Genomic DNA, 60,948 nt, shown 5'->3' with positions numbered 1-60,948 from the left:
CGCGCACGCACGCAATAACATTACGTATAACAATGCGTTTCCATGGTTACAGAGCCAAACAATGCGTTTTAAATTGTTTCGCTAACGCGCGCGTTCGCGGGAAGCCGGCGGAGCTGACTTTGGGGAATAGACTTTTATGTAGGGTTTTAGGGTTAAGATCGATGCACGACCCTGTAAATGACGAGTAACAGTTGGGGAGTAAAAAAAATAAGTTTACATACCGATGTTGAACTTTATTTCATTACAATTTCGTTTTATTTTACGTTTTTTTTCCATACCTACTTCTCTAATTCTAACAACATTCCTTAGGAACACATTTTCTAGCATCGTTCCTCAATTCTCCGTCCCGGCAGACGCAGCCCGGTTTGCAGTTAGGGTCACCGTACTCAGGGTTAGGCAGACACAGGATCACAGCCGGGTTCACACCACATTCTTGAGGGGGGCAGGTCATGGGGCACGGATCGTAGTGTTCGTTGTCTGGGCATTTTAATGCTGAAAATAGTAAGAGTAGTTTACTTACCGGTAAAGTAAATAAGAAATGTCTCAGATCACATGTAATTGTCGGCTGAGGCGGAGGCGATGTCAATAAGCATGTGACCTGAGGCTTTCTTATTTACAGGCCAAGGTGACTATAGGTACTATTTTTCTGTTCGATGGAGCCGGGAAGCCTGAAATTTGACGTTTTTCAGTCGGAGGACAGAAAAATAAATATGTATTTATATATTGCGCTATCTAGACGTGTCTAGATTCTGTCTCAATTCCCTTGTCCCTGATAGTACAGGCTTTCGGCAGTCGCTCTATAATTTACTTAGACGGCATTTGGATAATAATCAAAGCAGCAATCTTCACCCTGGCCTGCACTGTCTCCTAGCAGGGTCTCCTGGTTACCTTGCAATTGAATACTGTGTCTTTGAGGCTGCACTTCCTAAGAGAACAGGAGTAGGGGCAGTCACTGTATAACTCATTTTGATCCTTTATAGGACAGGGGTAGGGCGGTGACTGTATAACTCATTTAGTCAGTATTTAAATACTCGTAAAAAAGAAAAATACATTACGTTTTTCGCAGTTCTTGAGCACACAGGACCCCGTCGCGTTCCTGTAATAGTTCGTCTCACACGTGCAGCCCGGCTTGCACCCAGGGTCTCCCGGCTGTGGGCGTCTTGCATTTGAACACTGTGTCTTTGAGGTTACATTTCCTCAGCGGGCAGTCGCTGTATAAATCATTTAGACCACATTTGGCTAAAAATCAAAGCAACCTTACGTTTTTCGCAGTTCTTCTTGAGCACACACGAACCCGTCGCGTTCCTGTAATAGTTGTTTTCGCACGTGCACCCTGGCTTGCACTCTGGGTCTCCAGGTTTTGGTGGCGCCTTGCATTTGAACACCGCGTCTTTGAGATTACACTTCCGAGGAGGACAGGGGTTAGGGCAGTTGCTGAACACCTCATTTGGACCGCATTTTACTGCAAATTGAATAAAAATTTTCATTAGATTGACCACAAAATTAAAATGTTGAAAAAAAAACCTAGACATAGTAGTGAACCCATTGCCATCAATTATGATTAAGAACACGCCCGAGGAATTCACCTTTAAAAAAAAACTAAATCTAATTTGGTTCATCAGTTCGGGAGATACGATGCCATAGACAGACATACAGACAGACAAACAGACACGTCAAAATTATAACACCAACACCCCGTCGTTTTTGCTACGGGGGTTAATTATAAGTCATCTAAAGAATTTGTCAATTGTGTCTTTTGTCAATATACAAGATAGTAAGTAACTGCTGAATAAACAATAATAACTAGCATTTGTTCAATCTGGCTAGTTCAATACAACTTAATTACTAGTACTGTGTTGGGGACTGTGGCTGAGGGCTTAGTACAAGTAGTACAATATCAATATATATTCACATTCACATCGAATCAAGACAAACACGTGTCGAACGTCACAATGTCAACATAATATGTTTTTCAATATCAATAAATCTTGTCTATAGGTCAATTTGATAATAGTGTTGTTTGTATTATTATTATTTTTTATGACTGAAAACAATATAAATTACCAGTACAATGCTCCGGTTTGACGCACTTCTTTTTATCAGGGTCGTAATAAAAGCCAGGCTTGCAAGTGCAGTCGTTGATTCTGCATGGCCTTAGAGGACACGGTCCCGGCGGCTTGCCTATGTCAGAACACATCTTGTTGCAGTTGCCACAACCTTGTTGAGCGTTCTTATCGCCACCGCATGCTGTAACATAAAAATGTTCCTTTTTTCTTCATAAAAATTTAATTTTTGATAAGGTAATTTTGGCCTTTCCTGACATGAGACCCATCCAAACATTTACGAGCTAGCGAAGAGAGATGGCGCTGCCGTGGAAATCTTAGAACAAATTAAATTATTCTCATTTGAAAATATTTTAATTTGTATTTTTAAGTAGTAACACTACTATTATACTATAAACATTAAACAGCTCGGAACACTTGGAGGCCTTGGTCACTTTTTCTTTGTATATGACATTTATTTAATGTTTATTTATAAACTTAAGAAGCTAAGTAACAACACTATTTTGGCGACGTAACGACGTGGGCCCCTTAATCGTCTGATCTTGTGTCCTATGCGGCAGTTTCCCTGGAACCTCCAAAAGAAGGCATCCATTTGGTCAGAAGTCGGTTTGCTCGATGACAACCTTAAATGCATGATTTAAGATATCTAAACTTCTTCTTGAAACTTACATGGGCACTCATTTGCAGGGATGCAACTGCCATTACTAGCACGTACAAGACCATCTTTACAGACGCATCCTGGCGTGCACTTGTCACAGTCCAACGGGAAACCTAACTCGGAGCATTTCTCAGCGTACAGCCCCCTGTGCAGTTGTTGTACTCTTCGCCTTTGGGACATTCTGGTGGGTTGTCTGTGGACATGAACAGATATGATTATGAAGAGAAAAAGGACTTTGTCAAACGTGGTATAAGATAAAATTACTAAGAACATTATAATTACCAGGACAATGCTCCGGTTTGACGCACTTCTTTTTGTCAGGATCGTAATAATAACCAGGCTTACAAGTGCAGCCATTGAACACGCACAATCTTTTCGGGCAAGGTCTCGGCGGCTTGCCGACGTCTGAACATAGCTTGTTGCAGTTGCCACAACCTTGTTGGGCGTTTTTATCGCCACCACATGCTGTAACATAAAAATGTTCCTTTTTTCTATCAAAAATTTAATTTTTGATAAGGTTAACTAGGCCCATTCCGTCATAAACCATAGGCATAGGCAAACATTTATAAGCTTAAAATGAACATTAAATATTTTAGCGACGAAATGACGTGGGATTCCTTAATCGTGTGATCTTGTGTCCGATACGGCAGTTTCCCTGGAACCTCCAAAAGAAGGCATCCTTTTGGTCAGAAGTCGGCTTGCTCGATGACAACCTTAAATGCACGATTTTAGATATCTAAACTTCGTCTTGAAACTTACATGGGCACTCATTAGCAGGGATGCAACTGCCATTACTAGCACGTACAAGACCATCTTTACAGACGCATCCCGGCGTGCACTTGTCACAGTCCAACGGGAAACCTAACTCGGAACATTTCCTCAGCGTACAGCCCCCTGTGCAGTTGTTGTACTCTTCGCCTTTGGGACATTTTGGTGGGTAGTCTGTGGACATGAAAAGAGGACGTCGTCAACCGTATAGTCTCAAATAGTATGGAGGAATTAGGACTACATTTAGGGCCCCCTCTTACTTAGCGTGTAGCTCACGTAGCGTGAGCGTAGCGTCGGGCCAACTGTATGGAAATAATGCAACGGCTGGACCAATATTGTTCATTCATTGTTTTGTTTTGTTTGCGGTCAAAAGTTTTGTTAGAGGTTAAAAGAAGTTCTTCGAGGTCTAAGCGTAGGTCAGAAAAAAAAGGAGAATGAAAAAGGTACTACAATGAGATATTCCAAAGACAAAAATCTTACTGTCGCATTGGTTTTCAGGCACACAAATTCCTTTCGAGTTTCTCAACATCCCCTTTTTGCAGACGCACCCCTTGATACAGTACTTCGGGTCTATTTTGATACAGGGCACCGGTTTCCCGAGCTGGCTGCAGTTTTTGGCAGTACAGCCGCTTTGGATACAAGTAGAATACTCTTCGTTTGCTGAACAGGTTGGCGCTAAAGAAAAATAAAAATACTTACTTACATATGTTACGCTTTTATAGACTAGAAGAAATTAACTATTAATATTAGAATCCTCGCATCTTCCTAGATGTACAATTGTACACTGATGAGACATGGCTCCTTTGAAAGAGCTTACAGCATTATTTTGTTGTATGACACCAACTTGGGATTACTTGCAGGGACTCAACTAATTTAAAAAATAAATAAATTATGATGATAACAATCCTCTATGGAAAACATTTATCCAATTAAACTAACAATAAAAACATAACTGAATTTAAAAAAAAGTATGGCTTATATAATCTGTGGTTTAAAAAAATACTTGGTATGTAGCTGGTTCTGATATTAGACTTATATTGACCTGGATATAGACCGTGATTATCTCTTTGTCAATATAAGTCTAATGAACTAACCGTGAATCATTTAAAACTCTTAGGTTCTGATATTATTTATATGGAAACGTGAAAAAATAAAATAAACATAAACAATTTCAATTCATACTTACTGCAGTCCTCCGGTTTCACGCATTTCTTTTCATTAGGGTCGTAGTAATAGCATGGCCTGCAGGTGCAGCCGTTGAAAATACACCCCAGCGGGCAACGCTTCGGTGGCTTGCCGATGTCGGCACACATCTTGTTGCAGTTACTGCCGCATCCTTGTTGGGCATTTTTATCGCCACCACATGCTGTAAATCAGAGGTAATGTATCATCATCATATCAGCCCTAGGACGTCCACTGCTTAACATAGGCCTCCATATATACCGGTTGGAAGCGACCTGCATCTTTTAACGTCTTTCAGCGACCTTTATAAGGTCCGTTGGACAGACGTCCGTCTTGTGGGTGGACGTCCTACGCTGCGCTTGCTAGTCCGTGGTCTCCACTCTAGCACGTTTTAATGCATAGGCACTAAAGTAACTCAACAGTCAACACTAGTTTCGTCTTCGTATGGGAATTTATAGAATTCTGCTGCGTGACGAATATGATGTGTCTGTTAACTGTGTGTTGATGCAATTGGCCCTAATAAACATGTTTCTCAGCCGTCATCTTGGGTTAACCATAAAAATAGCTGGCAATACATGTCAACGTAACATCTACTAGTAGCTATAATTTTTCCACATGCTTAAAAAATTATGATTAAGGCTAGAAACATCGTTTTATTTGACGGATAGTCAGTGATCGCGTGATGTTTCCTATGAAAAAGTGAAGTATCAGACGTCTAGCCACTGTTTTAGCATAACTTCCCTGTATCTGACAATATTATGTTGGTCTTTTGACCATATCTGAGAAGTCCGGGTCAAATCCCTAGTAAGGAGTGCAAGGGAATTTATTAGTTCCTTGGTCATGGATTATTTCAGCAATTCCCGTTTAGTTTGTACATTTGGATCACGTCTCCGATTTGGATAAAAATTGGTAGGCTGATGGAGTCTATGATGCTGAGCAAGATCCACTAGGTTTCCCAAAATGTCCTAGGTTGATTGTATGAAACTTTCCTTTTTTGTTACCGAAAATGTATAGAAATCTGGTAACAAAAAAGGAAGGTTTCATACAAACTACATAGGACATTTTGGGAAACCTAGTGGATCTTGCTCAGCATCATGGACTATCAGCCTACCAATTTTTATCCAAATCGGAGTCGTGATCCAAATGTACAAACTTAACGGTAATTGCACATTTCTATTTTTATTTAAACACACTTACATGGACACTTATTAACCGGGATGCAGCTGCCATTATCAGCCCGAACAAGGCCATCTTTACAAACGCATCCCGGCGTGCACTTGCTGCAGTCCAAGGGGAACCCGAGCTCGGAGCATTTTCTCGGTATGCAGCCGCCTGTGCAGTTGTAGTACTCTTCGCCTTTTGGACATATTGGTGGGTAACCTGTAAACACATTGTTCTTAGAAAAATAAGCCACTGAGATCTCAGTGAGATCAAGTACAAAGTTTTTCAAATTGAATTGAATTCCAATGCGTTTTGGGAGTAAGGTCAATTCAACGATGTGTATCGAGTATGCTAACTTGAGCATCACTTGATCGTCATCATTCTTAAACTCCACATAACAAAAGTTTTTGCTATTACTAATAGAATAAGAACAGTTAGTCGTGTTCAATTACATCTACACATTTACGCAAAAAAATATCTGAAAAATATGATTTTAATATTATGAACATAAGTACGGCGTGTTCAATATTTTTTTGTCAGGTAAAAGTTTAGATTTTACTGAATCAGTCACATTCAGATAGATAGTGTATAAGTATTATCTAGATAATTACATCTGAAATGAATACAGTGTTACAAGCATTAAACTCTTTACTTGCATTTTCTTTTAATTGAAACATTTATTTATTGAAACAAGTGTGTTTATGCAAATAAATAGTTGAGAAATCTTGTCATAACAGAGACAGTAAAATAAATAGCGTCTGGCAAGGGAATTGTGATACTGGCAAATAAAAATAAAAATAAAGGAGTAGGTCTATGGTACACTCAAGGTTTTAAATGTGGACTCAGACAACGTTCCACAAATGGAACCAGTTGGTGTGGTGAAATAGTTGTTTTACAAGGGGGAAAAGTGGTTGTTAAGAGCGCTATGACAAAAAATGGCGATATATTGTAAAATTCGCAATATTCAACGATGAAATTGTACACTTTACCCATACTAAAAGACAGTAAAAGTACTTGTTCTAGTTAGAACATGTTATTAACCGTAGGTTAAACAAAAAACATATGAAAGAAAAAGCTTATTCAATTGGTAATGATTTTTTTTCTGATGCTCGTTTAGGAAAAACCGCGTGAAGCACTGATTTCGGAGCTCTTATTATGTACAATTTGATAAGCTCACTCTCATAAATGCGGTAAATTTATGTTCCTAATATCTTGTACTTTAGGCCCATTAAACAATATTTATCATTTAATCCTTTGAAATTGAGAAATTGAGAGTAAAACGAACTCAATTTTGTCTTGAAAATACATCGAAACAAGTGATCATTTCTCCGAAAATCTACATGTTATCGAAGTTATTTTAGTATATAAATAATCTGCACAATCTGCTTAAATTTCTGTTATCCAGTTGTCGTTATAATATTTTATAATGATTTTTTGCCAATTTTTTGAAAACTAGCCTTCTTGTCGCTATTTTACCGGCGACGGACGCCTGCGATTTCAGTGCCGCGTCGGAGCTCGTGGAGGTCAGACGTATGTCGCTTCGCTCTCCGAGTTTTCATCGCGAACATCGAGAATATTTATCGTTGTGTTAGTCGGACACCTTGTTTATACACGGGCTATCCTCGCATTGTGTGTGTGTAAACAGCGACCAACGAATTTGATCCTAGATCCGTAAATATTTGCTTTTGTAATATTTTATTATGTTTGAATGTTAAAGTATATTACAACGTTATGATGATAAATATGTGAAAATTACAATACGGTTGATGATAAGACACATCAAGATGGTACTCGGGATCTGATGATGGAGCCAGAAGGTGGTCACCAGTACCAGTGAACCATGTAAGTAAACCACCTCGTGTTTAGGCTCGTTGGGTTCGTCTCAACAAGACCTTTGACAAGAGGTGGTACTCAGGGTCTGATGATGGAGCCAGATGGTGGTCACCAGTACCAATGAACCATATGACTAAACCACTTCGTGTTTGGGGTCATTGGGTTCGTCTCAACAATACCTTGGACAGGAGGTGGTACTCAGGGTCTGATGATGGAGCCAGATGGTGGTCACCAGTACCAATGAACCATATGACTAAACCACTTCGTGTATAGGCTCAATGGGATCGTCTCAATAAGATCTTTGACAAGAGGTGGTACTCAGGGTCTGATAATGGAGCCAGATGGTGGTCACCAGTACCGATGAACCATGGAACTAAACCAATTCGTGTTTAGGCTCATTGGAATCGTCTCAATAAGATCTTTGACAAGAGGTGGTACTCAGGGTCTGATGATGGAGACAGATGGTAGTCACCAGTACCAATGAACCATGGAACTGAGCCACTTCGTGTGTAGGCTCGTTGGACTTGTCTCAACAAGACCTTTGACAAGAGGTGGTACTCAGGGTCTGATGATGGAGACAGATGGTGGTCACCAGTACCAGTGAACCATGTAAGTAAACCACCTCGTGTGCTCGTTGGGTTCGTCTCAACAAGACCTTTGACAAGAGGTGGTACTCAGGGTCTGATGATGGAGCCAGATGGTGGTCACCAGTACCAATGAACCATATGACTATACCACTTCGTGTTTGGGGTCATTGGGTTCGTCTCAACAATACCTTTGACAGGAGGTGGTACTCAGGGTCTGATGATGGAGCCAGATGGTGGTCACCAATACCAATGAACCATATGACTAAACCACTTCATGTATAGGCTCAATGGGATCGTCTCAATAAGATCTTTGACAAGAGGTAGTACTCAGGGTCTGATAATGGAGCCAGATGGTGGTCACCAAAAAATCAACTCGCATATGTGAATAACATAAAAAAACACGAAGTGGTTAGTCATATGGTTCATTGGTATTGGTGACCACCATCTGGCTCCATCATCAGACCCTAAGTACCACCTTTTATCAAAGGTCTTGTTGAGACGAACCCAACGAGCATAAACACGAAGTCGTTTAGTCACATGGTTCATTAGTACCTGGTGACCACCATCTGGCTCCATCATCAGACCCTGAGTACCACCTTGAAGTAATTAGAATTGTATTTGACATATTTTATCATCATATTAATATATACTTTTTCAGTACAGATGGTGTTTTTTTTACGCACTAGTACGAGAAGTGGTTCATTATATAACAGGTCGAAACTTCGGAGGCTCATCTGTACTGAAAAACGTCGTACGATGCACGTGCAAAAAGGAAATTCGTAACTCGTGTCGATTTAAAACACTCCCTTCGGTCGTGTTTTAATTTATCGCCACTCGTTTCGAACTTCCTTTTTACGCACTTGTATCGTAATGTACTACTTCAGTACAGATGGTGTTTTTTTTACGCACTAGTGTGAGAAGTGGTTCATTATATGCCAGGTCGAAACTTCGGAGGGTCATCTGTACTGAAAAACGTCGTACGATACGCGTGCAAAAAGGAAATTCGTAACTCGTGTCGATTTAAAACACTCCCTTCGGTCGTGTTTTAATTTATCGCCACTCGTTTCGAACTTCCTTTTTTACGCACTTGTATCGTAATGTACTATACTCTAATACTTATCATATAACAAAAGCAAATATTTGGGATGGGATCTACTTAAATATAATCATAGTTTATAATTATTACTTTAAATTTTTAAATAAATTTTAACATAATTAATATTATTTTGCGCTATATTCTAGTATTTTCGTACAAAAAGTTTATATCGAGATAGTAGATTGTGGTTGTTATCAAAATTCCATAGGAAGTATCAAGATTGTTTTGCCCATTATTGTATTAAACCGTACGTGCCAATACACGAGCAAGCGAAAGATTCCAATATTGAACCGCAAGCGTAGCGAGTGGTTCTAAAAGTGGAATCTTGAGCGTTGTGAGGGTTTCAAGGCACGTAGGTTAAACAAACTTTGCCATCGAGTGAAACACAATGTTTTTCACCACACCAACACGAACAAAATACTGACTATTAAACATCAAACAAAATCAAATCCAACAACGTATTCTATAGGTATTTATGACTTAAAATAATTATTTATATCTAGATAAATTCTACCAGCCAGCTCAAGGCATCAAGTCAACATTTGTATGAAATTACTTTGCACTCTTGTGGACAAAGTGCAATTTTGCTCTCCGTTTTCGAATAGCAAAATTGATACTCTAAGAACAAATTAAATTACTTTCATAGAAAATATTTTAACTTGTTATTTTAAGTAGTAACACTACTATTCCAGGCGCGTCAGGAAAAAGAGGTCGAAAGACGGATTGAAAACGCCTGGAGGAGCTATTGGTCCATGAAACATCTTATGAAAGGTAATCTTCCGATGACACTCAAACGGAAGCTCATGGACATATGCATACTCCCAGTTCTGACCTACGGTGCACAGACTTGGTCTTTGACTAAAGCTCAGAAGTCCAAGCTCGGGGTTTGCCAACGTGCCATGGAGCGCAGCATATTAGGTGTCAAATTGGTGGATCGAGTCCGGAACACCACGCTGCGCTCCAAGACGAAAATTATCGATGTAGCTCGGAAGGCGGCCAAGCTAAAATGGGACTGGGCTGGTCACGTCTGCCGGATGCCGAACGAGTTGTGGGGCAGAATCACCACGGAGTGGGAGCCCGAAAACTCGAATCGGGGATCTGGCAGACCCCGACAGCGATGGCGGAACGAACTGGACTCCTTTTTGAAGGAATGGCCAGACACGGCTTTGAATAGAGAGAAGTGGAAAAATTGGGGGGAGGCCTTTGCCCAGCAGTGGGACACGACAGGCTCCAAATAATAATAATAATAATATAACACTACTATTATGTTCTAAACATTAAATAAATGTCATATACAAAGAAAAAGTGACCAAAGCCTCCAGTAATCACCTGAGTTGATTCGGCTAGGAGGTCGAACCATACTGTTCTACCTCAGGGATGGCCAGAGGGCGCCACGAGCCTTCGGAAATGTCATATACTTAGAAATTTCGACCCTTGCTTTCGTGGATCGATAGCCGAGTGGTTCTGGCATTCGCCCGGTAAGCGGAGTACGCTGGTTCGATTCCAGCTCGGAGCACTGGAGGCTTTGGTCACTTTTTCTTTGTATATGACATTTATTTAATGTTTAGCAAAATTGATCTTTATCCGTTGGTGTTGATGGTTTGAAAAGTTATGTTTACTTACCACAACCACAACTGTGTCTCTCCCCGGTCGTTTTCTCGTCTAAAGACGTTGCTGTAGACGGTGGCTCTGGTCGTGCAACAAGAATATAGTATGAGTAAATCTCTATTTCTACATGTGCCGTGAGTTCAATAAGCCTAAAAGTTCAGGGTTTGGATAGGAAGAGTACCTAAGTGAAATTGAAGTGTGCAAAAAACGCTCTTAAAATGATGTACTTGATTAACATTGAAATTCGTATTTTTCAAAGAAGTTACACATCCCTTGACTGGATTCAGATAACATTCGGAGTGAACTCAGCCTCTATAAGTATGAAGTTTTTATACACTTTTTTTTTCATAAACTAATGTTACTCACTGCATGTTTTCTCCTTTATACAAGTGCCATTAGCATTGGCACTAGTATCGTCTCGCAAGTAACCTTCAATGCAGATGCACCTAGGCTTGCCGGGACATTCGCCATCGGGACCCAATATTGGGCAGGGTACCTTCGTGCCTCGCTCAGAACAGTATTGTGGGATGCACATAGTATCTGGGCATGCTATGAATCGCTCGTTTAGACCGCATTCAGCTATTGACAACACGTTTAAATAGATTTTCACTGTAAAACTCACGTCAGACTCAAACTCATATTTAAAAAAAAAGAAAAGAAAAGAAAAAGAAAGATCCTCGAAAATGGATTGAAACATGTCTCTAACGACATCATGACATGTCTCTATCGACTTAACACGTCAGTAACCCGCTAAAATATTTTTAAATACGTGTAAATTGAGTTTGGAAATATAAGACTACTGGAATGTGAAGGTTTTCAGGCTACTACTCTTCTTTTTTAGCACAGAATCTACAATAAAACATGAGAATTTACTAAGATAATGGGTTTTAATCTCGTTCAATCGACATACGGGCATTTTAATGACTCTTGAGAGTGGAGTCCGTTTTGGAAACTAATACCAGTATCAAGCATTATAATTATAATAGAGAATTATTATAATTATAATGCCTGATACTTACTAGTTATATTATAATAGTGAATTAACGTTACACTAATAGTTATATTATAATTCCCTATTATAATATAACTATTATAATAGGGAACTTGACTGTAGTTAAAATAAAATATTTTATACCATGGACGAAATAACGCATTAGATAATTATAAGAAAAACATGGACAGAAGTAATTTTTAAATCCAATTTCTATTTAATAAGTCAGGTAGAAATATATAAAGTAACTGAGTTGACCGTGACGTCACTCAATTCGATTTCATATAAATTCCATATTAGCAAGTCGTTCAAATTCGTTTTGACAGTTATTAAAAAGAAGCTGATTTGACTAGGAGGCAAGTAGCCTATTAGTTCTTTGAAAGTAAAGTACCATCTGACCTTTCAACCCGGTGGGTAAACTAAGCCTTCAGGATGTTTTCCTTCACCCAGAAGCGATTTGCAAAATATCAGATGGAATTTTCTACATACATTCTAAAAGGTTTGAACCTGCAATCTACTTGTCTTATGTAATTCATGAATTTCATGAACCCAATTCTGATATGATATCTGTTTATGGTTTTGATGTTACGTTTGTAAAACCTTGAAAAAGACGAAAGACCAATTTAAAATAAAATATTAAACTATATCCGACTTCTACATATATGTCTTTGACATCTTGTATACTCAAAAAGATCAAACTTACCAGAGATTGCCACATGAATATTAGCTGCGCAGACCACCAAAAACAGTGCCCTCCACATTATCAGGCCGCAATAACTGCACTTATGGTCCTCCACTCTTTTATAAACACGCCATCACTAACAATACTATGTTGTGTTAATATTGTGCATGACTTTAAACTCTTTAAAGGTGCCCTAAGGCGATCGGCGCTTACGCTATTCCTAACCACGTTTCCATACGCATGGTGACTTAAGCGCCATCTGCGGTAAGATACATTTACTAATGAAATATTATTACATGATAATGTGCACTTGTATACACAATCTGTTTTTATAGAATAAAGATAATTAAATTATAATAATAAAAAATACGTCATTGCTAAGTTATGGTAATTATTAAAAAGCATTATTATCCGTTTTTCGTCTTCGTAGAGCGTTGTCTCTTTTTTGCTTATGTGACGTTAATTGTCTCTTTCCAAAGACCAAGCGCATTTTTATGACCGTTTACTGTATGCGAAAAGCTTTTGCTTCGTATTTTTATGGAAACGTACGAACGTGTCTTGCTATTTCACTACAAGGTGTACCGACATTGTCTGAACTAGCATGACAAAAATACGAACGTTTCCGTAAAAATACGTAGGAAAAGCTTTTCGCACTACATCTGTAATTATAGTTTTGATGTTACGTTCGTAAACATTCTTCTGGGCGAGCTCACTCCATCGTAGGCCACGTCTTTGCCTTCGGCTAGTCTGTGGCCAAGAGTAAGCCCATTTCTTATTAAACCTGCACGCACCTCCAACCTAACAACTGCAGGCTGTTGACTTCGATAAACAATGCAGCGACCGCAATTTTAGCGATTAAAAGGAAAGTCAATCATTAATTCCCTGCTTTATTTAACGGTGATCGATCGAGGCTGCAGTTGATGGATCACCCTGTATATCGGGGGATGGTAATTGCTGACCATTTTCAACATGGGTTGATAAATGTTTCTAATAAAGTAATGCGGTTGATTACTGGGGGCCATTTGTTTTAACACAATGTTTTCAGCCTATCGTGCATGGCGCGTCATCGTAAATCTTGTGAGTAAATAAATGCATGTAGGGGTATTTTCAGAATTTGGGACCCCCCAATTAGCGTAAGTTGTTAACAGATTCAGATTCAGATTCATTCTGAACCCCATGTAGGGGTATTTTCAGAATTTGGGACCCCCCAATTAGCGTAAGTTGTTAACAAAAAATAACTCGCTGTCAGTTTTGTGACGACAAGTAAGCATAAAATCTGTCTAAAAATTTACTTTTTTAAGCGCCGCCTCAAATCTCTCAAATGAAGGTGGTTCTCAATTCGTCTGTATTTTTTTTTGTTTTTTTTTTTATTTTTTTTAATGTTTGTTCCTCGATATCTCCGTCGTTACTGGACCGATTTTGAAATTTTTTTTTGATTGAATGTATATGCATACAGATTGGTCTCATTTTTCTCAGAACCCAGTTCTGATGATGGGATCCTGGAGAAATCGAGGGAACTCCTCAAATCTGAAAGGCATACATATGGTGATTTTTGTATTTTTATTTTTTTATACTACGTCGGTGGCAAACAAGCGAACGGCCCGCCTGATGGAAAGCGGTCACCGTAACCTATGGACGCCTGCAACTCAAAGAGTGTCACATGCGCGTTGCCACCCCATTAGAAACTTGTACACTCCCTTTTGCTGTGTTAAATACGCAAAAAAAGGAGTGTACAAGTTCTAAGGAGGGCTCGGGTTGCCGACGACTCAAAGGACAATAGACGGAACAAGTTAGTTCCGTAAGTCCTCCCGTCATCAGCACACCGCACCCTCGTTGAGCTCTGGCAGCCTTACTCACCGGCAGGAACACAACACTAAGAGTAGGTATTTTTAAAGGAACAAAAGGAAATGAATTTACGTACGGAACAGTGACATTTGGTGCAGTGGAAGTGCTGATGATGGTCAGAACGGAACTCCTCAAATCTGAACGGCACGCTTATAGTGACTTTGGTATTTTTATAGTGACTTTGGTATTTTTATAAGAACAGCATGCACTTACGTCCAGAATAGTGACATTTGGTGCAGTGGATTTGTTGATAATAGTCAGAACCGAAATACGTAATTCAACATTCGCAAGTAGCTTTCACCAGAACCCCAAAGGCGGCGGTTTTTTTTTCTTAAAAATTATTCACATTCGGAATTTAGATTATCGCTTAAAGTATGTAATTAAAACAAAAACGAAATTTTTGTTAGAAATTTCATGCTCAATTATCGCCACAAAACGGACAGTGAGTTAACTTTTGTTAACAACTTACGCTAATTGGGGGGTCCCAAATTCTGAAAATGCCCGTAGGTATGTTGATATTGGCATATAATGTAGCATTGAGCGCCAACGTCAGTTGATGTCTTCGACAGAAAAGGGGACGCGGTTTTAGTTCAGCTACAGTGTGAGCTTTGCAAAAGGAGATAGTGGGTTTGTCTCCAGACTTGACACGTGAGAAAGTATTTTCGTGTTTGCTTGGATTGTTGTTGGACAAAATATCCTAGAAAAATACTACAACAACGGTCCTTCAGTAAGTTACAAAGCAATGATGACTTCGATTGTTTGAAAGCTTTGGAAAATGTTCATGTGATTATCTTTGCTTAAGGGTATATGGGCCAATGCACGGACGAGAAGTTTCCAAAGTTGCAGAACTTTCCTCATGAGAATTTTCGGTAACTTCTGAGAATGCTCTGGAGAACGAGAATCTATCAGAATACTTAGTAACTTCGTAGTTTATACCATGATCTCGTCGGACTCAGCAAGTCAAGACGTAGTCCCGTGGTAGTGCGCTGGCTTCGTATGCCGATGTTCTCAGGTTCGATCCTGACAGCGATCTTTTTTTTTTTTGACATGACCAAAGACAGGCATCAAGTAATAATTGTTCGGTACCTAATTTAAAAAAGTCAGGACTAAAACTGTAAAGTCTGAAAGTCGAAATGTTCCCTGAAGTATAGTGAGGATTTAAGCAACTTATTGGTAACTTATCACTTATCAACAAAATAGATAACTGTAATAGACAATATTATGTGTATAATAACATATAGTTTTATATTATGCCAATTTAAACTTTATTTCAAGTATATTCTCTCGTTTAAACAATAAATTTCATGTTGCAGGAATGTTCTGCGAACATTCTCAAGAATGTTTCCGCTTTTTGGGAATGTTCTGCAATTTCTACATTACATATGGCGCCTCTTTGATATTTCTCGCATAGGAAGAAATACCATCACGAATATTCACCGACGAATTCCTAAATATGGGATAGTAGACGGCCATAAAGAATGCACATTGGTTTTGCGTCTTCGTAGAGCGTTGTCTCTTTCTTGCTTATGTGACGTTAATTGTCTCTTTCCAAAGACCGATGTGCAATATTTATGGCTGTTGACTGTAACGCAGAGTCCAATTATAATCTGAGCAAATCTAGAACCTACCTAAGCTAGATTAAACTAGAATAAAGGTAAAACCAAGAATAAAACACACCGAAAGCGCCTGTCATAATAATTTAATTGTGAGCCCGATAAGACTATGCGCCACAAATTGGGTACGTACATAAATCGCACCACATTTGCATGTGAACTGAGCGCACGTCTCCTCCGGCCTTAATGGTTCAACTATTTAAATGTCTTCGTATCTTTATTCAATTTCATAACACAAAGAGCAGAAGAGTTATGCTGTAAAGTTCCTTAGTTATGGTGCTCACGTATTTTTGGAGCGGAATTTTGATAGCCGTAACGACAATTGGCGACCGAAACGCAGTCTGGCTCTGTCGCGCCACTACTGAAGAGGGATAGGGAGGTCTAGCTAAGATATGTTTACGAAGCGTAAGCTTTTGTGACGTTGGCTAGGCCATAAGTACGAAAACTTTCGAACTTGAATGGAATATGTCGAGTCTCGAACCCAGTTGTTGTGAATTCGTCTTCAGAATATCTTGGCTGAGTACGTGGTTACTAAGTAGCGCGATTTGACAGAGACACGTTGCATATAACAACTTATAACTCTAAAGCTGAAGCTTGTGAATCACTGAAGTTATAAACTCATCAGCCCGTAATTACTTTATGGAATACTTACATTACATATATCAAAAAACCGTCGCTTCGGGTGCTGCAGAACTGCTTAGCTCTGGCGTGATTCACGATGTTATTTTTCAAACTTTTCCAAAGCACACAAATATATGTATTAGAATCAGTAAAGGCATGTAGACTTGTAGACATTGTTTGTAGTAGTTTTTTTCAGTTTTTCTTAAGAAAATTACGTCATTTTGGTAAACGCACGTCATAAAACAACAGAGAAAACAAGCGAAACTCGCCACCATCGATCAGCCTCAATATAATATAATACGTTCTTGTGTATCCGTCCAATCAGTACCAGCTACTCGAATGATTGATTTTAAAAGTCCGTGCTGAAAGCTGGTTGAGTTGACAAACATCTAGGTACCTATAAATTACATATTTTAAGCCGATCATAATGTCTTCCCTCGTAAAGTTCTTAGGCATATCGTGTAACGAAAAAATTGAACCTATAGTAAAATTGTGAAATTCGTGAATCTTGTCTTGTTGCTTGAGTTCGTGAGTATCGTTATTTTCATATCTAATATTATGCGTGTCAATTTTTGAAAGCATTTTAAAGGATCACTACCTGGCTAGGGCAGACCGTTCGTCAATAAATGTGACAGAAGAGTACCTGTCACATTTATTGACGAACGCCCATTAGTGTGTACTTTTACCTTAATATGTTTGATTTTGTCTATCTAAATAAGTATTCGCTTTTTACATTGAAATTCATCATTCCATCCGGCCAAAGTGACGAGCTACAGTGAAAATAAACGAAGTATTAAAATCTCACCGTCCCGTTTGGCAAAGCTAGCAAATTATCTGCAATGCAGGTTCACTGGGACTAATTGGTAGCTCTATTCAAACATTACGTAAAGTTTTTACTCGTATATATAATACTTTACCTAGCCATCGCGTCCGAGTAAAAGTTCTGCTCAACCCAATGGTTAATTATATAGAAAAGTAACTCCTGGAAAATGTACCTACTTATATGTTACTTATTTTATTACATCATGTACTTAAATATCATACTAGTTTGTTGTATTTATTTGTTTAATTGTGTTAAAATAAAAATATACAAATATTACGCCAGCTTAACCTAGTTTGGACTTCAGAAATTGTTCATACTCCTGGGCACCCTTTGCGTTGCCCTTTTGAACGTATGGTAGTGATTCTATCTCTTTCAGCCACGCCTGCAGTTTAGGGTACCTGTGAAAGACACCAAATATGAAATAACACCATTATTCACCATTATGACAATCCCCGTAATCTCGATAATGCGTTCAAACACCTCAAATTTCAGCAATTCTATTGACATTTGACATCACAAACAAATAAGTGATTTGCTTTTTCACATTGAAGCCGGCTCTGTTTCCAAATGCAACAAGTAATTAAGGTTCCGTAGTCAACTAGGAACCCTTATAGTTTCGCCATGTCTGTCTGTCCGTCCGTCCGTCCGCGGATAATCTCTGTAACCGTTAGCACTAGAAAGCTGAAATTTGGTACCAATATGTATATCAATCACGCCAACAAAGTGCAAAAATAAAAAATGGAAAAAAATGTTTTATTAGGGTACCCCCGTACATATAAAGTGGGGGCTGATTTTTTATTCCAACCCCAACGTGTAACGTAACCCCAACGTGTATCCAACGTGTTGTTGGATAGGTATTTAAAAATGAATAAGGGTTTATCGTTTTTTGATAATATTAATATTTTCGGAAATAATCGCTCCTAAAGGAAAAAAAAGTGCGTCCCCCCCGATCTAACTTTTGCACCATATGTTTAAAAAGGTTCCCCTTGTTTTGGCATAATTTTACAATCGAGAATTCTTTTTTGCATAATCTATATTGGCATAATTCACCTTTCGCATAATCTGTTATGGCATAGTATAGTTACGCATAATTTGTCTAGGCATATTTTTGTTTGTCCGAATATATTTCATGCATAAAGGTTATTCGCCGAATGGTTTTTATGCATAAATTATTTCTGCATAACATGGTTTAGTGGAAATTTACTACGCAGAATTTTTATCATAGGTAATACTACTATATTAATGTTGCAGTTCTAACCTAACCTAACCGAAATTCTTGACAAATGTCTTATTTGTTGAGGTCGCAGTTCTAACCTAACCAAACCGACTCTCTTAACAGCATTTAGTATGGGTGGATATTCTGATTTTAAGAAATATGCCAAATACAATTATGCGAATTAATTTTATTCATAAAAACAATCGGCGTAAACAGAATTATGCGAACTTATTTTCGGACAATGTGTTATTCATATTATTTTCGATTATGACAAATAAGTTTTCTGCCAAATTAACATTCGGCGAAAATCGATTATGCGAAGTCTGTTATGCGAAAATCATTTCGGACAATTAAAGTTATGCCAAATAGAGGGAACCCGTTTAAAAAATATGAAAAAAATCACAAAAGTAGAACTTAATAAAGACTTTCTAGAAAAATTGTTTTGAACTTGATAGGTTAGTAGTTTTTGAGAAAAATACGGAAAACTACGGAACCCTACACTGAGCGTGGCCCGACACGCTCTTGGCCGGTTTTTTTTAGAATAAGAATCTTGGATTGCAGTATAACTCATTTTAAAAATAACAAAGTACATATTTTTCAGCAAAATATCCCATCTTTTCATGTCTCATAGTATTTGGCTGCCCTGTTAGGTGAATATGATGTGTACTTACTTTTTAGCGTCGAACTGCCGAATCGCGATAAGCCCACCGATCATAGGGAATGCCGAAATGTCAGCGATGGTGATATTGTCACCAGCCAGGTATTTACTGCGGGAGAGGAACTCCTCAATGTAGCCGTACGCCTCGTCGATGGCAAGTAGGTTCTTTTCGGGAACGTCGGTAATTCCGTCGACGAATAGCGGATACTGGAAAAGATATAACATTGATTTGAAGTATTTTCTATATCTTGTTTCCATTAACCCGCCTCTTTCCCATATTTCATAGAATCCCTATTGAATACTCAAGAGCGAAATTTTCGCTGATACAGCTTTATTCCTGGCCAGAAAACAATAAAATTTCAGTGTGTTGACGAGATTGCGCTCATTTCTAAGTAAGAAGATATTCGTACCGATATATTTCGTAGCGTTCCGAACAAGACGGAACTGTTGAAGAAGAGTATCTGGTTGACGCGAGCCCTCTGTTTGGGATCCTTCGGGTAGTAGGATTCTTGCTTGCCGTACACATCAGCGAGGTACATCAGGATGGCATGGCTGGAACAAGTTTCAAGTTTATTAGTACACATAACTTCTGTGTCCGCTGGCCTCGTGGCAGACCCTACCTGTAAAGCCGATGGTCCTGGGCCCTGTGAGGACTGAGGATGTTCGTTTGTGTGATGAGCACAGATATTTTTACCGAATTGTTTTTTATGTGTTCTGTATTCGTTTATAATTTCTTGTGAATTAAATTTGTTGCTGATGGTCTTTATCTGATGAGGTAACGTTCATGACGTAATATGTTATTGTACAATCGTAGTAGTTAATTTATTAACAGGTGATTGCCGCTCCAATGTCTACGCTACCTGATATTGAAAAACGTTGTGTAAAATATACCTACCTGTAATTGTCCTCTTTTAGTATACCTGACTAACCTGACATTGTCAGTATTGCGGGCCTAGCATATTTAGTAGTATGATATATGTAGTATGTAGTAGTACGTTCAGTGCGTCGTTTTCGGCTTTTTGAAAGTGCGCGACCCTGCTGATATCATTGTTTTAAAAACCGCGAGAGTTCAAAATGTGCACATACCTGTCGTGAATGACAACATTATCATCTTCAAGAACTGGAACGGTGTGTAAAGGATTTTTCTGTAAAAAGAAAATAATATTTATATCTTTATCCTTCAGTAATTTTAAGTTCGTTTAAGTATTAACTAGTCACACCTGATGGAAAAAAAGAGCCTAAGGGTCGTTGCACCAAACCGTCTGTCAATTTTAAAGCGTTCGTTAAATTTTATTGTATGGGAAGTTCCATAGACGTCTGCTGCGTGACGATGATGTGTCCGTCAAATGTGGTTAATGCAACTGGCCCTAAGATGGAGCTCTTCGATTCAGTAGTAACCTATTCACTCTTGCTTTAAAGAGACCGTATTTTTCAAGGATCACCGATGGCGCGGGAGCACATTCCGTTTCCTTGCAGTCCGCATCCCAAAAGATGAGGCAAATCGTTTTGTCCGCACAAATGGAACCTCCTATGTAATATGTGGATGTCCTGAATAACGTGACAGTCTTTACATGGGTTATGTGACTTACCTTCAAATATTCTGGTTTCCTATTCTCGCCTGATGCGAAGTCGACATCGACCAGCTGTACGGGAATGTTGAAGAGTTCGCAGGCCACCATGCATGACCGCGCCGGAGGGCTAGCGTTTATCTTGTATAACTTGACCATCTGGAAAATGGTGGGTTGTGTCACATGGGAACAAAATTCTATATTTGCGAGGGTTTATTGAATTCTAATCAAAACTAATCGAGAATAATGAGGGATTTTGAAATAGAGATGCAGTGAAAGAATCAACAGTCTTACAAGGCACAATACGATCTGTTATATTTCTTGACTCCTATAAATATGGTGGATGCCGTCCTTTAGGCGGAGTACGTCATTTTCTTTACTAGTCACTTTCTGGTTAGGTCGAGTTCTGAAGACGCCACTTTCTGTGGATGCCACGTTCTGAGGACGCCACTTTCTTAGAGCGTCACGTTCTGAGAATGTTACTTTCTTAGATTGCCATTTTCTGAGGTCGTCACTTTCTAAGTTCGTCACTTTCTGAGTTAGCCACTTTCTGAGTTCGCCACTTTCTGAGTTCGTCACTTTCTGAGTTCACCACTTTCTGAGTTCGCCACTTTCTGACTTTGTCACGTTCTGGGTTCGTCACTTTCTGATTTCGTCGCTTTTAGGTACCTACAAGAAGTTTATTTTATTTTTCTTAAGGCTGCGTCAACCTTTTCGCTTGAACAGATTAGATATTTAGAGCGGCGTGGCTTGGCTCGCTGTATGTATGCGTAATAGACACGCACACTAGGTACTACGAGTACGTCGTGCGATCGCTTCCTAAATGTTACTAACTAAAAATATTACGCATTATTTTATTATCTTCACATATAATTCCAAATATCTTAGCAACTTTGTATAAACACCATAAAAGATTGACGCAGTCTTAAGAAAAATAAAATAAACTTCTTGTAGGTACCTAAAAGTGACGAAATCAGAAAGTGACAAAGTCAGAAAGTGGCGAAGTCAGAAAGAGGCAAAGTCATAAAGTGACGAACCCAGAACGTGACAAAGTCAGAAAGTTGCGAAATCCGAAAGTGGCAAACTCACAAAGTGGCGAACTCGGAAAGTGACGAACTCTGGATTGCCACTTTCTGAGTTCGTCACGTCAAGAAAGTGACATTCTCGGAACGTGACGCTCTCAGAAAGTGGCCTCCTTAGAACGTGACGTCCACAGAAAGTGGCGTCTTCAGAACGTGACCTAACCAGAAAGTGACTGGTAAAGAAATATATACTTAATCACTATCTAGAATACACTTGAACTCATAGATTGTAAACGTGTCGATTTAACACAACATATATTTCATAACATCACGACGTAATCTAAGAAGTTTCAACTCATTAAAAATTATTTGAGATACATACGTTTGTTCGTAGGCAGCGTCCGTTACCAACTAAAGTTCTCTGTTTATTATTGTATATATAACCAATTCATAACTAGTTGTCAATTGAAGAGAAAGGGCGCAAGACTCGACAGTTCCACGGTGCTTACGCCATTATTAATATAATCACGATAACATGTTGTTTAACGATGACACATCAAAGTACGACCAACCAACGATAATCATAGTGACAGATTATTAGGATTTTTATTGCTTCAACAAGAGCAACATTCGATTCTATTACTTTGCGATGCAACAGTTTTGTGTGGGGGTCGCAGTTCTAACCTAACCTAAACCTACTCTCTTAACAACAGTTTTGTGTGGGGGTCGCAGTTCTAACCTAACCTAAACCTACTTTCTTAGCAACAGGTTTGTGTGGGGGTCGCAGTTCTAACCTAACCTAAACCTACTCTCTTAGCAACAGTTTTGTATGGGGGTCGCAGTTCGAACCTAACCTAAACCTACTTTCTTAGCAACAGTTTTGTGTGGGGGTCGCAGTTCTAACCTAACCTAAACCTACTTTTTTAGCAACAGTTTTGTGTGGGGGTCGCAATTCTAACCTAACCTAAACCTACTTTCTTAGCAACAGTTTTGTGTGGGGGTCGCAGTTCTAACCTAACCTAAACCTACTTTCTTAGCAACAGTTTTGTATGGGGGCCGCAGTTCTAACCTAACCTAAACCTACTTTCTTAGCACCAGTTTTGTGTGGGGGTCGCAATTCTAACCTAACCTAAACCTACTTTCTTAGCAACAGTTTTGTGTGGGGGTCACAGTTCTAACCTAACCTGAACCTACTTTCTTAGCAACAGTTTTGTGTGGGGGTCGCAGTTCTAACCTAACCTAAACCTTCTTTCTTAGCAACAGTTTTGTGTGGGGGTCGCAGTTCTAACCTAACCTAAACCTACTTTCTTAGCAACAGTTAAATGTTAAATATATATGGAGAACGGTATGGTATATAAACTGATATTAAGCTAATATAATCGTTATATTAAAAATATAATTGTATTTATTTATTATTTATTTGAAATACAATGTCAAAAAAAAAAGCCTTAACTAAAAATTATTACAAACGGTAATTAGTCAATACCGCTCCGCACCGCCTCCGGTGCAAAAGTGCCCATAATGCTTGCGGCATTACCCCGTTGGATCGCTATGGCCAGCCTTTGCACCAGAAACGATTCGGTCGTTATATTAAGTAATGTTATTTACGGTGGACGGTATACTTAGTGTATGGTATATAAACTGAAATTAGCTAATTTAAACATTATATTAAGAAATTTTATGCATGGTGAACGGTATACGTAGTGTATGGTATATAAACTGAAATTAAGTAACGTAAACGTTATATTAAAAAACGTTATGTAAAACTAATATTATGGCAATTCAGCGTTATTTCTTACAAAAGTATTGATTTTGGTGTTATATCTAACGTTCATTATTGCTGCTGAACGTTAGTAACATGAAATTATATATCTTATACTTTTAAACGAGCAATTCTTGTATATTTATTTATTTATTTATTTATATATATATATTTATTTACACTGACGATCTCGGAAACCGCTCTAACGATTTCGCAGAAATTTGTTATGTGGGGGTTTTTGGGGTGAAAAATCGGTCTAACTTATCCTTAGGTCCCGGAAAACGCGAATTTTCGAGTTTTCATGCGTTTTTCTTCGCGCGCCATCTCGTGTGCAGTAGTTGTACTGTTAAGACAGAATTCTTTCGGTCGATGTAAGTACTATTTATTGCAAACACTAGATGGCGACACAGGTCAAGGCTAAAACGAATAGAAAATACACTATTTGAGTGTTTGTGGCGAAATGCGCGCCATCTCGTGTGGAGTAGTTGTGTTGTTAAGGCTGAGAATTCTTTCGCTCGATGTAGGTACTATTCATTTTTGAACTAGATGGCGACACATGTCAAGGATACGAAACAGAACCGAGCGAAGCTCGGTTGCCCAGATATTATTAACGTTATATCTCGTGGGACGCACCCTGCAGAGGTAGTCATCATGATAATTATATCGTTTAAGTACTTTAGTAAAATACGATAGTCACAGTGACTTGCAGCTTCAATAGGTAGTTGGTTTGTAGTTATATGCGCTTGTTTGTGTCCGAAATGGGGTGCATTTCGGACACAAAAATATGTTTTAAGAAAAAAAAAAAACCGGCCAAGAGCGTGTCGGGCCACGCTCAGTGTAGGGTTCCGTAGTTTTCCGTATTTTTCTCAAAAACGAATGAACCTATCAAGTTCAAAACAATTTTCCTAGAAAGTCTTTATAAAGTTCTACAATCGGGTCTAATTATTAAGTATACACGTTGTTCAAACATTTTATTTTCCTATTATATGTGATACTATGATAATTAAAAAAGGTAAATATTGTGTTACTTGTACTCAAATTAAACATTATGATATTAAAAATCTATTTTTAAATTACTGAGTCGATTGCTACCATTAGCGACCCATAAAAATGCATATGAAGCTATCAACGATTTTTAAGCAGCTATTACCGATTGTGTTATAAGTATGAGTAATTACCAATTATATATTGTGTTACTTTAAAAATTTTAAAAGTTTGTTTAACCTTCGTATCTTGAAACCCTCGCAACCCTCAGATGCTACATTCTGAACCACTCGCTACGCTCATAGATCAATATTGAAGTCTTTAGCTTGCTCGAGTATCGTTATTAGATAGTAGGTATCAATATTTGTACGTGCGGTTAAACAACAAATTTGCCCCCTTGTAAAACAAATTTAACTTTTGTCGTGATATTTTTCCCTACAGTGCTGCAAGAGAGGCACAACCCAAGAGGCTGTATTAGGCAACTCTTCTTGGTACCAAAGCCACATTTTTGTTAAAACTTGTATGTTTGTAATAATTGTAAGGCTTTAATAATATCCTTAATATTATAACCTACTTATTTAGGAACGATCGGTCATACCTTCTCATGGTTTGTAATAGCGATTTCTATGAGTCGTTGAAAGAATATGTAAGCACTAACGTAAAATGTATGACTGACCCATATTAAACAACATTATTATTGTTATTTTATTATTGTTGTGGCTACTAAACACTTTGTTATTACGTGATATTCAAAATTTTTGACATAAAATCAGTTTTTATGGGTAAAACTCCTTCACAAACAATGTCTTACACAATATCCGTTTTCCAAAAATATTGTTATTTTAGTAAACTTTACAACGTCAAAAGAAGAAAACTAAGTACAAATGTGTATGTCGTTAATAGCTTTTTGAAAAAAACTATTATTTGGGTCTCAAATAATCTATAAACATACTTATGTTTCTAAAGAATAATATTGTAAAAGAAAGAAAAAACTTAACATGACGTTATAGTCATTACCGACCTATGGGTCGTTTATAGCTGCTACTCCTCAAACTGATGAAGCTATCACCGCCCAAATTTAATTTCATGTTTTATGTATGTTAATGGATGTTTTTTAACAAATCGTGATAACCAATCTATAATTTATAACTGACTGAATATAATTAACAACAAAAGTAAATGTAAAATAGTCAATTTACCTTCCGATTTTCGATGGAGCGTTAATAGCTGCGTTTACCCTAAGTTTTAATTCTTCATGATAATCATCCTTACTGGACTCATATCAGACTTTCTACCTCTATATCGAGGGTTTACTGGTGAAACCCGATAAGTTAAGCAAACTGGTTTTTGAAATTCGAACTATGTGCAATTTCCACAATGTTGTTATTTCAAGGACAAATTATCTCGATTTATCCGGTTTTACCATTAAACCATTCACTCCCTGTGAAACATCCGAGATATCTATGTTTCACAGGGAGTGAATGTATAATTTCATTTTTGCTAGAGTTTCAAAGCTCAAAAAAAGGTCAAACACGGGGTTTAATGAACAAAACATTTCCTTTGCTATACGAGTAGTATTATAGTATACCTTTTTCCTGATGTATTTAAGAAGTACCTAAAGCCACCCAGATTTTGACGAGGGAGTTATAGTTCACAAAGTTTAAAGGTGATAGGTAACTGTTTGCGTTTCGCATGTAGACGTAAATTTTCATAAAACTCTGTTCATTTGTTATTGTTTACCCATACAAACCTATACCTTTCTTTTCACTTTTAAAGGGTTAAAAACTCCATACCAAAATTCATCTAAATCGGTTCAGCTGTTATTATTGATGCGTCATCTTTTCCACTTTCCTTTTGACAACTCTAAGCGATAATTTTTGATTAAGAACTATCCTTCAAATCTAACAGGGTGAACAGGCATCTTCTGGGTACAATCTGGGTGTATTCAAGTCAAGAGTGAATAGGCTATTACTGAACCAGTGAGCTACAACTTCGGCCTTGTCGTCACTTTCCATCAGGTGCGACTAAGGTCAATCACTGGCCAGTTAAGTTTATAATTTAAAAAAATTGCCGAATGGCACAAACGCTCACAAAACGGAACGCTCGTAGATATCTATCTCTATCGCTCTTGCGTATTGGCGCCACACAGCCAGACTACCTTTCGCAGCGTTTCGTTCTCGTTTCGCGTCGTAGAAATATTCGGCTACGGCACTTGGGCGAGCTCATTCCATTGTAGACCACGTGACCTACGTCTTTGCCTTTGGCTAGTCTGTGGCCAAGAATAAGCTCATTTATAATTAAATACGGAACCCTAAAAAAATATCCCTATGCTTTTCCTTGGGCCTGAAAGTACTTATTATTTTTACCAAATTTTAACTAAATTATTTTAGGGATTTGTGTGTAAAGTAACTTTAGAATGGTGTCAATGGTGTGAACAAGTAATACTAGAAATTAATTCAGCATTCTTTATTTTATTTACACGAAAACGATACCAAACTTGTCTTAGAAGCTTAAACGATATGAATATCAAGAATAGTTGGGAGGCAACTCCACTTCTTAAGTATATCTTCGGGGTCCATATTGGCTCATATAAAATTATTTGTTATAAAATTATTGTTTATACCGATTTGTGCTCCGAATGATCATTTCTCATAATTCTACTTATCATAATTTTGTTTCATTATTATCAATACTACTACTATCACTGTTCATAATAATCATTTAGTCGAAAATTTTTAATCATAAATTCTATACAAATATATAATAACATTCATAATTTTGTGTTTAAGAAAATCATTCATCATAAAATTATTTAAAAAGTTTTGGGGAAGTTCTATGAAAAACTTGTGCCATTTACAGAAGCGCGCTTGAAGCTTTTACAGTGACATATACAATTTACATTAAAAATTCGTTTCTGGTTCGCTCACGGTCAACCTAACACGGTCCTCCTCGCTACGCTCGTCGTCGCACCTAACTGGAATGTCACATGTGATGTCTGTTCTGTTAACAATAATATAACGATAAATTATATTACTCGCAATCGTTATGATCAATAAGTATATAAACATAAACATTAGTATAAAACGTATTTATGATGAATGATATTATGAACATAAGCCATTCGAAGTTACGATAGTTATTAACATAAAATTGTTATAAATAATGATCGTTATAATGTAAAATTGTATGAGGAACATTTTCGGACTACCAATAATCTATATAACAATTTTATATGAACTTTGGCGCACCCATATCTTCGAGTCCTAAGTAACCATCCTGCCCAAGACAATCTCTGTTCAAGTCACGCGCCTTATTTAAACCTATACAACCAACTGCCAGTTTTGATGTGTCTAATGATACTAATGGCATTCCTCTTTCGATACTAATAGGTACTGACAGATATTTTTGGGTAGTATATAAAACTACGGGAATAGAAAAAATAAATACATGCTGGTATAACTTACAAGATTTTTTATTTGTTTAAAAAATATATACAAATATCATAGTATCGCTAAATCTGTTTTGGCTTAACCGAGTTTGGACTTAACAAATGTTTCAAACTCTTTGGCACCTTTAGTGTTGCCCTTTTGAATGTATGGTAGTGATTCTATCTCTTTCAGCCACGCCTGTAGTTTAGGGTACCTGTAAAATACATCAAACATGAAATTTCACCTCTATGACACACATTTTAATGTGTTTTCAAAAACCTCTTAGCTCAAAGATAAACCTATTATTTCTGAAATAAAACTATTGAAATGGATTTTATCGCGTACAATGAATTTACAATAGGAAGCGCTGGCAGCCTAGCGTAAAAACTAGTGCCTTCGCAAAATCTTGGGATTAGTTGTCAAAGCGAACCCCAGGCTCCCATAAGCCGTAGTAAATGCCGAGATAACGTAAGGAGGATGACGACGAATGAATTTACAATAGATCCAGACGTTTCAAACCCTTCAGCGTTCATCGTCAACGGGTGACGGGGATGTAGGTATAAGTATAGTCATTATGCGCAATATGATCGTTTCCATAGTTTTACTTCCGTAACTATAGCGCTAACGAAAGATAATACTATAAACTGATGTTTTGGAAAAAATACTAGTACCTACACAAGTACGATTTTCCTCTTTACATGTGTATTGAACAGAGTTTTTCAGTACATAATGGCCTAATACGACCGACAAATAATCTAACCACAAAATTAAAATTTTGAAAAAAAAAAAAACCCCGACCGCGACATAGTGGACCGATTTTCATGAAACATGGCTAAGAACACTCCCGACTATTTCAGCTTTCAAACAAAAAAAAAACTAAATCTAAATCGGTTCATCCGTTTGGGAGCTACGATGCCACAGACAGACACACACACAGACAGACAGATACGTCAAACTTATAACACCCCGTCGTTTTTGCGTCGGTGGTTAAAAAAGTAACAATCGAAGTTACTCAACAATCTCATACTCAATCGAAGACCGGTCTGGCTCAGTCGGTAGTGACCCTGCCTGCTAAGCCGCGGTCCTGGGTTCGAATCCCGGTAAGGGCATTTATTTGTGTGATGAGCACAGATCCTGAGTCATGGATGTTTTCTATGTATATAAGTATGTATATCGTCGCTTAGCACCCATAGTACAGGCTTTGCTTAGTTTGGGGCTAAGTTGATCTGTGTAAGGTGTCCCTAATATTTATTTTATTTTGTTTATACAACACAGCTTTTACGAATCACTTATTTTACAGGTATACTTACTTTTTAGTGTCAAGATCCCGAATTACAACAAGCGCACCGACCGTAGTGAACGCCGAAACGTCGGCGATGGTGATATTGTCACCAGCCAGGTATTTACTGCGGGAGAGGAACTCCTCAATGTAGCCGTACGCCTCGTCGATGGCAAGTAGGTTCTTTTCGGGGATGTCGGTAATTCCTTCCACGTATAGTGGATACTGGAAAAGAAATAACCACAAAATTAAAATTTTGAATAAAACCCCCGACCGCGACATAGGTAGACCGATTTTCATGAAACTAACTCAGCTTTCAGACAAAAAAAAATCGAAATCTAAATCGGTTCATCCGTTCGGGAGCTACGATGCCACAGACAGATACACACACATACGTTGTAGGATATACGAACCGTTATGTTTCGTAGCCTCTGGAACAAGACAGAACTGTCGAAGAAGAGCATCTGGTTGACACGAGCCCTCTGTTTGGGGTCCTTTGGGTAGACGGAGTCTTGCTTGCCGTACACGTCAGCGAGGTACATCAGGATAGCATGGCTGGAACAAAAGTCAAAAGTAAATTACATACACATATCCTGGCTACTATAGCCAGCCGATATGACTCACCTATAGCGCGGCATTTTGAGCGTGTCATGACTAGGGTTGCAAAAAAACGGTTTTTTTCTGGCTTGAAAAAAAAAACATGAAAGAAAACCGTGAAAAAACAGTTTTTTTTCTGGAGTATGTTTTTTTTCTAAAGTATGAAATCTCAAAATTTGCAAAGTAGTTAATACTTTTATACGGTTTTTTAGACTTAATGTTAACTATTAAACGAATTTAGTCAAATAACTTTAATTTCTGGTCTTATAAAAGTAACATTTACGAAATCTGTAGTTGGTAGTTATTACGATTTACTGTTGGCAACACCACCGCCTCTCCACGTTACACGCAGCATCGGGGATTCCCCAATAAACGTTTGTACATACTGAATGTTAATTGAATTAAAATGTACGTTATTGTTATCGAAACACTCACGAAAAACCGTTATTGTCGTATTATTTGTTCATCTGAAAAAAAAACATATTTAGAAAAAAAACCATGGTGCTCGGTTTTTTTTCATGTTTTTTTTTTCATAATTCTGAAAAAAAAAACATTTGGTTTTTTTTCTATTTACAACCCTAGTCATGACCGCCACTAGGTGAGTGTTTTATTGCTGTATTGTATAAGTACTAACCATTATGGGCCATTTGTTGTCTGTGATAATAAATAAATTAAATTAAATTATACTTAAAGCAATTTCAATTTCAATTACTTCGACGACAGGTCCGGCCAAGGCTTGTGCCGTTTCGTTCGTTGATCGGAGCGCTCCGATCTCGTTCAATCGCTCCCACGAACTAGTTGAGGTCTTTGCTCATTTAGTTCAGTCAGACCAGCGACGACTACGGTCGGAAATATCGGAACGAATGGGACCGACTAGTGAAAATGATACGAATATTCCACAGACAATAACAATTCCGGGCCGAAAGGTTGTCGAAGCTTTATGAAAATTGACGTTTTTGTGTCGCTTTGCTAAATACCTCGCTCCCGGTTCACACACTCTTTCTTGATCCAAACCGCTCGCCTCGCCGATCCTATACTGAACTAAATGAGCAAAGACCGATTCACGGAGCACGGAAAGATTCAGTTCATTTCGGTCATTGATGGGATTTTATTCCTAACAGTTCATAGTTCGTGAACGACACAAGAGCGGTGAAGCCATATGCGAATGAAAAGTCCCATCGCTGTGTCTCGGTAGCTGTCGCGCTTAGACCAATGTTGTGGCTGAGCCGTAAGGGTAGTAACTATGCGCTTTTGTCTGAGCCAATGCTGCTTGGTGAGATTGTTCCAAAGAAATATTTGGTTATGTAAATCATTTAATTCTCTTTTATTTATATAATCTCATTTAGTACCTATAATTATAAAGTAGGCACTCATACATTTTTGGGAAAAAATAACAGTTAATTAGTAGCACGTGGAGGTGACCATATTAAAATACTGGCCAAAGTAAAATATTAAAAATAATATAAATTAGGCAGTTCCAAAGTTTGAATACACATACAGTTCCATGTGTTTTTGCCATTTTATGGCACAAATTTGCAGGCATTTTTTCATATAAAATTGAGGTTCAATTTAGTTTAATTTGAAAACATTGACTCTTAGTATTAGTACAGTATATACTTTGAAAGAAAATATTGTAAAAAAAATGATTATTATACTTCCCATGAACATCTTTATTTGACCTTTCATAGTTTTCGCGAAAATTAAGAAAAAACTAAAAATGGGCATACAAAAGTGGGGGGAGGAGGGGAAATGTTAAGTCAAAATTGGGAAATGTTAACTCATTCTGCTTCAAGGGCATGTAATTCTTATAGCAGAATGGATTTACCCAGTTTTGAAGTTAAGCGACACAATTCTTATGGGCATTTTCACAATTTGGGACCCCCCAATTAGCGTAAGTTGTTAACAAAAATTAACTCACTGTCCGTTTTGTGACGATAATTGATGAAATTTCTGATAAAAATTAAAGGGATAATCTACAATCCAAATGTGAAAAAAGAAAATTTTTGACTGATTGTATGCTTACTTGTCGTTACAAAACTGACAGCGAGTAGAGTTAATTTTTGTTGTCAACTTACGCTAATTGGGTCCCAAATTCTGAAAATGCCCTTATAAACGTCAAAGGTAAATGCATGCCAAGTTTCGTGCTTGCTACCGATGCCGCTCCGGACCATACCTCCATACTAACGGCGTGTCTTGCGTGAGCGACGGTCGCGCGACCGTCGCCGTCGCGTCTCATACTTCCATATCGATAAGGTTTGATTTCGTATGCGTCGCATCGCCGTCGCGCGACCATCGCGCGACCGTCGCCCACGCAAGCCACGGCGTAATTCGGGTTACCAAGGTGCACTATTACCTGTCATGAATTATTACATTGTCATCTTCCAGAACTGGCACGGTGTGTAGGGGATTTTTCTGTAAAAGAAGACAGATAGATAACCATTTTTTGTTGATAAGTACCTAATCTGTTGATAAATAATATTCGGCTATGATTACTGCCATAATGATTACTGGATACAAGCTATATCAGTTTTTTAACTGCCTGCCTGCTTACAAAATAATAATGATAAGTGACCTGATCTGAATTAAAAGGTGGAGTATCATGAATTTATACTTAAACATGTTATTGCTTAAGAGTTTGAAATAGTAAAAAAAAATGTTTTAGGTACTCCTTTCTCACAAATAAATAAAGCCTCCGCCATACATAAAGCGTTTTGATAGCGTAGCGTTAGCGGAGCGCAATGATAGCGGTGCGCCGGACGAACGCTGGCGTTCCGCTCGCAATCCGCGCTCGTTAGTTCCCGTCGGCGTCCGCTGGGCGCAATGCCAGCGTTCGTGGCGCACCGCAGCGCTATCATTGCACTCCGCTAACGCTCCGCCTACGCTCTCTAAACGCGTATGTGTGGCCGAGCTTTAAGTCGTCAGGGCAAAAGCATAAGTAAGATCGGGCTAATTCAGATTTTAGTGCCATTTTATTTCAGCGCCATTTTAGTGTTTCAAAAGTTTACTTGAACATCAAAAATCCCTTTGTCGCTAAGATGTCAGCACTATCGCAATTAGTCAAAACAACCGGTTGATAAAGGATGGGCAGTATTGGTTAACGGTTAATTTGTGTAAAGGATTGAAAGGATTAATTATGTGACTTAGTACCTTCAAATATTCTGGTTTCTTATGCTCTCCCGACGGCATGTCAACATTGATCAGCTGTACGGGAATGTTGAAAAGTTCGCAGGCCACCATGCACGCTCGCGCCGGAGGGCTGGCGTCTAACTTGTATAACATGACCATCTGGAAAAAAGTGGGTTATGTTCTCAGAGCATATGATATTAGAAGCGGACAAGCCACCTGTGGACGTGGCTCATTGAGCATACAGACGCCGTTGTGTGCGTGCGTGATGACACGACTCGTGAGATGTTCGCATGTAGAGGTACACTCATGGAAATGATGCTCGTGTATTGCGCAATAAGTTTCTTCATCACCTATGGGAATCATGCTTAAAAAAAAGAGGATACGGTAGTGAAAATGCTAAAATGGAAAGGAGCGGCAGCCAATTGGGAATTTTAGATAAATATCGGGCAAGTGTTATTAACTAGATTTTCAAAAAAGTTGTCCATTAAGAACAACTCAGTCAAAAGATATTTCAATTTTTTTTTAAATCGACGCTCTCGACTCTTTCCTCCTTCAAAACTTAATCAATCATATCTGAGAATCTGAATACAATGAAATAATATGTCGGACCGTTTAGCTTTTTTGGTTAATTGTTACCAATCTTGAGTATTACACCATTTTTAGCACAATGAAAACGGCCGTTTTTTTTGGAAATTTTTAATTGGCTCTAGAGTAAAAACAGAATATTAAAAAAATCATTGAAACGGTCCGACCTCAGATAAAAACAATAACAATCTGTGTTGAATCATTTTCCATCTTCGACATTTACAAAACCAGGGAGGAAATATATCGAGAGCGTTTAGATAGAGAATTTGCCTCTACCGTATCGTATTAGAAAAAACGAGGCGAAAGACGTTATGGGCGAATGGCAGCACATGATGTAGTAAGGCAGGAGCCATTGGCGCCCTAAATTATAATTAAGTTAGGAAAATGACAAAAAAGTTACGAAAAGATTTCTTAAGCCGGTATATTTTAGAACACGACTAATGTAAGTATATTGCTACCCGTTTTCCTTGTACCATAACTATAAGGTATATAAAAGCCTTAAATTGTACTCCACACAGGTTTTTTTACAAATACATAGTATCTACTCCATTAGCACTACACAGTACACACACTATCTAGAATATACTTAAACGCCTAAATTATTAGCGAAATGTGTCGAGTAAACAGAAACACAAAATATTTAATAACATCACTTCTGCTGATAAGTTACATTTGATAAAAAAAAAATTGAGATACATACGTTTGTTCGTAAGTAGCGTCCGTTGCCAACTGAAGTTCTCTGTTTATTATTGCATTTAAAATCTATTAATAACTGGTTGCCAACGGAATAGAAAGGGCGTAACACTAAGCAGTTCCATGGCGCTTACGCCGTTATTGATAATATAATCGCGATAAGATGTTGTTCAACGATGATGACGAATCAAAGTACCTACTACCAACGAAATAGATAGTCATAGTGACTTGTGAATATGTTACAATAGGTACACCTAAATATGATTTTTATTGCTTGACCAAGAATAATATCCGACTCACAGATGTCATATATACCATAGATCAAGCAAACGACTTAGCAAGTCAAATGAAAGTGAAATCACGAGTTGTCCGTCTTTAATCGCAGCTTTTTCGGGCGTCAATTTTTGTAAGTTGAAGTCAATCAAAACATAAAAAATGCCTCGTTACGTGATATTCAATTGCAACAACACAAAAATTATGAACAATCAAGAGCCTGAGACATATTTAAAATTACAGGCAAGAAACAACTTCAGTACAAAATTTGACACGCTCGGCCCCTATACAAATAGATGAACTTGTTTCTTCTATATAAATAAAGTTCTGTGATCCGACTTTATTTTTTGCGATAAGGTTGGTTGCTAATTAAATCAAAATCCGGTCAAACTAGAAAAAGGGCGCGAAATTTTATTTTTCTATGGGACGATAACCGTATGCACTTTCGTAATGACGGAAACGGCTTGCCAATTAATTTAATTTTAGTAGTTTGTTTAAGGTTTTTGGACGAACAATAAATACCTACTAATGTCATTTTTATTTTTATTATTATTGTTTGTCCTTTCCAGTACTCGGGATCATGGGGTCCCGGACATTTGGGAGGCATGTGTAGGGCCGAAGCTAACAGCACAGAGGCCCTTTCAGACAATTTACTTTAAATGTAATGTGACACTAACCGGCGATTATCCCTGTTCGCACTATAGTAATGCACCCAAGGACAAGCCCCGGTTAGTGAAGAACTATTGATAGAAAAAGGTAATAAAAAAAGAAACCGGGCTATTAGTTTGAGTTGCTGATGGATTGGTAACCGGTACTATGGAAAAAACTATGGCACCTGCCTTGCTCATGTTAAATTAGTATTAGCCCACATTGTCCCACTGCTGGGCAAAGGCCTCCCTCTTACTCTTCCACGTATCCCTATCCTCGGAAGTCTCCCACCAGTGTGTCTCAAAGGCCTCGAGTTCGTCCCGCCATCTGTGACGTGGTCTACCCCTTAATCTTGTAATTTGTGGCAACCAACGGGTCAACTGAAATAGTTATTTAACTTTTCCCCTCACTATAGCGAGGAAACTACAACGCAAGGAATGCGTTTATCACTGCTTCCAGTAGTTCCACAGGTGGTAAATCATCTTTATTACTAGATTCACCTACTTTTATCAATTTTAAAGCAGTTAATTTGATTTTATTCAAGGTCACATTACTTTACCCACTAGTGGATAAAATGCGTTTTTACCCGCTGGTATTAAAGGACAAAACACGTGTTTCCGAGCTAGTGAGGGGAAAAAATATATAGAATAGGACTTTTTTCACTGACTGAGTCCCAGGGTAGCTCAAGAAGGCTTGTGTTGTGGGTACTCAGACAACGATAAATAATATACAAATACGTATACACTTAGAAAACATCCACGACTCAGGTACAAATATCTGTGCTCATCACACAAATAAATGCTCTTACCGGGATTCGAACCGCGGCGTAGCAGGTAGAGTCACTACCGACCTAGGCCAGACCGGTCGTCCATACTAAATAATATAATTTTATTTATTTATTTATTTAATCTTTATTGCACAAAAGAAAATCTTGTAGTACAAAAGGCGGACTTAATGCTTTAAGGCATTCTCTACCAGTCAACCTCAAGGCTAAGCAGAGAGACTGTGAGCGGTGCTATAATTTCAACAGTAGAATCAAAACAAAGGAAATAAAAGAAAGCATACTAAATAAACTAAACATAAGTACACATATAATTTACAAATACATATACATACATATAACTATACATACCAAATAAATAAAAAAAATATATATATATATATATATATATATATATATATATATATATATATATATATATACGAAACATGTGAAACTAAGAGTTTTTCATTCTGCTAGCAAAGAGAGCTCGTAAGGATTTTTTGAAAGCGAACTTAGTTGGGGCGCTTTTAATTTTATAAGGAAGTACGTTCCAGAGACGAGCCGCTTGCACGGTGAACGAATGTGACATGAACCCAGTACGGTGAGGAGGGATGGACAGAGACATGTTGCCAGTAGAGCGAAGTTGACGGTCGCGAGAAACTCCATAATATTGGAAAAAGGATTTGAGGTAGACCGGAGAATGTGGGTCGTTGAGCACAGAATAAAGAGTGGAAAGCAAGCGACTATTGCGTCGTTGTCGAATGGGAAGCCAGCCAAGCTGAGAACGAAAAGAGGAAACGTGATCATATTTGCGGAGGCAAAATATGAAGCGGATGCAGTTGTTAAGCAGGCGATCCAACTTATCGAGAAGTTCCCCATTTAAATCCGGATAACACACATCACCATAATCAATAATGGGCAGTATGAGAGAGTTAATTAATGCAATTTTCGTTTTGATTGGTAGGAAGTGCTTCAGTTTATTAAGAGAATGGAGTGATCCCATGACCTTACGGCTGATTTCAGTAACCTGTGCCCTCCAACTCAAGGTATTATCTAGAAGAACACCAAGGTCTTTAACATTTTCGTTAAATGGTATAGGGGATCCATTAAAGTTTACAGGAACAAGTGTGTTCAAGTCTAATTTAGCAAGCTGTTTGGAACTACCTATAATTATTGCCTGGCACTTTAACGGATTCACAAAGAGGCCAAACCTCTCAGACCACTGCTGGATATGTAGAAGGTCCAGATTAAGTTTAGCAATGCAAGCTGGAAGGTCAGACACTAGACACTGGTCGTAGAGTTGCAGGTCATCAGCATACAGATGGTACGAACAGCCAAGGTCAGGAGTGATGAAATTTATAAAAGTCGAGAAAAGAAGAGGCGATAATATGCCTCCTTGAGGCACGCCAGTCTCTAGATCACACCAATCAGATAAAGACCGCTCAACTCGGACTGCCTGTTGACGGCCCCGCAAGTAGGCAGCAAACCAGTTCAGCGCTATCTCAGAAACACTAACATGTTTCAGCAAGGCAAGGAGAATGTCATGGTCAACGGTGTTAAACGCGTTAGAGAAATCAATTAGGATAAGAACCGTGACCATTTGACTCTCCATCCCCCGCCTGCCATCCTCAGTGACCTTTAGAAGCGCAGTGCTGGTGCTATGGCTTGGGCGAAAACCGGACTGCAAAGGGCTTAAAAGGTTATGCGAGTAAACGAAAACCGAAAGTTGTTTGTGAACAACCGCTTCCGCGATTTTCGAAAGAAAAGGGAGAATTGAAATGGGCCTAAAGTTACTGAGAGCAATTATATTTACACATTTTATTTAAAATCAGGAATAAACTCCAAAGAAACAAAATAACTCATTTGAATGACTGATAATACCGACCGGTTGACGACCGGTCTGGCGCAGTCGGTAGTGACCCTGCCTGCTACGCCGCGGTCCCGGGTTCGAATCCCGGTAAGGCCATTTATTTGTGTGATGAGCACAGATATTTGTTCCTGAATCATGGCTGTTTTCTATGTATAAGTATTTATATATTATATATATCGTTGTCTGAGTACCCACAACACAAGCCTTCTTGAGCTTACCGTGGGCCTCAATCAATCTGTGTAAGAATGTCCTATAATATTTATTTATTTTATTTATAATAAGAGCCCCGCCACTAAAAATGATGAACGTACACGTAAAAAAAATCAAGATAAAACCTCTGTCAGTTCAATGTAGACAAAGCACAAATTCAATTTAAAACCAAGGGAGACTGCAGATAGTAAAATTTTCGCTACCTGCGATTTTAATCAATAAATATCTGGCGATAAATAAACATGACCGAAGACAGTGATTTTGAATCGACATGTGACTTGGCATACATTTTCGATACCTACTGCTAGAACTTAAAGGTACAAGGCTAAAACTCGTAGTGCTAATTTCAGTACTAGGCTGGTAAACTACCATCAATCTAATTGTATTTACTATAAAATATATTTGGATTTAAGATTTGAGGAAACTTACGTTTGCTTCGCCCAGCACCAAGAACTGTCTTGTCTTGTCTACAGCCAAGACTGACCGTCTATCTCAGCGTCTATGTTTGTATACTTTTCAGTACTGTAATGTTACATTCGTCTGATAAGTTGATTCCATTTCTGCACACTGCCCGCGCATGTGTCATTATAACTACTTAAGAACCCAATTGTTTTTAAGAGTTTTGAATGATTCACGGTTATTTTCATTAGACTTTTTTCAGTTTTTTCCGTGATCATGATGCATGCAACTGCATCGAAATATCGGGAGCTCGACAAAAATCAAAAAGATAATCACGGTCTATATCCCGGTCAATATAAGTCCAATTGTTTTTGTTTTGACCCGTGCAAGAGATATAAAAATCACGGTTGTTGCTATATGGTTGCTTATCACAAATTCACTTTTTAATTTTATTTTAATGTAACTTTCTTATACTTTTGCAAGGACGTCCGAAGATAAAAATGCACTAACGTGTTATAAATATTATATCGGACTAAACATGATGGCTTTTGAAGCCCGGTTCTGGACTATGTGGACTTAAGTAATTAAACTCACTTTAAAATTACACCAACCATGGCCACTTATCTGCAAAAACCTTCTTTAAATTCAAGTTTTTCTAGTTGTTAAACTTTCTAAAGCATAGGTATTTATGTAAAAAAGACAATAGTTAGAACCATAAAACATCTGACTTCTGTTTTTGAAAACACAGAAAAGGTTTTCGTTGAAATTATTAATGTTTATAAGTTGTGTTGTAGTCAGCTCATTTGTGGAGAATGTAACTTTTATTTTTCAGCGCATTTTTAGAAACTTTTGGAATGTTTTTATAAAATGCTTTGCGGTTTTTGTTTTTTATTTACCTCAATGTTTACAGACTAATATACTTTGTTGATACTGAGGTATTTAAAATGCTACTTAATGAGTATATATTTTAAAGGATTTGACTTTTTCATACTTGTTTGTAATGTTTGTACTTGGATTATTTTTGTCGTTCGCTAAACTTAAGATCACGTAAGTAATAAATAGTATTATGGATATGACAAAAACTTGAAAACCTTCTTTACTTAGGTACTACATTTTCGCCCTAGAAACTATACAATTTACTTTAACTATTTTCATGATTTTTTTTAAACATTCATGTAAATGTACATATCTACCATCGAATCAGGCCAGTCATAGAATAGATTTACATGTTTATAAGTAGAAAGAGGCATCAATAATCACGTCGCATGTAAAATACGCAAGTTATAACGGGTTAGTTAGCACTGATTGACTGTCACGCTATCTACTAGTAATCTAAGATTTGTAAAGTTTTTTTATTTTAATATTTATGAAATAGGCAGCAAACGAGCAGACGAGCCGCCTGATGGGAAGCAGTCATCGCCGCCCATGGACATATAAGCATTATCAGGGCCCAAGGGGACTCCCCTTGCGCCCTACATTCTTGTTTTTTTTTATTTTATGTAAGTACTTCGTAGTCGTCTTGTGTCACCGCCTCAAACCGGGCAGGCTGAAAATCAGCGCTGAAACCACGCCGGAAGGTGAGGCTCCAGCACATAGCTGAGACTGTCCACTTGTCACGTATACCTAGATTGTAAGTAAAATTTCCTTGTATTGTATAGGTTATAACTTTAAGATATTTCATAAGGTACAGATTGTAACGACCATGTTGTGACAATAAATCATTTATCTATCTATCTATCTATCTATCTACTTATGCGTGCCGACCTTTCATTTGATTTTGATTATTATTGTTTACCGCAAAGCGGCTCTTGATTACATCAATTACTATACTAAATATTATGAAAGGCTACCTGAAGTTACTATAGAATATTCAAACAATACAAGAAGGCACCTGCTACTCTCACAGCCATAATAGTTAAGAAATGAAGATGAATCCCGGCAATTTAACTTTTAAGGCAACTTAAAGTCCGATTCCAATTTCTAGTGTAGCAGAAAAATTACATATAAATGATATCAGTCGTCTGTCTGTCTCGTTTGCTCTAATACATGTTAGTAAGAGCGAAAGCACGCACTAGGTATTGAAGTTTCGATGTGATTTTGGTGTTACAATATCGCATTGGCTTCTTGAAAACATTTGGCAACGAACAAAATGGGAAAATCCGTTGAAAATTAACTATCCTCCTTTGAGCTTCTGTGCCTAAGTGGATTATAGTCTTTGCCGAGAAAAATATATAATAATGAATTATCATTTCAATCTAACAATGAATGAGTGAAATGAAATTCATAAGGTACCTTGCTTGAATTTCTGCTATAGATTATGTTAATCTTATACCGATGTCAAATACAGATTGGTGTTCATTTAGGTAGTTATCAACACATTTTATTCGGCTGTGTGGTTGTTATAATTTGTCAAACAGTAGAAGTAGTCAATAAGTAGGTGCATATAGTCCGTCGCTTTCAACAGTTTCAACCAACAGTCCGGTTCATTTTAGATTCCATCAACTCTTAAATAGTCATTACACTTTTAATCCTGTTAAAGTCTGACTGAATTTATCGCTGAATATGTCGTCCCTATTGACGTTTGACGGGCAAGGCAGCAACCGCTTGTGCACAGTCATGTGCAGCCCTTTTAATAGTGTATAAAGGTTTTACGTATTCATTTCGGCACTGCACACTTCTCCTAAAGGTTCTGAACACCATTCTTAATAAAAAGAGATGACTTATAAAATGTTGCTCCTTTCCATTTTATTGTTCTTTAATATGTGAGCGCCGAACCTATCTTTACAAACATTACAATCGATTCTTGACGAGAATACCGTCCGTATATAGCCAGGTCCCAGGATAATGAATAAAAATGAGTACCTATCTAATGGACAGTTAGATTCTGTTTGTTTAGGACTGTTATTCCGGTGACACAAATAAACTACCTAATTATCCTCTGTAAATAGGGTAGCCTGTAAAATTGCTTATTTTCTGGCTTATGTAAGGTCTTAAAATATTGTTTTAATGTTGCGGAGTTAATATAAGAGTGGGCGGTATCTTTATTAAGATGTTCGCGGACACTAAGCGTCTAGAGGTGTATTTGATTGTTTAAAATTTATTTCACAAAAGGAAAACGTAATGTTTTATACCTATACGTACCAGCAGCGGCTGATCCATACAAGCCGATTCCCACAGGCTTTCCTAAAATTGATTACTAGTAATGTAAAGAAAGGTTTCTTTTTGCTCGTGTTGCCTATCAGAAATTTTCACCAACCGCCACTAATACGTACTTAACAAAGCGTCTACTAACTCTAGAGTAGAGCATCGGTACGAATACTCGTAGGCAACATTACTGGACACTGCTCGCTTAACAAACATTTGCATGTTATAGGTAAGACCGACAGCCCTCTATGTCGAGGATGCCTGTCGCCCAAACGGTTGCCCCCACGTCATCCTGGAATGCGAGGGAGTGAACTCAAAACGACGAGGTCACTCCGAGAAGCCTGTGGAGACACCAGGAGGATCCTGCGATTCTGGGCCGAGTTAGAACCCTAGCCGCACACACAATGACCTCTCTCTGTGAGGCTAAGTGCGGAAATCGGAGCCCATAACCATAACCTATAGGTACATTACGTTTTTCTTTTGTGCAAAAACGGCGAACTTAATGCCGTCGGTCGTGACGTATTCTCTACTAGTCAAACTTTGGGCAGTCCTTATTTCCATAATTATATCAAGACATACAAACACAGCGCCGCGCCGGCTCAATCAGGTTAGAGCACTCAGTTAGGGTAGAGCGAAATGGAATTTTGCGCCTTTGGTTTCTTTTTTACCGTTGCACCCAAATCACAAGGATGGTTCTCAATTCATCTGTATTTTTTTATGTTTGTTCCACGATATCTCCGTCGTTACTAGACCGATTTTGAAAATGTTTTTTTGATCGAATGTATATGCATACAGATTGATCCCATTTTTATCAGAACTTAGTGCCGATGATGGGATCCTGGAGAAATCGAGGGAACTCCTCAAATCTGAAAGGCATATGGTGATTTTTATGTTTTTATAAGAATATCATATGGTGATTTTTATGTGATTTTATAAGAACAAAGCTAAATGCATTTACTTTGGTATTTTTATAAGAACAGCTTGCGTTTACTTTCAGAACAGTGACATTTGGTGCAGTGGAACTTCTAATGATGATCAGAACGGAACTCCTCAAATCTGAACGGCACACTTATAGTGACTTCCGTATTTTTATAATAACAGCATGAATTTAAGTTCAGAATAGTGACATTTATTTGTTAGGAGATTTGTTCTCTTTGTTATGCTTACATATTGAGTTTTCAAGTCAAATTCTGTCAAGCTCGATTTCTTATATGTAATCGGATATCAGATTCATGAGGAATTGAGGACGCTCCTCAAACCTTAACGGTATATTCATTAAATTTGTGTTTCCATCAAATAATCAAAGATTTATAAAAATTAAAAGCTATTTTAAAAATTACCTACACATTTCTACATAATCCAAAATTTGCAAGTACTTTTCACCAGAATCCCAAAAGCGGCGATTTTTTTTCTTAAAAATTATTTAGCTAGCTCCTAGAGCTCCACTCGCTCTACCCTAGACACTGTAAGTATGTGTATAAAAGTTCTTCCTCTCGAGAATTCACTTAAAGAAATCTGTTTTTGACACATCGTCATAAATACATATATGTCGAAGAAACATAATTTTGAGCTAATTTTGTAACTCAGTCTCCTGAAAAAACGAAAGATCTCAAAAATTCCCACCTTAAAAAATAAAACTAACAATAAAATAACCCATTAAACCCTATCAGGTGTTATAAAATAGGGTTCCGTAGTCAACTAGGAACCCTTATAGTTTCGCCATGTCTGTCTGTCCGTCCGTCCGTCCGCGGATAATCTCAGTAACCGTTAGCACTAGAAAGCTGAAATTTGGTACCAATATGTATATCAATCACGCCAACAAAGTGCAAAAATAAAAAATGAAAAAAATTGTTTTGTTAGGGTACCCCCCCTACATGTAAAGTGGGGGCTGATATTTTTTTTCATTCCAACCCCAACGTGTGATATATTGTTAGATAGGTATTTAAAAATGAATAAGAGTTTACTAAGATTGTTTTTTGATAATATTAATGTTTTCGGAAATAATCGCTCCTAAAGGAAAACAAAGTGCGTCCCCCCCTCTAACTTTTGAACCATATGTTTAAAAAATATGAAAAAAATCACAAAAGTAGAACTTTATACAGAAATTCTAGGAAAATTGTTTTGAACTTGATAGGTTCAGTAGTTTTTGAGAACAATACGGAAAACTACGGAACCCTACACTGAGCGTGGCCCGACACGCTCTTGGCCGGTGATTTTGACTTTTTCTAGTGGATAAGTGAGAATATACCAAAATATTTGCATTTAGGGTTATCTGGGATAAAAAGCCGCTTTTTTGAAGACCAATTCTAAAATAACATTTTTGCGGTTTTGATATCTTAAGTTCGATCAAAGACCTATATAACTTCGTAAAGACCGATAAAGTCTAAGAAAAAAACGTACCCCAAAACCATACAGAAAAAGGTACGGTGAGCTAGATGGCGATACACCTTTGGGGTACGCTCGGCTAGATGGCGCTAATATTAATATTTGACATTTTAAAACATATCAAGCTAAGAATATGGGCCAAATTGTCAAAACTGAGGTTCAAAAGTTTTAAGCTTGTGTCGAGAGATGGCAGTCTATGCACTGTGATTACACATTTTACTTAGACAGTCATTCTCTATAATACTCGATCCTCTTTGGTTCGATGCATGCGAAACGAAGTCAAAGTACCCACGGGTGTGGTACAGTCGAGTTCATAAATATGTGTGCATTTTTTCTCCTTATTGTAACGAGTTAAGGTGAAGAAATGAACACAATATTTTGTATATATTAGTACGAAAGATACGCTCCAATTACAAAGACTACCATCAAAATCGTATCAAATCCGGTTCAAATTCGTAAAAAGTTTTAACGGCTGAACCGGTTCCCAATATTTGCTGACGGGATACAGATTTCTGAATCACTGACTCACATATTTCAAGCATAGGTGCTTTCATGATTTCATACGGGATTTGGTCGTTCAAGTGTGACAGAAATTATATTAACTGTGTTTTATTCAATGATTTAGATTTAATTCGATTTAAGACGTAATACCCAGTACCTACCTTGTACGAGTAGGTGGCAAGTATGCGACCCGTACACTGAGAGAAAAACAACCAGTTTTCATGTTCGTTCAACAAGTTTTTTTGGTTAAAATAGCGCCTACGTGCTCTTTGGTTCAAACAACAAGTTAGATTTTGTTAATTGTAACTAGTACATTCTACAAAGGTACTCGTCATTTGAATCAAAAATATATTTGAATCAACAAGTCAACTTTAGATATAAAAGCAACATGACACATACTTATTGTTCTAAGCATATGTTTGGCTGATTCAATGAAATATCTTTTAACAAGTTTGACCTTGTTGTTCGAACAAACTCGACTTGTATCATCAATATGATATGTTCCGTTTACTAACATACTTTTGTTTCAAACGAAAAACCCGGAACAAGTCGAACTTGTTAAATTCACATTGCAAATTTCTCTCAGTGTATATAGAAGTGATAGAAAACACTCAACTCTTAAAATAATTCATAATTTTATGTCTCAAACTACACATAATATAATAATATATTGTACACAGTTATTAAAATTTTACAAAGTGTATTTTTTTTAGTTATCGAAGTCGTGATGTTTAAGTTCTTCTGTAAAAACTTTTCTTATTAATGTATAACTTCTTTTTCCCATTTTCTCTTTTAATGTTCGCGTGTGCGTGTGACACGAATGTATGCACTAGTGTACATATTTTTAGTTTTATTCTATCACTACCTGTGAGTTCTTGTAATTGGCTCTTTGTTTTTTATGCTTGTTGTATAATCTGTGTAAATAAATAATAATAAAACCGTCTGCATTATTAAGCTGGACCATACCTGCCTTGTTTTAAGACTTTAGATAAGTACCAACCATAAATCAATTGCTAAAAACAATTGTTTAAACTATAAACCAAATGGAACTCTCCTAGTAAGTCTAATATGATATTTTATTTTATTATTTCCCGAATCAGGACCTAAATGAACTAAGCTAGCCAGTTCATACCACAGCTCCTACCATGATTTTTCACACTTTAGAATACGTAACGCGGCAAAATAAACGGAATGAGAAATGATTACTTATTCAGAAATCAGAAAGTGAACAGCGCTCCCAAATTGTTACATATTATAATAATTAAGCCTATATACATCCCACTGCTGGGCACAGGCTTCCCCTCACGCATGGGGGGCTTGGGCTACATTTCCCACGCTAGCTCCAATACGGATTGGGGACTTCACATAAGCCTCTAAATTCCTCCGCAGATGTATGCAGGTTTCCTCACGATGTTTTACTTCACTGAAAAGTTAGTGGTAAATATTAATTTTCGGTGTTATACATTTTCAGTTAAGATATCGAGTAACTCATACTAAGTCTGCTTTTATTGTCACGCGGACCGTCCGCGCGGAGCGATCCGTGCGACCAATTTGTATGAAGTCGTCCGCGCGGACCCGTCCGCGCCACTCTAAAAGGCGCTCCCTGAAGTTAACACACACATACCTATTAGTCCAGTGCGGATCGCTCCGCGCGGTCGGTCCACGTGACACTAAAACCAGCCTAAAACGTCAAATGCTCTTGGTAGAGGATCTGTTCTGATGTTTTGCACTCAGTTTATTCGAGTGCATTAAAAAGGACAATCAAAGGTTTAAAGATCAATAAACAAAATATACTTATTTCTTAGTATTTGCTGTTTTTCGGTAATAAAATACCGCCAGTCATTTAAACTGGAGAACGACCGCCATAATGAATTAGCATACTCCTTGGCACCGGTCGTTCGCGCAAACTTGATGTGCTTAAACAGATGTCCGAAACAGTACTGTAATCATACGTTTAATGGTTCCCATAATGACCTCGTAAAGTAGTAACTGCCACAAGCCCTTTCATAAATACTGAACTTCCTTTCTACGGCCGCGAATTTCCATTTTTACCAAAGGTGAATTTATTTCAGCAAGATAAAGTACCGTGCGTTAACAAAGTTTATTAAGCGAATGGTTGAAATGTACCCCTATTTAGAGTGAGTTATGTTTTTCTTGATCACCTGTTTAATGACCAAGGTTCTTTCAATGTATTTAACCTAGAAACCGAGACGAGTTTTTGTATTCACCATCTGAGATATAAATTTACAGCCTAGTGAAAAAGTGTAGATATTAAAAAGTGGCAACGTCGTAGTGTTGTCCCTCTGAAATCAATATAAAATATGAAGAAAACAATGTTTTGAATGATTCACGGTTATTTTCATTAGACTCCCCTTCTAATCGTGGTCGTCGTGGTTTTTTGTGATCATGATGCCAACTGCTTCGAAATATCGGGAGCTCGAAAAAAATCAAAAAGGTTATTACGGTCTATCCTCTTGGATCCCTGGCAAATTTTCGTGCTTTTGAATATAGAACTTATTTTATTCCTGCAAAAGTTCAAACCTTATGTACTCGTACTATGTACCAGGACCCAGGAGGCTATATTATATCCCGGTCAATATAAGTCTAATGAAAACGATGTTGCCAATTTTAATACCTACACTTTTTTCAGGCTGTAACGGGATACATTTACGGGGGACATTTAGGGACGTATCTTTTCATTGCCACGATGGATGTAATTTGGAGTTCAAAAAATATCAGAAGTGGTAATACTACGCGTCAAAAGCAATCTTTCTGAGACAAATTTTATTAACAAAAAGAATTAGTTAAAACAATATAATATTTGTAGTTTTCAACTTTACGTATAACACCCAAGTAAAAACATCTTTGTCAGTATATTTTTCAACTACGCTGTACCTAAGGTCAAACCAACCTATTTGGCTAGTCTGTGGGGGCCAAGAGTAAGCCCATTTATAATAATAATTAAAAAAAACCTAAGTTAGCAACGCCTTCGATAGCCGTTTATGCACGGGTTAAGGTTAAGTGATAATGTTATCGATTTTTGTCGTTTAAAACAACATTAATTGCATTGGGGACTTGGGGAGCCTGTCAAAACTAGTTCAAATAGCTTATATGACTAGAGAGATATGTGAGTAGTTTCCCTAGTTCCTGAAACTTAGCCTAGAATGTTCCACAAATAGAGCAATATGGCTAAGAGATGGCTAAGAGCGCTGTTAACTTGTCAACTAAACTGTTTGCTAACTCCCTAAGATGCTCTAATTACCCTAACAAGGAAACAGAATTAGCCCAGAAGTCTATTCGGATATTGAAAATATTAGCATGTTACATTGAGTTCTAGAGAATAACTTGTACAAAGTCTGTAAACACAAACTCATACATACAATACTCACGCCTGATTCCAGAGAGGTATGCAGAGTTCATGATTTTCCAATTTCTACGATCTTGCCTTTCATAACCGTCCTCGTACATATTTTTATTGTCTTATCCTTTTATATATTGGCCTTTATTTTTCAATATTTAACCAAGATAAATAATATTATTACCTAAGCAGTTAAATTAATTTTAAATAAAGAATTATATGTATAATAACAAATTTTGACTGTATTTGAATTCAACTACGCAAACACCAAAATGTATAAGAACGAGCTAAACGTGCAACAACAAGATACTACATGATCTTGTTGCTGCATTATTTTTAAAGCTTGAACATGCCTCAAGGTAATAAACAAGAACACTGTAACTTCGCACTTCCTGCTGATATCGTTATGCTTCTTCAACGAGTTTGTAGAAAAAGTTTTAAAAGGTGCCCGTCTTTACTAAATTGAATCTGAATTTTGTCACGTCACCTTAAAACATACTAAGATATTTCAAAAACTTGGAACTATGGTCCAAGTTTATAATATACTAGCTTTTGTCCGCGGCTTTGCTCGCGTTAGAAAGAGATAAAAAGTAGCCTATGTCACTCTCCATCCTTTCAACTATCTTCACTTAAAAAAATCACGTCAATTCGTCGCTCCGTTTTGACGTGAATGACGGACAAACAAACAGACACACACACTTTACCATTTATAATATTATAGTATGGATTAAGTTGGTAATGGGTCTAATGAAAATAACAATTCATCATTCAAAACTCTTACTATGGTTCAAAATTACCAAGTCTATGTTTGAAAATTAGTTTTAAAGAAATGATGGGAAGAGTCAGGGAGGCCTTTACCCAGCAGTGCGACACTAAAATTTGCAGCTATCCATTTCAAAGAAACTGCATACCACTACTCCGTTAGGTAGCCTGAATTTCCACAATCATTTTGGAAGTGGGTAATATTGAAGAAGCATGACAGTTTATTCATATCAGTACGTAAAAGTACACTGAGCTCTCCTCTCTCCATGCAATGTTGCAGCTCACTGATATTAATTCTTAAATTATATAATTATGATTATAGTTTGTTCAGTCTCGCTCGCTCATTCAACACGTCACTATCGCGCTCGTGCTAAGTGTTTTCTAAAACAATAAATCATGTCGAAATTGGACAGTGAAACTTTAAAAAAACGCTATCTTAGAAGCTATTCAACCTTTGAAAATAGAAATCAATCGTTTAGTCAAAAAATTTGACGAAATATCCAGTGAAGTACGAGAAATAAAGTCCGTTATTTGCGCAAACAAAATAAGTAACTCTAAAAATTTGGCCGGGTTAAACAATATCAGTGTAACTACAACACCTGCTGCGTCAAGCTGCGCATCGACTCCCACTAGTCGTCCCGCTCCCACGCACGCGCCAGTGCGCCCCAAGCGACTCGCGGCGGTGCGTACGAGAGAGAAGATCACCGCGCACAACCAACAACAGCGCCGCAATACCCGACCAAATAAAGAAGTGCCCACGCGCAAACCGACCGCCACCTCTGATTTCAAACCTCAAACCGAAAAACACAATGAGGAAGCAACGATCTTAGATCAAAATAACCAACCTCAGACAATTAGCACGAGAAATGAGCAACTTCAAACCGACGAACTACAAAATAACCACAGTGACGATGGCCTGAATTTGGACGAACAAAGCGAATGCGAAAATAAGTGGGAAAAAGCGAATCGAAAACGGCGCCGCCGCAGCCTCAAGCCTAATGTGATAAAAGGAACTGCAACCAATACCAGCTTAAAAGGTGTAGAAGTGTTAAAATATCTCCATGGATGCTTCTTCGAGAAAACTACTACTCCAGAAGACATTATTTCACACCTTAAAACTATTCATTCGGACCTGCGATACACAGTTGACCAAATTAAATCAAAACATGATACATACAACTCCTTCAAAATTGGAATACCAGCGGCAGCGTATGACACTATCCTGTCTGCATCTTCTTGGCCTGTGAACGTCAGCGTTTCGGAATGGCAACCCTTTCTACACCCACGACGAAGCCACACAGAATGACTCGCAAAAGAAATCACCAAAGAAAGCTGTAAATAAAACACATATTCTACATTTAAACATAAACAGGATTGAGAATAAGACATACAGACTAGAATGCGAACTCCAAATCCAAGACTCCTTCGACGTGCTATGCGTCACAGAACACTGGCTCCAACAAAACCAGCTCTCTACAATCAACATCCTCAACTACAGCCTCCGCGCCCAGTACTCGAGACAGACAAAGAAAGGTGGTGGAACTTGTATCTACACAAAATCGAATATGATCACAATGGAACGCAGGGAGGTCGCTGACTTATCCATCGAAGCCCACTTTGAAGCCTGTGCCATCGAGTGCATAGAACGGGACCTGATAGTTGTGTGTATCTACCGTCCGCCCAATGGTGATGTACCTTTATATCTTACTAAGTTAGATGAATTATTAAATCTAGAAAGTATACAAAACAGTAATGTGTTATTAGTTGGAGACATTAATATTGATCTATTAACTAAATGCTTTAATACCCGATGTCTCCTAAATAAAATTAAACAGCATAATTTTAGACAGCTTGTAAATGTACCTACTAGAATAACTGCAACATCAGAAACCTGTATCGACCATGCATATACTAATATACACAAAAGTATGATATGTGATGTATCTTGTAAGGAAATGTATCTGTCTGACCACCTCGGTGTAAATGTCATCATAAATACCAATAATTCTGGTTCCCCAATTAAGTACATAACTAAACGATCTTTTTCTAATCAAAACAAATATAATTTTACTCAGAGCCTTGAGTTATATGACTGGAACTCTGTTTTTATAAAATATCAATGTCCTAATAAAATAAGTTCATCAGTAATCAATATTATTAAACATTATTATGACATTTACTTCCCTATGCGAAAACAACCTATTAAGAAGATTGTCAACACCTGGGTTAATGACCTCTTACGTAAGCTACGCCATAAATTGCGCGCAACAAAGGTTAAGTTATCTAAACAGCCTAATGATATCGAGTTGCATTCGAATCTATTAAAATTGGAAGCGGAGTACTGGGCTACGTTACGTAATGATCGTATAGAATTTATAAATAATAAAATAGTATGTTGTGCAGGTGGTAGTGTTTGTCGGGCTATGTGGAGCGTCATCAAGTCGGAGACAGGCCGGCGCAGCGGCAGCAGGAGTGGGCCCCTGGACGTGCTCGTGAGCCGCGCGCCCGGCGCCTGCGAGTCTGCGCGCGCCGCGGCCGCCGCGGACCAGCTCAACCACTACTACACGCACACCAACAATGACTCGCGCCCGTGCGCTGATGACGCTCTCGCATATCTCGACAGATATCTGCCGCAAGTACCGCCCGCGTTTGTGTTTGTACCGTTCACTCTTAGCGAGATGTTGAAGGCATGTAAGGACGTTAAACGAAAACAATCTAAAGACATAAATGATATGACAACCTATGTCATAGATTTAATTCCTCCTAATGTCATATCCTTAATACTTTTAATATTCAATGAATGTGTCACAGCGGGTGTCTACCCCGACACTTTCAAGCTCGTAAAAATACAACCAATCTATAAAGGAAAAGGCGAAATGCATATACCTAAATTCTATAGACCTATATCGCTCATTCCTATAATATCAAAAATATTCGAACGTTTACTAAGTATGAGAATTATGCAACACCTTACTCAATACAAACTTTTAAATAGCCAACAGTATGCTTACCAGACAGGCCTATCGACGACGCATGCAGCGCGCGATGTGGTGGCGCGAGTGATGACGCATCTCGAGGCCGGGCGGCAGGTGGCAGCAATATTCTGCGACCTGTCGCGCGCCTTCGAGATGATCGACCACTCGTTGCTTCTCTCCAAACTATCACGCTACGGCTTCGAAGGCAACTTTCTTAATACGATCGCCTCATTTCTGAGAAACCGACAACAAAGCACTGTCGTCCATGGCTCGAAGTCGAACCTTGAACCTGTAGGAGATTGCGCGGTACCGCAAGGATCTATGATGGGTAATAACCTTTTCCTAATATTAGTTAATGACATAATGACAGCATGCTCTGACCCTGAATATATTATGTTCGCGGATGACACGTGCATTATAATAAATGCAGATAATTTCAACAATTTAAAAACTACAGCAAATAAAGTAATGCATAACATTGCCAGGTGGTTTTCATCTAACGGTATGATTCTGAATATAGAAAAAACTAATATTATGCACTTTCAACTGCGAAACACTGGTATATGTCCGCTAGAAATATATGTAAACAATACTATGCTTCCCCAGGTCGAGCAAGCTAGATACCTCGGTTTTACCATAGACGCGGGTCTAACCTGGACCCCCCATATAGATACGGTTTCTGACAGGCTGGCGTCGGCATGCTTCGCCCTTGCTAGACTCGCCCCATCTCTAACACCCCAAAACCTCAGAATAGCATATTACGGGTACTTCCACTCAATTTTAACACAAGGTGTAGAACTATGGGCTACTGCTGCCGAATGCAATAGACTGTTTAGATTGCAAAAGCGAGCCCTTAGGATAATTTCAAATAAACCATATGATTACCCAGCGCAGTCGTTATTTAAAGAACACAAAATCCTCACGCTGCCATGTGTCTATATATTGACTGCATGCAAGTACGTGCGGTCCAATCTAGGGTTGTACATGACCCGCGGGCAGAGCCACGGGCGCAACACGCGCGGCGAGCACCTGCTGCTGGTCCCGCGCCGCCGCCTGGCGAAGGCTCGGAAGTCACTCGGTGTCATGGGTGTAAAGATTTGTAACACACTTCCGAAAGAGGTCATTGACTCACCTAGTGAGGCTATATTTGAAAATAAACTTAAAAAAATGTTGATTACATCTGCTTATTACACAATAAACGAATTTATATTAAGAACTACTAGGATGTCAAACTAAAATGACTTCTTTAACTCTTCTCTTCAACATAAATGTTGCAAAATAAAAAACTCTGTAACGACTGTAACTATAAACTAACTCATTAACTTAACTATAAGATAAAAAGATGTACCTAACTCACTAATTGGGCCTAGCAATATACTAGTCTGTTTAGTTAATAAGAATTATTTATTATTGGAGTGACATGTAAAATTACTTATAATTTTATCAATAAAAATCTCATTTCTCATTTCTCATTTCTCATTTCTCATTTGAGGTTAGTTTGAGTCAAATATGCATTCGAGCTGCGATTAGAGATGGGTAGTGAGTAAATACTCAAGAGTAAATATCGAGTAAATACTCAGTATTTACTCAAAATACCGTATTTAGTCGTTTTTACTCAAATCGTATAAGCTATTTGCGTGCTGAAATGGAAATACAAATTAGAAATATTGGTGTATTTTGTTATCGGCTACTCAGTTAAGTAATCAAATTTATATGAATTTTATTTTAAAGACGTGCTCTCCATACATGTAACTATTTTTCACAAAAATAAAATTCAGAAATTACCAGTGTATTATACATCATCTGATAGGTCTTTAAAAATTAATTGAATATTTCTAAAAAAGTTATTTAATTATATGAACAGTTTTGGAATAAAACGATAATTAAGGCCGAAATAATGTTTATACCTTTATAACTTTCGAATTCGTTGTTGGAAAAATATCCAGAAACCGTCAAATTATTGCCCATTTATTACAAAACACAAAACTAGTATTTTAAACGAGAAAACCCTTAATAAAAGGTCGTAAGTGCCACATTAACAATCACTTCCGAACGTCATGCCGTTATCTAGAACATCAATTTAATTTAAGTCTCATACTTTTACTGTAAATACCTGCTTTTTTAAAACAAAACTGCTAAGATAAGATAAGATAAGATAAGATAAGATACATTTATTGATAAAAATTTACATTTTTTACACGTCAAAATATTTCAATTATTAAATTATAGTTACAGAGCTACTTATCATCTTAATTAACAATTTTATTATAACATTTTAATATTCAAGAATCTTATTAACATTTTATACATTTAGGTATACAATTTAATTTGTTACATAGGTAAGTCTTATTAAAATAAAGAAATTACTTTATAATTAATTACACATATTAACGATCCCTGAATAGAAATTCATTTACAGTGTGCTAACTAAACATTATCACTATTTTTTTTTCTCACAATGATTACCTCTTTTTCGACAAACTAAGACTCCCATAAGCTTCTAATAATATAAATTTCATTTAAACATGTCCACACAGTTAAAATAAACACGACTAAGTACTTAAATCTCATTTTTTAAATTATTTTTAGGTAACAGTTCCTACTCACCTAAATGAGTAAATACGAGTATTTACTCATTTACTTAAATGAGTAAATACGAGTATTTACTCGGTGCTTTGAGTAAATTACGGGTAAATACTCAGTATTTACTCACCTCTACCCATCTCTAGCTGCGATGATGCCCCGTTTGGCCGCCATGCAAATAAGCCGAATTGTATTTCGGGTATCTGTGACTGGTAGAGCTCAGTCTGTGATCGTTTTTGAGCTTGTATTTAAAATGCAAACTTTATTGATTGACCTATAGTCGTATACAATGCCTACCTACTCCGATCAAGAATTCCTACTGTGACCAGCTGTTTCTGTAAATTTCTGGTAATTACAAAATTCCTAGGTAACTCATTTAATTACTTTGTGAACGAAACAAATCTTCAATAATTGTTTCAATATTTATTTATCCGGTTCTGGGGATCTGATTCGTTGTCAGCTTTATCAAGATCTTATAAAAATTCGCTGTCTGTCGTCTGTCTGTCGATTTGTTATACGATAATTAAAGCTTTTAACTGAGTAATAACTAAAATATTTCAATTTTAAAACTAACAAAGCGGAGTGTGATAAAACAATGATATTTTTTAAAGTTCACAGGATAATCATAATGCTTAAGGCAGTTTCTATCTATGCATCCTATATTTGGCCCGTATTATTTTATCATGACTGTATAATGTATACTGCAAGCGATTTTCAAAATTTAGGTAGTCTAACACATAATGGTCGCAATTGATTTCATATGGGTATTAGTTTTGGAATATCTTAGACATGATTTATTCCGCCATATTACGGCCGTGGGTCGGCTTCAATGGTATTACGTTGACAGCTTATGAGGCCCTTTATTTACGGTTGAATTATGTAGTATCCCCTTCATTTAATTTTTATTTAATATATTACTAAACGTTGTATGATTGTGGTATAATATTATTTATTTGAACGCTTTTAATTGCAATTCGAATTTGGCTTTATGACTTTTCGCGTTCATAATAAATGTACTGAAGACGGTTCATCTTAATATGTCATAGCAGTGCAACTCAAAATAATTATTCGTCATGGATTTGTCCCACGTTGGTCGCCAAACTGCAAACAGTTCAGTACATTAAATGGAGTTAAACTATGTGCACATTTAGCGAGGTTTTCATAACATATTTATGGTGCATAGTTGACATCAAATACCAAACAACAGTTTTTTTATGTTGTCGGAATATTTGGTCCCAAGTTGGGCGCCAAAGTTAAACAAAACTTTTTTTATTAGTAAATACGATGGAGTTCGCTAATGCGAAAACAAAGTTACGTTGAAATAATATATTTGAAATCGCATATAAAATAAATAGTACCTAACTAAAATTTTTGTCATCGAAATAGTCAATCCCAAGTTGGGCGCCAAAAGTAACTGTAAACAAAACTTTTTTGTCAAGAAACAAAATGAATTCTTACTACGAAATGAATGAACGAAACTACACGTTTCATCTCAATATGTCATGTGAGTGCAGCTCACAATAATAATTCATGTCATTAAATTTGTCCCATGTTGGTCGCCAAACGAAACTGTAAACAGTTTAGTAATTAAATGGATTTCAACAATGTGCAAATTAAGCAACATTTCTGTAACATTTTCATTGTGCGTAGTTCACATCAAATACCAAACAACAGTTTTTATGTCGTCGGAATATTTGGTCCCAAGCTGGGCGCCAAGGTTAAACAAAACTTTTTTGTATCAATAAAAAGATTAAGTCCGATTTTGTGAAAACAAAGTGACATTGCCATAATAAATTTTAAAGCGCGTTCTACAAAACAAATACTAACCAATCGATTTTTGTCATCGAAATAGTCAATCCCAAGTTGGGCGCCAAAACTAATTTTAACAACACTTTTTTATTTCAATGATTAAAGTGAATTTCGACTAAATATAAACTAACAGAGATGGCGTATTTTAGACACAGAGATTATTATGACGCATTTTATCAATTTTCAACCAAATTTTTTTCATGATCTCGAAAATAATTGTTTCCAAGTTGGGTGCCAAAGTTAACTACTGTAACACATTTTTTAAATACTGGATAAATTATGTTCCAAGTAAGGATAGGTATAAATAAATATATCTTATATCAACCTGGCCCTGCTTATGGTCGTATTGGTTATTACCTGTCAGTAACGTTAGTCCTCTTTCAAAATAGTCACTAACATATTTTTTACACATTTAACTAACTTATTGTAAAAAAGTGAGGCCCACTAACGGTCGTTTAGAGGCGTCTACTCGGTGAAATCGTTTCAGACTGTGTATAGCAAAGTTCCTGGTAAGCAAGGGCTTCCCGTGCCACCCAAATCTGAGCTTTCAGATGAAAATTTCTCAGCCTTTGATCGTTTCAACATCAGATTGTGTGTAAGTGTTGGACTTTTTAGAAATGGGAGTATTCTGAAACTTTAAGCATCGGCGTTTTATTGGTCCAGAAATACCACAGGCGACAGCAGATTTGGCAAAACTGTCGTGTACAACACTTTGTAGGGCAAATAAAATAACACGGAGATATTTATTATGTGTACAAAGGTGAACTTGTCCCCTTAAATAAGTCACCTATCAATGCGCGAATAAGCCATTATTCAGATGAACGCCAGTCGCGAGCCAGAAAGTGCTTTGGAATATTAAACTGGCAATCAAGATTGTTGTTTTAGCTTCAATGTTAAGTGAAATATTCAGCGCTTAAATTACGCAAGACTTTGCTTGTTTGTACAACCGATCCGATTCCAGTTTAACAACTTGATTATGGTTTTCATATAAAATTTCTCAGCATAATGCTAAATATGAAGCCAGGGCGGGTCTTTCGCAGGACCCATGGCCTAGCGGTAAGAGCGTGCGACTTTCAATCCGGAGGTTGCGGGTTCGATCCCCGGCTCGTATCCACCTATGAGTTTTTCGGAACTTATGTGCGAAATGTCATTTGATATTTGTCAGTCGTTTTTCGGTGAAAGAAATTATCGCGAGGAAACCGGACTAATTCCAATAGATACCCCTTCGGGTGGGAAGGTCAGAAAGTAGCTTTCTTAAAACTAGTGCCTACGCCAAATCTTGGGATTAGTTGTCAAAGCGGACCCCAGACTCCCATGAGCCGTGGCAAATGCCGGGATAACGCATTGGTTCAATGAAATTGCAACTACATTTGAATTATCAGAGATTGGGTTTCAAACCACGTTCAAACTTATTTAAGGAATCTCCATACCTTGGCAAGTTACCTTTTTCAAGGAAACAAATTAGGTACCTTTATAAATGATTTTCTTTGAATCGGACACCATTGTGTATACGTTGTTGGTAAGGCTGGCCTTGAATCTTGAATATAAATAATTGGATTGTTTCGAATTAAATTATAATTTAAACGAAAATCTCACCGGCTTTATGTTAGTTTTGTATTGTGTTGCTACAGAAATCGAGACGGTAATGATTAATGAAAGTCAGGCATAATTTTTAATACGATTTTTTTAAAAACGTGTTTTAGTTTACGATAATCGTGATTATTTTGGTAATTTCTTTATGGGTTTTCGTGGTTGCCTCCACGGTAAAATAAGTATTTAGTTCAGTTTGGCTTACAATCAATTAAAAAAAAAAAAAAAAACTGAGTCAAATTTATAGAGGTATTCTTTTCAGACGTAAAAAAATCATAAAGGTAAAAAGTCTTCTTGAAATTTATTTTTTTCTTACATGTAACATATAAATAACATAATGTTTTCGAAGTATACCTACATACATTAACTCAGGCTTGTGTTCTTAAAGGTCGCAAAAGTACATGAAAATGTTATTGTTTTATTGTCATTCTTAGCATTGATGAGGTTGTAAGAAAACAAAATCGTGATATTGAAGTGGCAGGTTACTAGTCAGCAGACGACTTCTACGACACCCACGGGGGAGGAAGGTGGTGGTGAAATCCGCAAATTGTCAAAACAGTGGCAATCTGTTTAGAAAATAATTCATAATAAATTGACATGAATAAACCATTAGTAACCTTGTTTATTTTAATCAAATAACAAAGAGGGACAAATAAACATTTTGACCTGAAAACGACGCCACAATAATTTAAATCACGTAGCTACGAAGCACGAAGTAGCTACGGGAGTGGAATTCTTTGATAATACAATTTCTTATTGTGTTTTTACTTATTGTCGATGGGCACTTATTAAATAAATCTTGGCTTGTATTTATTTTAGACTGTCTGAAGTGGTTTATAGAATTATTTCATTAGATATGGACCAGTAGGATAATTTTTCGTTTTAGTGGGTAAAAAACACAATGGATAAAATCTATTAAATTTTCAATAAACTACTTTGACGATAGCATATGAATCAGTGATTTCATTAAATGTCATTTCAGATCAAGCAAAAACTAGCGTGTCAAATTCGAAATCCACTGAGTTGTCCGTCTTTAATCGCAGCTTGCAGCTTTCGGGTGTCAATGATTGATGCCTCGTTAGATATTCAATTGCAACAACACAAAAATTATGAACAATCAAGAGCCTGAGACATATTTAAAATTACAGGTACGCTCGGTGCAAATAGATGAACTTGTATCAGTCTTTGGTGTCTTAGTAATCCAATAACAGCACCTTTTTACCACATCTGTCACAATGTGAAACATGAAATAGAAAGCTACATTTTTATGTAGTTTTAGTTGTTTTTACATTAACACAAAAACTCTTGAATGAAGCCTTTCTAGTTTAAGCCACCATTCTGATGTAACTAACGAGTACTGCTGTGCGGTGTGTACTGCTCATCTGACATTTTTGTAAAAGTGTATAGACTATAGAGGTATCGTTCGTCGATAGCGTAGACAGTTTAGACTCCGTTTGCTACGAGCCTTGCTGTAGCGAGTAACACATCGGAATGGGTTACGCGTGTACTTATTACGAGTGTAGGAAAAATAAACAAATGTTTACCGTATGCTGCAGCAGGGTTCCAGTTTTACATTCCCAAAAAAAACCCCTGGCGACAGTTCATTCTGGAACATTTTGCATTCACAAACACCCATATCTTTCGAGGGCTCTAAAGCTTATAAAAGCGGTATTAGTTCCCAAGCAAATTCTCTCAGAAATCCACTCTTGCTGTAATGAAATATTAAATACACCTGCGTCGCTAGTCCACTAGAATTTCCTCCCCAATATTATAATCCAGCTGTTGTCATGGAATGAAAATAGGAAATCTGCGCTAGATGTCTAGGGACCTTGTGGAACGATATTTTATAACTTGCAACGGTTTAGAAAACTCTAGTGCAATTTCTGTTTGGGTGTTATGTAGCGTGTAAAGTTCGTGGAATTCAAATAACAGATGAGTGTACAAATTTGTAACGACTCGCCTCGAATGCAGTTGAATTTCTAAAGCCAGACCAGAAATAATATAACTACGCGCCATGTCGTGGAATTCCACTGTCACCGCATACATCAGAATAATAGCGCCTGCTTGACAAGTCTTATATTTCTGGTCATTCTGTATATCAACTTCCAACTTTAATAATATATATTTGTCGTCCTTATTACCAGTTTGCACAATTATGACGTGTACGCCAAAGCTGCACTAACGATATTATCGTAACAGTAATTCAGTGATAGTTGGCAGAAGTACGTCATTATTTTCAGTGAAAACACAAAATTGGGCCGTTTTTCTTCTTGCCGACAATACAACGTTTTCCACATGTTTAGGGTTTTTGAACATGTTACCTTGCAGATGATTATTTAATGTTTCTTTGTGTGTTGGTATTTATTATAAGTATCGTTAAGCATCATCCAAGACAGTATGTTTTACTCTAATAAATATATTTGAAGAGAAAAAACGAAATAAATTCTTGAATTTCTTGTTTATTTTTTTCCGATCACCTATATTTGTATCACTTTAGGTTTTTGGGATAAGCGTTTAATCCTAAACATCACGGGTTTTACCTATTCTTCAAGCTAAGTCCGTGTAGCCTCACTACCTCATACTAAAGTGCCGCTAACTGCTTCAAGCACTTTATTGTTCGTCGTCAACTTAAGCGAGAACTTCACAGATTAAACTAAGGTTTAAACAAAGTTCCCCTGTTTTAGGTAGTTATTTGTCTTAAATAATTGTCGAACAGTCCAGTTTGTACTCTAAGGAAATAAAACTAGGGGGCGTACATTTTTGCACAAAATGCTCAGAAATGGAGAGATTTTTTTCTTTACGATTGTTGCGCATTAAACTTAATACGTTCTTTCATCGTGGTTAAGCCAAAAACTTAGATAATTTAGGAACATTACTTTCACCAATACAATTTTTCATTTGTTTCCCTGAAATATATTATACTAGCTTTTGCCTGCGGTTTCGTTCGTTAGAAAGAGATAAAAAGTAGCCTATGTCACTCTCCATCCCTTAAACTATCTCCACTTAAAAAATCACGACATTTCGTTGCTCCGTTTTGCCGTGAAAGACAGATAAACAAACAGAACACACACTTTGCCATTTATAATATTAGTATGGATTCTTGTCAATACTAAATGATAATTTCTTAATAGTAACATTTAGTTAATTGTACATATTTTATTCTTTATATTCTTTAACAGAATAAAGTTATGCACTAAAAAATACAAAAAAAAAAGATTTACATGTAGCA

The 60,948-nt window shown here is 37.4% G+C and overlaps 2 protein-coding genes across 6 annotated transcripts; both read right to left on the bottom strand.

The window, feature by feature from the left end:
• Positions 1-212: 212 nt before the first annotated feature.
• Positions 213-12,779, bottom strand: LOC125226127 (zonadhesin-like). Of its 5 annotated transcripts, none has more exons than XM_048130007.1 (10): positions 12,651-12,776; positions 11,323-11,535; positions 10,972-11,037; positions 5,869-6,051; positions 4,676-4,855; positions 3,970-4,164; positions 3,481-3,663; positions 2,065-2,247; positions 1,262-1,462; positions 213-492 (listed from the first exon to the last, which is right to left on the bottom strand). In XM_048130007.1, exons 1-10 carry the CDS (start codon positions 12,706-12,708, stop codon positions 293-295), a joined length of 1,662 nt encoding a protein of 553 aa, XP_047985964.1. In that variant the 5' UTR covers positions 12,709-12,776; the 3' UTR covers positions 213-292. The 5 variants fall into 5 exon arrangements, 4 of the variants coding, with proteins under 4 accessions (XP_047985964.1, XP_047985967.1, XP_047985966.1 ...); XR_007177048.1 differs by lacking the exons at positions 213-492; positions 1,262-1,462 and adding exons at positions 2,733-2,914; positions 3,004-3,186 and having other exon boundaries at positions 2,111-2,247; positions 12,651-12,775; XM_048130010.1 differs by lacking the exon at positions 11,323-11,535 and having other exon boundaries at positions 12,651-12,779.
• Positions 12,780-16,155: 3,376 nt separating this feature from the next.
• Positions 16,156-34,564, bottom strand: LOC125225965. Its single transcript, XM_048129779.1, has 13 exons — positions 34,457-34,564; positions 33,193-33,330; positions 32,399-32,457; positions 29,862-30,003; positions 29,480-29,673; positions 28,274-28,383; positions 21,340-21,443; positions 21,268-21,282; positions 20,995-21,132; positions 20,492-20,550; positions 19,816-19,957; positions 19,419-19,612; positions 16,156-17,929 (listed from the first exon to the last, which is right to left on the bottom strand). The coding sequence occupies exons 2-13, from the start codon at positions 33,328-33,330 to the stop codon at positions 17,815-17,817; spliced, it is 1,410 nt and encodes a 469-aa protein (XP_047985736.1). The 5' UTR covers positions 34,457-34,564; the 3' UTR covers positions 16,156-17,814.
• Positions 34,565-60,948: the final 26,384 nt, after the last annotated feature.

This window comes from Leguminivora glycinivorella, chromosome 5, assembly GCF_023078275.1.
Source record: "Leguminivora glycinivorella isolate SPB_JAAS2020 chromosome 5, LegGlyc_1.1, whole genome shotgun sequence".
Taxonomy (NCBI): domain Eukaryota; kingdom Metazoa; phylum Arthropoda; class Insecta; order Lepidoptera; family Tortricidae; genus Leguminivora; species Leguminivora glycinivorella.
The sequence above is the reverse complement of the archived record's forward strand: the minus strand, read 5'-3'. Positions and strand labels throughout refer to the sequence as shown.

Coding starts and splice junctions, on each gene's coding strand:
- LOC125226127 (XM_048130007.1), bottom strand. CDS start 12,708: ATGTGGAGGGCACTGTTTTTGGTGGTCTGCGCAGCTAATATTCATGTG. Junction 11,038..11,322: donor TATAAAGGAGAAAACATGCA/GTGAGTAACATT, acceptor TTGCACGACCAG/AGCCACCGTCTACAGCAACG. Junction 3,664..3,969: donor GCCTGAAAACCAATGCGACA/GTAAGATTTTTG, acceptor TCATGTCCACAG/ACTACCCACCAAAATGTCCC.
- LOC125225965 (XM_048129779.1), bottom strand. CDS start 33,330: ATGGTCATGTTATACAAGTTAGACGCCAGCCCTCCGGCGCGAGCGTGC. Junction 20,551..20,994: donor GGAAACCAGAATATTTGAAG/GTAAGTCACATA, acceptor TTCTTTTTACAG/AAAAATCCTTTACACACCGT. Junction 17,930..19,418: donor CGGCAGTTCGACGCTAAAAA/GTAAGTACACAT, acceptor TGTCTTTCACAG/GTACCCTAAACTGCAGGCGT.